Source organism: Myzus persicae, unplaced genomic scaffold (genome assembly GCF_001856785.1).
Source record: "Myzus persicae strain clone G006 unplaced genomic scaffold, MPER_G0061.0, whole genome shotgun sequence".
In the NCBI taxonomy this organism is placed as follows: Eukaryota; Metazoa; Arthropoda; class Insecta; order Hemiptera; family Aphididae; genus Myzus; species Myzus persicae.
In genome coordinates this window covers 409,171-481,259 of record NW_019100913.1, presented here as the reverse complement: position 1 = coordinate 481,259, position 72,089 = coordinate 409,171, and the positions used below count along the sequence as shown (strand labels likewise).

The window sequence follows — 72,089 nt, the reverse complement described above, 5'->3', positions numbered from 1 at the left end:
AAAACTAGATTGACAAATGTATTCATGTATGTTAATACATTTAAAATGTAGTTCCCAAAATCTAAGCTCAAAATTGATCGCGAGGCGACAATTTTATTTTATATTTAGCTTAAGCAACTAATTTTCCTAGATACCTATTTGATATTGGTATTTTGATAGAATATAAACGGTGATAATAATTAAATTTAATACCTAGTAATAAATTGTTATTAATCAATAATAATATTATTTATAATAACATAAATGAGATCAAAAAACAATTCGAACGTCTTCACGCGGTTTAATGAAGCATCGTCAATAGCATTAATTTTTTTATTTAATTTTACATAATATAATAATTGTTTAAACTGTGTATTGATAAGATACATTTAATTTCACACAAGTATTTACATTTTACCATCGTAATCAATACCTATACACTTGATTACTTAGTAATGAAAACGATGTTTTAATGGAACATTTATATCTATTGACAAAATGTGACTTTTTAGAATAATTAAATTCCATTCGAATATATTGTTAAAATAATTTTATATACTTTCTACCTACTTATATTATTTATATACGTAAATGACTTATTTTTTATTCCAAATATTAAACCATTATTATTACCTTTTTGTATTCTAAAAAGATATCCATGTCAGATTTTTACATTAACATCAATCTAATGGTTCAGACATATTGTATTTGTGTTGAAATTATTTTATAATCTACTAGATGTAAAACTTTCTATTTGAAATAATTATGTGTTTTTTATCAATCATTTATTTAATACTAAATTTTAACTCAAAGGAATTTTAACTATTATTTGATGGTTTTATTGCTACATTCAAAAATCTAGAACTAATAATTTTTAATGATGAGTTACAATACAGTTAACATAATTTGAAACAACAATAAAAATTATCCATGGAGTACGATCTATTTAAATATATTTAATTTTATTACATATATTATGCATACGTCATTTTATATGGGTATATCTTCAAATAATGCGTGTCTTTTAAGTAATTTTAATGATAAAATGTATTTTACTCGTTTTATTCTTCCAAATCATATCGTATTTGTAATTTTATAACTATTAAAAAAAAATCAATAAACCTTAAATTATCAGTGAATCAAATCTATTTCAATTGCTTGTTAATAAATAACAACTATCAACATTATTAAATGAATATAATGAATGTAGGGAAAATTGAAAATTTGATAGGATATTTGATTTCATAGTAACTTTTTCTGATAAATTAAATAATGTTAGTTTTGTTGAAATGTGTTTTTGAATACCTAATATAATATTATGATTTTGTATGTCCACTGCCTTTAAGCTAGAACTTAATACTAAGTGCTCTCTCCTACCAAAAAAATTAATAAATAAAGATTCCATTTTATTACAATCTTTATAACAAATTAAGGTGTGGCATACAAATTACGTATACATTAAATCAGTCATCAAAAATCAATAAAATGTTATCAGTTAGACAGATATATACGGTCTGGTTTGGTTCCATCCTATTGTAGAAATAATTAGCTGTTCTGTTTCTGCATTTAAGTACATTTATAATATCCAACTATTGGTCTACTTACTTAAAATGTGGGATTTACAATCTACATTTAAACTGTACATCATAAAGTCATAACACTCCAAAAAATTCTAAAAATCCAAACACCCTAAACCCATACTTATACAATCAGAATGATTTTTTTAGCACTCAAATAATACATTCAAAGTTAACTCTAAGCCCATTATAATTGTTATCATAAAAAATGTAATATGATATATCTTTTTGTTTGTGTTTTTTACAGTTATAGTTTAATGTAAATAATTAAAAATTTTAATTTATTACTAAAAATAATAATTATTATTTAAAAATTCTAATTAATAACAATGAACCAACTGTATTTATTTTTCAATTTTTGACATAATTATATTACTTATATTATCTGTTATATAATGCTGAACACATTCAAACTGTATGAACCCACCCTTCTTTTGTTTATAGATTAACAATCACAATCCACTAATTAGTAATTACCAACATCAATACAGGACATACCTACAATCTACATATTATGCAATATCATATAAGACAATTTTGTTTATTTTGTAAGTACTCTACCTACATAAATACTTTGTGTAGAAATCATATAACTTAAGTGCTAAATTGTATTAAATTCTGTATCATTATTTTAAATGTTGTTTTTTTTAAATATTACTATATTATTATCTATATTAATTTTAAGCATAATTTGTATTTGGTCTATGTAGTAATGGAACGAAAGCAATAAAACAGCACATCTCTTGATTTTGAATCTATAATATACATTATACATTATAAAACTTTCAGTTACAAAACCACCACTGAGATCGTAAATTAATTAATTTAAAATATTGAATTTTATTTAAGTATTAAAATTGATACAATATTACATTCAACCATGAGATATGCTGAACTTGACTTTTTTCACCTATTAACTGTTAAAAATATGATTTATGTATCTATTAGAAAAATGCTTTTGTAATTTGTATGAATGATAAAATACCAGTATGATTTTTAAATGTTGACATCTATGTTGTTAAAAGTCTATACTAATAAAAATGTTGATTAGTTATCATAGAAATGTGAAATACTTGATTAAATTACCTACCTAATGCATACAACAATTCCGAGAAAGCCATTGTTTTGTGAAGCAGTTAGCTGCTTGAGGTTTTCCTAACTATAGTAATAGTCAATAGATACTAGGCATCAGCCAAATACTTCAGGAATACAAATTGATTTTATATGGGTAAGTACAGATGCACCTATTTAAATAAAATATTTAATTTCTGAGTGCTATTATTTACTATTATAATTATTGCTGTACTAGATTTCACTGATAACATTAGCATATGCAACAGGATTTTCAAACTACATACCTAGTAGAGAGAATACTTGCAGGAAACTACTTTAGTACTTACCTACCTATCATTATATAGTTTAGGTACTATTAGTTAGAATATTTTACATCGGTATAACACCTAATGATTGTGCCATGGATAAGGGATGGGACATTTCTGGAACATAATTTGATGGGAATTCCCAAGAATGTATAGAAATTAATGGCATTCATACAGAAATTGTGGGAAAGAATTAATGTTTAAGAATAGTAAGGATGAATGATGGTGCATTTCATTGAAATATTTAAGTATTTCGATAAATTTCAATTAAAAAAGTTTTTATGCCATATGAAAATATAAAACAAAAATTAGGTTACAATTTTGATATATTTATTGTATTTTATGTAGGTACTTATTTTACCTGTGCCGACGAAATCTATGAAATTCTGGACCTCTTAGATAGCATTAAAAACTCATGTAAGGTGCTAAGTTGTTTCCATAAGCTACAAAGTCTAAAAAAATACTAGTGACTAAGCCGATTTCAACAATTTCCTGACCTGCTTTGTAGCTTCGTATGATCTGTAGTGATGAGGCAATACTGGCAATGGGTACAACAGTGTTATACACACAATTGTGTTCAAACCTATTCCTTGGAATTTTTTTATATAATAAAATAAATATATAATAAGTTTATAAAAAAGACTTAAAATTTAAAATTATTAAAGATCTAAATTTTTCAATTACCAATCTAATCATTTGATGTTCAAATTTTTGAGGTACTTTAAATTTTGTAAAATAATTAAAATGAAAAAAATAAATGAGTATTTTTTTATGAAACAGAATAAAAGAAGTCCCTTACCTGCTATTCCAATACCAGAAGAAGAAGTATCATATTTCTTATCCATATTTACTACCTATTTCATTTTATACTGAAAAATAATTATTTACACAGGACAGATTACATGGATTGACCATGTTGTCGGTACACCTTGGTAAGAATATGACTCCTGAAGAAGTCATTGACAAGTTGGGAAATAAACCTAGAAAATTATTCATTGTACTATGAAAAAATTAATTTTTGTTAATCAGTATAATATTAAGTTGTATTGATGAATACGATTTTTTAACGTAAGCCCCCCCCCCCTTCCATTGAAAATAGTTGTGTACACCGCTGAATGGGTATGACTATTTTAGTTGATACTTTATGCTGTAGGTGCAAAATATACATGAGCCGGCTGACTATTAGGTGTATGTGTATATAATTTTATATTATTGCCTGGTTCAGTGGTTTTTAAATAATGGGTATTTTTAATGTAGTACCAATATAATTCTTTAATAAGTTGACATATTATATTATATATCTAGTGTCTGATTCCTTTTAATTTGAATGAGAATGAGTATAGTTTATTGGGGATATCGTTGGGATGTACTTACACATTATTAAGTAACTACTATCTACCTAGGTATACTGTTATTCAGTATTATTGATTTTCAAATATTAAGTATATAACATCACCGGAGCTATTGTGAATTTCCCATTTAATTCCTATCATTGAATTTCCTCTATCTAAGAAGTTTTTCGGAACTCAGATGGATTTTCTAGACTTGATATATGACTACTTATTAAGTATCCCGTTGAATTCCTATTATTTAATTCCAGTGAATATTAAAGATAGCATTTATTAAAATTGACCTATATGGCTATATACTCTATTGTAATAGGTAAATGTCTATGTTTGTACTATTAAAACAATATTATATTGATTAGATGATTGATTTATGTTAAAATTATAAGACCTGTCAAAATGATTATCAATTATGATAATAAGATAGTAAAATTAATTCGAAAGTTGATGCATTTTGACTCCATCAACTAATTCTGAAATGTTAGAATTAAAAATATCATAAAATTAGCAATCACTCATGTTATTAAAGGTAGTATTATTATTTAATGAATTTTTTCGTATTTCAGTAAAGAACAGATTGAAACAATTTGAGATAGTGTGTAGTTCATCTAAAGCATTTATGACCTTGTTATCTATTAATACACATTTTATTTCTTTCAATGAATTTATTTCAGTACCTATTTGTAATTTACTTAATTAGTTCCCATGTCAATTTTGGAGTACCTAGACATGACAATAAAACATTTTGATTTAAAAAAATTTATTTTGATGAATCTTAATATTTTTGTAAAATTATTTTGATGAATCTTAATATTTTTGTAAAATTATTTTTATAGTACTTTAATAATTTTTTATTATTTGGATATTTTTTAACGATTTTTTGTTTTTGCAATGCCAAGCATAGTAGCCTTGTTGCATCAAACCTTTCAATCTTTTATTCTGACAACTAATATTTTCAACTCCAGTTGCCTAGGAAATAGCATTATTTAATTTTTCATAGAAAAAAACAACATTTATTTACATTACCAATGTAAGACCCAACTCATAGTTCAGACTTTAATTTATAATTTTTCTAATTTAACAAAGTTAATTGTTTCAAATTCTTAATGGGAAATACAATTATTAAGTTTATTTATTGTAATTGCTAACACTGTAAAGTAATGATCAATAATATTCTTTTGCATTATTCCAGACTCAAAATTATCTATTAATTTATTATTTTTTATCAAAAATATGGTATAAACATGAATGCCTAGAGTTTAAGGTGTCCTAGTATATAGTTATATACATTAATATAAGATTTAAAACCATACATAGATTTCATATCTAAATAATATCCATCATCAACTGAAATAGTTCCTACTATATTTATATCCATGTCTCCTAGACCAGAGATGGCAAATGCATGGCACGCGAAAAGATTTTGTGTGCACGAAAAAATTTTTACTTTTTTATATTATATAATACATAATATTATAGGACCTATAAATTATAATAGCTTAAACTAACCTTTTTATACTGATACATTAATTATACAATCAAATTATAGTATGACAAAATATTATATTTTTATATTTTTTTTCATGGCACGCTCTAAAAAAAATAAAAAGGTTATTACTAATTTTGGGCACGCAGTGTTCAAAATGTTTGCCATCCCTGTCCTAGATGTACTATACAGCTATGATTATTTTTTTCATTTAATAATATATTCATAAGAATGGTCAAAAATGCTATTCATAGGTTGTGATCTATACATGCAAAATAAGATCAAATGCTATTATGCTTCCATAATATCAAACTCAAAAAAATCTCAACATAAATAATTTTTATAAAACTTTATGACACCATCTTAGTTTATTTTTATTTTTTAAAAGTACACGTCATAACCCGCCAATCCGGTAGGAATATATTACAAGAAAGTAGGTATATCATGTCAGATTTCAGTTAACAAGATAATAAATATTGCTAAACAATAATTAATATAAGTAAATTATCATTAATAATGATTCATTATTAAAAATAATATTTTTTGTGAAATTCTCTTTCTACATTTATAATTTAAATATAATATTATTATTATGTTATTCTAATGATTTAAAATTTGTGATATTGTATCAATGTAATTAAAAATGTGTCTTTGTGTATTATTATGCCTTTATGGGTTTTTGGCTAGGGATTTTTTGTCACACCTACATACTTAAATTAGTTGTATTATTATTATAATACATTTTAATTAGGTACTCAAATACATTAAAATAATTTGTGGTGGTTAAAAAATTGTATGTATTCTTATCATATCTTAAGACCCCCAATAAAATAGTATCTTATTAGTTAATATTCAGTTTAAATTATTGGGTCTAGAGGGAATACCTTATTATGTTATTTTAGATTAATTTGGTCATTCCATGGGATTCCTAAAAGGTCCACAGATGCTGGACTTCATTGTGACAAAATGGGAGTTCCTGTTATATTCCCATTGGTTCTTTTTGAAATTACTATGGATTGCTGATGCTATTGAAGCTGTTACATTTGCATCATTAGAAGGTGAGTATTCGCCTCTGTCTGATTTTAGTCGATTGGGTTAGGTGTTGATGATAGTGGTTCAATATGCCTATTTGTATAATTTTAAGAAAATTTAAACTGTGATCGAGAATTATTATCACAATGATAATTAATATTTTTTTAATACTTGGAATATTTATAGTCGTGCGATATACAATTAGTACATTTATATGTAAGTTATGTGTGTGTGGTGTAGGTATTATGAGATCATGTATAGTAAAAATAATATATAATTTAGTTTCTAAAACTAATATACAATTTAGTTTCTAAAACTAATATATTTTTATTCCAATGCTGATATCAACTCACAACATAAGTATCAATATTGCAAGATTGTAACTGCGGTGTTGAAATACAATTTTAACGATTAAGAGTTGCGAATTGTGAGGGAAACAAATGAAATTTGTTTTATAGATATAGGCTGATAAAAGAGTAGTACTAGTTGTTTTACTTTTAACATTATAAACTTATGTAAAATGCAATAATATAATAGTTTTGACAATAAAATATGTAATACAAAATAAATAAACCTTTAATAAAATATTAATAGGATTATTGTCTCTATTAAAGTATTAAATTTAAATTAAATAACTAGGTAGGTATTGACCATTTTCTCGGATAGGTAGTTACAATGATTTCCATAATATCTTCAATAATATATGAGAAGATTATCAGTTGTATTTTCTGTTACTCATGAAATAAAATGCTGTTATTTTGACGAATGTCAATAATATTTTTAGCTTAACTCGAGACATGGGTTTAAAACATACAGATGTATAGCTCCATAAATACAATAAGTACATATTATAAAAATCATATAGATACACATTTTATAGTAAAAATGTTTAGTTTAAACCCAATTATGCTTATTGCACATTTAATAAAACAGTTGGAATTGACAAAACACTCTCTATCATGTATTTGTAGTAGAAAAATATGCAAATAATGCAGTATATAATAGTAAATTTCTCGTACTGTAGTACAGCAGCCACTGAATGGACATTTTAGACTTTAATATACCTACTAAAAACCTAATATCAACTCTTTATAATATATTTATCTTATGTGGTAGCCAGTAGGTTAGGTTAGGTTAGGTTTGTATTATGCGTCGTAACACTATTATAGATGTCCGTGAATTATATTGTAACAATAATGTAACATGACTCTTATGTACCTATACATTATGTAAGCTTTATGTTCACAGTACGAAAACGCAGTTGAACTACTGACCCATAGAGCAATATATTTACTAACAATTTACTGTTATGCCTATTAGTGGTAATTATTTAATAGGTAAGGATAACAATCAAATTTTAACTTAGATACCTATTTAAAACTTATAGGAGAGTAACGGTGAAATTGATTAATAATTTAACATTAAAACAGGTACAGATTTTATTTAATGCTAGTAACACAATTCAATTATACAATTTGAAATGTAATATAGGTAGGTACAAACATTACAATACAACAGTTTAGATATTTTAGAATCATCCTTATCACAAGATGAATTTTAAACATTTTTTTTTTTACATTAAGTAAGAGAATTACCATACATCTAGAAAATCAGATCACTTACAATTTTAAAATTTTAAACAAATAGTTTGGCACATTAAGAACCAACTATACCCAGAAAAATTAAGGAATAAAACACAAAATAACATGGGTACGTGGACATTTAATTTAAAAAAAAATTCATTATATTGATTTATAAAATAAATTAAAACAACTAAATTATGAAAACGATGAATATTAGATATAATATAATAATATAAATATAATGTTTAGATAGGTAGTAAATTGTCTTACATTAATGATACATATCAATCCATAATTAAGTAAATAATACCATTATATTTCTAAGTTATTTTGTAATTTGAGTGGTGCCTTAACTAAAGTGATTTTTTATTCTATAAACAATAGACAAAGAAATATTATGTTTTTTAAAACAAAATATGATGAAAGGTATAAATTAAAAACTCACCACCCTTCTCATTTTTTTTCTTTTGTTCTAATAGCTTCATCATCTACATTGGAAGACAAATCTGCTTGTGCCTGTTCTGTGTTACAGTCTGGATGCAAGTTTTGATAATTCTGCTGTTGTTGATCTTTTTCTATTTTTTCTCTAGTCATATTAACAACAATTAAAAAATGTTAAAATAAAAACAAATTTAACCAACCTTTCGTGTGTAAATAATGAAACAGGTTCAGAAGTATCAGCGAAAAATGCATTGAGCGAAGTTAATCTTTGCAATAATTGTGATTTCTTCCTATTTAGATTCTCAATTCGTATCACACCAGTACCACCCTTTTAGTTCAATAATTGAAAAATTGACGATCATAGATTATTATATATTTATACATAGACTATATTAGATATCTATAATAAGTAATAACAATGTATTTTAAATGTATAATATAAATATTACGTCAGCGTCAGAGCTTGCATTAGATTCACTTCCACTTTTGACGTCTTCATCTCTATCATTCTTGTGCCTTTCAGATTCAAAATTCTCGTCAGCCTCTGTATTACTAATAGCTATTCGGCCCTGTTCATCGCGCACTCCCTGTTTTTGTAATTCTTTAATATTCGTAACTTCGTCAATCCTCTCTTTCTGGTTTAACCCCTTATCTAGATAAAAACAATAAAAAAATACAAATTTTGTCAAAGTAAACAAAGATATGAGACTAATAAAATATTTTTAAAAAAGTGTTATTGTGATTGCATGCGTATATACCTCTGGGCGTATTGCTCATGGCTCATGTAAATAATAAAACGGTTATCAAGTATAAACTAAAAATTTACTGGATTTAGAAATTCTTAAGTAAGTGATGTATTTTGAATAAGATTTAACCAGACAAATTATGTCTTAACCTAGTTTAATTAAAAGATTTAAAATAATGACGCCAATCATGTTTCATATTGCTTATATAGTCATATCAGTTATTATCACTTGGACACACTCGTATTGCATCATACCAGTCTTGGAATAAAAAAAAATACTAAACGCATTAATCATAAGGTTTAATACCCACCCTTATATCATAGCACAATCGGCACAGGATCAGCTGGTATTCTTTTTGTTTACCCATGATCTAAAATTTCTAGCACCAAAAAACATGGAAACGAGGCTACACACCAACTTAATATTATATGTTTGTTTACACAAGTTACGAAAACGTTTACTGCTGCCGTGTTCAAGGTCATATAGTTATTTAATTTTTCTAATTCACACAATCTCAATTCCTTGTTTATATTAGGGTAAATTGTGATTTATATATTACTTGTATCGCTATGTAGTGCTGATAATATGAATATTATACATTTGTACAAAAATATAGTTTTTGTGGCCAACACTTGGCAAGCACAATTAACATCGTTATCGCAATCGTACTGATGGTAGTCAGTTCTCCCAACGAGCAGTTGTGATACTATAATCAGCTTGTATGTATTTTTTTACATTTAGTATACAGTTAGCTTTAAGTGCAGTGTATTTTAATATATTTTATAACATTAGTAGAAATTGTACTAACCGGATTATTTAGTTTCAATAACAAAATTAATTTATTAAGTGAAATAACCAGTATACAACTATATCTAATATCTATATGTATCCCGCATCGGGAGGTACAGATTGTGTCCACCAGAACAAGTTAGGTGTAATTTGCTTCCCCAAAATAAAAATCACCTTTATTTGGACCATCTTCAAGAGAGAGTAGCGAGGTAGGTAGTCGCACCATTTCTTTGTAGCTTTTTAAAAATGTACTCAGTTAAATTAATTAAAAAATCTTCTTCATCAAAGTATAACATTTTACTCTGAAATATGGTTCTACGAGTGTAAATGAGTTATAAAAGTATGTTTGTTAAGGAGGTATCTATGTGATTTAGTCGTGATAAGTAAATTCCACTATACAAATAAGGCGACGGACTAAAATATAATATTATACAGGGATTAGCCCGTATTTCTGTATTGCGATTTGGTGGCATTAGAGTCTCTCTCTAAAAGCTTGATGTATGAAACTGCTTGTTAGATAGTAGCCCAACGAGTCCACCTCTATTAGGTTATTAATTATCATGTAATTGGTATACCGTATATATAACTACACACAAATCTAAACACTGATTTGATTTTTAACATATTTTAATTTTATACGGGGACTTATGAGTAATGTTGATTGGTGATTTTATTTTATTATTTTAAAGGATGTATGTGTTATACTACAAATTACAATAGTATAATTTAAAAGCTGCCATAACCTACACTCTTTACAAAATAAGAACACACCATACTCGTGCATACTGGAGGGTATAAACAGAAACTCGTGTCAACGGCCATATTATAGTCTGTGGAGCCAATGGTCAATAAACCAATAAGCTATATGCCACCGGCATCCGTTTTGTCTTTTTCCTGCAGTTGAACGGTTATGCCCGTTCACCGCCCGTGCGTGAAGAGTGTTTTGTAAAAAACTGAGTCGATTTTGGCTCTTGATTGTGGCATTGATCAGCCCGCCTATATTCACGTTCGACTTGTGTTCGACCCAGTGGAGGTTGAAGTTTTTACTGCGGTGATCACTCACCGCCTTAATACCACGAGGTCTGCCGCCGATTGTTCTTATATACCCATTGCAGGTATCCGCACGTCGCGCCGGTACTGTGCGTTCCCCTGATCACTTGCAAAGCCTTGGGAACATCAGCCTGGATTTGCTGCTGTGATTCTGTGAAGTGTTTTGTCCGCCGTCGGCGTTCCAGCGATGTGCCGCCATCGGTAATTATTGATCTTGGACTCCTGAATTCTGTCGGCAAACCAGGTCATATTTTTTTCCACGTGGTCAGTAGGTCAACCACTAATTGTATAATTAATGTTGAGTTATTTATTGTCATCTTTTTTTGGATCTCATATTATAATATATATAAAACCAAATTAAATAAACCCATTTTTATTTACAAAATTAATTATCATTCATGAGAAAAATTGTATGAAAAAAAACTTACCTTAGAAAACTAGTTTGTTAGTAGTGTTGAGCCCAGATAACTACATTTTTATATTTTTATCTTTATAAACGTAAACTACAAATATTTTATCCGGATAAAAAGATAGATACCTATAAGCTGATTTTATTTTTATCTAGATAACGATAGTACAATTGTATTAAAACCGAAAAGTTTAGTGTCGAATACATTTATCTAATTCAGCATTTCTTAAGCTGTGTTCCGTGGAGATCACTTCAGCTATTGTTCCTCAAAACTTCAGATATTTTTCAAAATATTAAATTTTAACATATTATTGTAATTTTTCTTGCTAGTAATCCTTGGACAATTGACGCATTGAAATTATTAAAACAAAAAAGTGGTTCTAATGTCGAGCTGTAATAACTTTTTGTTGAAAGTTAAATAAAAAAATCTAAAAACCAAGAAAAAACAATTGTTGTTTTCCAATTAAATTTGACACAAAAAAGGGTTACACAGATAAAAATGTTTAAGAAAGGCTAATCTAATTAAATAGATAAGTTATTTGTTTATCTTGGATAATTTTTTAAGAACGATTTATTTGTATTTATCAAGATAAGAAAAATATAATAAAGTAATTTATTTAGATAATCCCAACACTGTTGTAACTATAGTTGGGTAATTAACAACAATTTTTAACACACAAACAACAACTTAATTCAATAATAATTATTGATAATGTAAAATATCAAACTGTACACCTACTTATCTCATTTATGGAATCTTAAATGTATAAGAATTATTTGAAATTCAATCTATCAGTATCTTTTAATAACTGCTGATACGTTTTAAATTCTGAGAGGAGTAATGTATGTAATGATTTTACAATGATGTGTGTTCTTTATTTTATTTTTATTTGTGTCTGTGTCACGATTAGTAGTTGAAAATGCTTCAATTTTCAGCCTCAATATCTTGTTTGATGAGAAAGTGAATCTATTTGGTGAATTGGGAAGGTCAAAATTTAAAATTGCCAGAAGTTTTCAAAAGATCAAAAGAGCCCTGAAAATCAGTAAAATAAATAAATAAAAAACAGGAATTTTAACTTAAAACTGGTTTTTGACAAATTCGATTTTGATTTTTGGTGAGATTCTTAAACAATTGTCCGTATACATAACATTTTTACTGGATGTTTATATAAGTATTTTTTTTTTTATCTTTTTAATTAAAATGTTGAGCATGTTTCATTGGTTTTCATTCCAATTTTACTAGTTAGGTCCGCAAGACCCATGTTTAATCTACTTAGGTCAAGGTGTTTTTCGGGTAGTACACTAGTTGGGTCCCATAATTATTTTAAAATTTATTACTGTAGTTGGCTCCATGCAAAATAAACATTTACCTAAACAGTTAACATTTTTACAGATTTAGGGCTGTCAGTGATATATAAATTAGGTACCATAGGTATGGTTAAAAATATTTCTTTTTGAATAACTACAGATACATCATTCGTATTTGGGATTAATATATAAAAAAATACTGTTTGGCTTTCTTTTACTAAAGAGGTCTTGAATTTATCCATTCATTGCAGCTGTTGTCGCCAACATTGGCATTTGAATCATAGTCGTTTGGTGGGGTTATCGTTCTATCAGTTTTGTGTTGAGGTATCGGTTCGTATCGTGCGACACCGCGCTGCAGTTGACAACAGCTGTTGTGTGATAACTGTCCGGTACGTGCGTGCGGCCGTTATCTCATTTTTTGTTTAAAATGTTTTTCGTTGTTTCGTGTCGTGTGTGTGCGGTCGAAATAAGTTCGTTTATGTTTCATGTATTTTCTGAAGTCATTCACCTCAGTGTGGACAGTTCCATAAGTTCGAGTGTTTTAATTTGTGTAGGTGGCACTGAGCTATCGTTTCGTACTTCATGTTGTCTTCGGGACCGGTTCGTTAAAACCGTGTGACGGACCGGCTTATTCTGTTCTTTTTTCGCCTCTCGAGCTGCATGGTCGTCATTCGTGTTACCACATCACTGCAAAGTTCTTTTTTTTAAATACATATATTCCGTCATTGTTTCTCTGTTGTTCGTCATTATATTATATCCAAAGGTTACGTAAGTATCACGATTATTATAATATAAAAATTCTAATTATTATTCCCCAATTCAGGGCGGTCAAGGCATGCTTATGGAACCATGTGGTTGTGAATTGTGATATTATTTGTGGTGCATTTGTGGTTGAGTTAATCGTTGAACTGGTGGCTCGTTGGCCGCACGTTCTCGGGATTGTCACACACTTCATTTTATATTGTATTAATTTTTATTGTACGAGTGTGAGCATCCCGGGACGGTAGCGTTCCGGTTTGAAGCCGCCAATGAACACCAGTTCCCAGGTAATAGGCTGACGAGCCTCATTATTATCATTATCTTTTATTATTTTTTATACATCATTATTGAGGCCAACTTATTATGTTACATGGTTGTATTGAGCTAGTTTAGGCCAATTATCTTATAATTTTTTGTATAGCCAGCTTAGGCAAAAAATTCATATAAACACTTGTTGTGTCAAGCCAAACAGGCTCAAGTTTACCTTTTTAATATATTGTTGAACCAGCAAGGCTACTTCTAATTTTTATATACCCTATTGTTTCTTCCTTGTTGAACTGGCATAGGCCATCAACATTGATTTATCATTGTAATTATTATTATATATAATTTTGTTCCTTATTAGGAATATAATTACCAGTATCAAAAGTTGTTTCTTGATTATTATTATTACTTGTATTATACATTCTCAACAGTGCAACTCATTATATTACTACAATGTAAAGGCACATCTGTTCCTTTAAGGCGCAGAGGCTAGGTACGCACGAACAGCAGTTTTGGACCATATCCGTGATTTATTTATCTATAAAAGGCCACCAGGAATATGAAAGCGCTATGCTTTTTATACTCAACATGTTAATATGACAAGAACTCAGTTCAGTTATAATTAATTTACTAAAGTTAGTTGGCTTGTCTCATGGTTTTTAATAACTGTATAGACTATAGCTCCAAAATAAAAAATCTTAATCAACTGTATTTTCAACTTTGAGTGCATTGTACGGGTTTAATTCTGAATTTAACGAAAAATCATCACATGTATTTTCCTGTTTTTGTAGTGTATCTAATACTTTGGAGTAAATTGAATTTCTTTCAATAAAATTTCGATTTTAATTTTGAGCGAGTGTAGTGTAATAGTGACTGTTTGTGAATAAAATGAATGTGAGTGTCATTATATTGATTTATGTTTAACTATTACATTGTTTTATTTAAAGTGTGATAAAAAAAAACAGCAATAACTCCTTCACATTTAATACTTCAAATTTCGAAATCAAATACAAAAAAACATATGTATTTGGTATGCTCAACGTTGTAAGCAATTTTCAGAGTAAATTAGTATTACTATTTTTTATTCCAAATAATATGTACGTTAACGTCTTATGATCAGTACTATTGTAAATTTAGTTGCAACATAAATAATCTTACAATTTAGTTCGTCGATGATACAGTGGTATGAGCAGAGGATGAAGAAGACTTACAAAACATTCTAACGATCATGAATAGCATATTCGGGGAGGAATATGACATGAAAATAAAAAAGTCAAAAACTAAAATCCTCATCTGTAGTCGAAATGAAGCAGCTAAGCCGGATATAAAATTAGATGGTTACTCACTTGAAGTAGTTGATGAATATAAGTACCTATTTGGGAAGAATAACAACAAATGATGGAGGATTCGCCAAAGAAATAAGATGCAGATTACAATAGACACAATGTGCATTCCAAAAAAAGATAAAAATTATGGAAAAACCTACTTATGACCGACGTCTAAAGCGTAGCACTTTTTAGGAATGAGACCTGGACAGCAAAAAACCATGAGGAATAGAACATGCTTACATTTTAAGTGAGATGTCGTAGAAGAATTCTTAAAGTAAGTTGGGTAGATCATAAAACAAACTATGAAGTTTTTTGGAGAGTAGGAGAAGAAAGAAGCTACCTAAAAGGTCTGAAGATTAGAAGAGCTTAACTCATTAGACATTCACTATGACAAAACAATCTTCTAGGTAAAATAATAGAAGGATATGGATTTATAGAAGGGAAGAATAGCCGAGGAAGACCACCACTATTAGTCTAGGATCTAGGACAGTGGTTCTCAACCGGTGTGCCACAAGGCACCTGGCGATAACTATTACCTCCGGCTGGAAGTTGCTGTGGTTGTCAAGTGTGTGAGTGGGCCATGGAATCTTGGTGATGTATAATAGTATGCGGCGAACTAAAAAAGGTTGAGAACCACTGATCTAGGGTGTGCAACATACTATAAATTAAAGTGGAGAGTAGAGAAGCATGAAGATTGGAGGAATGCTGAAAACCAGCCTCTGGTGGTTTTAAAAGTTTTCTAAACTTTTAAGTTTTTTTTTTTTATTAAAATAGAAAAATTTACAATCTGTAACATAGGAACAATAAGCAAATTGGATAATAGAATAATATTAACATCACATGAATAGTATGAGGAGGGAGGCTGTCCAGTGACAGTATCCTCAGGAGGAATTTAGGTTAGGGATTTAATAAATCCCTGCACCAGCGTCTTTTTAACCGGTGAGGAGGATTTTCAGGCAAGTTTACTCTACCTTGAATGGCAATAAGTGGGTTGGCATGAGATGCTAGTTTTGAGTGGAATTAATTATAGTGATTGGATGCAACTTTGCTTATGGTTTCAATGTTAAGATCATTTAGGAGTGAGTTGTTGGAGACATACCAAGGTGCAGAGGTTAATAAAGGGAGGGTAATTGACTGAAAGGCCTCAATTGTTTTTATTTGGGATGCTTTGGCACAACCACATATCTGTATTCCATAGGCCCAAATGGGTCTTAACATTGACTTAAAAATAATTAGTTTCTTATTGAGGGAAAGATTTGATTTAGAATAGGACGGAAGAGGTGTAGTCTGCTGTTGAGTTTCTTTCTTGTTGATTTTAAATGTGGGCCCCAGAAGAGACGTTTGTCAAATATCCGCCCCAAATACTTTATTTGGGTTTCAATTGGAATTTCTATGCCCCCAAAATAAAGGGCAGGTGAGATTTCTTTTCTTAAAGTGAAAGGAACACGGAAGGACTTTTCAGCATTAATTTTGATTTCCCAATTTGATGCCCATTTATCTATTTTGATAAGATGTGATTGGAGATTGGAGGGTGCTACAGTGTTGTCGTTATGTTCACTTAATATTGCTATATCGTCAGCGTATGTGGCGATTAGAATATTATCAGCATTTGGTATGTCTGCGGTGAATATGTTGTAAAGGTCAGGAGACAGATCACTCCCTTAAAAAACTCCTGCATGAATTATAAAATAGGGAGAAAATGCGTTACCTTGTCTGACGGCAAACGTGCGATTTGAGAGGTATGATTTTATTATTAAGTAAAGTGGTGCTGGTAGAATTTTTTTTATTTTAAAAAGTAGGCCTTGATGCCATACTCCATCGAACGCTTGGGAAACGTCGAGGAAAACGCCAGGATATTTTTTTTCTCAAACGAGGTAGATATCTTGTCTATAATCCTATGGATTTGTTGGATGGTAGAATGCTTGGATCTAAATCCGAATTGATTATCGGGAATTATGTTTTGAGTTAGGGTGATTGATCTGATTCTTTGGAGCAAAATTTTTTCGAATAGTTTGCCCAATACCGGTAATAAACTAATAGGTCGATATGAAGAAGCCTCATTTTTTGGTTTGTTCGGCTTATGAATGAGGATTATTGTTGAGAACTTCCAAATTAGCGGGAAATAAGATAATCTTATTATTGAGTTGTATAAGTAGGTAAGGAGCATTATGGATTTTTTTGGGAGAAATTTTAGTATTTTATTAGTGATTAAGTCGTAACTGAGTGACTTTATCTTTCAGTTTGAGCATGAAGTATTTTATTTCGCTATTTAATGTGTGTTTCATGGGAAGTGACATTGGTAGTGGGCTGTCTAAAAAATTTAGAACTTCGTTAAGATTGCTTTGTTCAGGAGATATATTCCATATTCGAATGTGGTGTAAAAATATTTAAAAGGTGGGTACCAACTTGTAAGTTATAATATTTAATATTAACTTATTTATTAATTAGTTATTACTGACTTCCTGTTTTTTTTTCTAGTTACATAGACTGGTCAAAACTTTTGTCTCCTCCTCCTATTAAAAACTGAAACATAGCCATTTTTAACTTCATAAATTTTCCCAATACCAAAAAAAGTCGCTTTTAAAATTTTGATTTGTATTTTATATGAATCTCTTCCATCATAATGACTCCACTGTTCTAGGGTCTTGGTAATATCAATTTATAACTTAACAAATGTTGTGTCGTATAAATTATTTACGAACACACGTTTAATAGTTTATCATGCTTTTTATTTGTAATATCCAAAAGTAAGTTCAATTTATGTTTATTCTCAATGGTAACAGAATATATGAACATCTTATTGATCTTCATACCGACCTGAGAAATATATGGAAGCAGTTTTTATACTATTTTATTGTTGTGAATAATAAATTATCATATAATTTTTTTATCAAATATTTAACTTCAATAACAGTAATCAAAAACTTGATTTATTAGAAATGAATTAATCCACACTTAAAATGACAAGTGTTTTTCTGCTTTTGAACCAACATGACTTAACTTAAAATGCACCATAGTTTTGTATTTATTTTTAAAAAATACATGTCGAAACCACTCAATATTCATTTGTAAATCAATAAATTAAAAACTATACCTTCTTAAAAATTAAATTACTGTTCTGAAAATTGTAGTAAAAAATTAACATCAATGTAATATGTATAGTAGCGTAATACATAGGAAAAATTATGAGCCATGATAGATTAGTAAATAAAGTATAAATTCTACTAGTTAATATTATTGAAAATACATATTACGCTGAGAAGTTTAAGTGTATTTATTATACACTTCCTTCTATAAGACAAGGTCATGGGAGTTAATACATTAGAATTTACATATTATTAAATAAAATATAAGAATATTATAATATACTATGTTAGATATTTTACAATAAAGTATATTTTTAACATGTTTATCTAAAATTAAATTCAAAGTATCAAAAAAATCCAACTTTATGAGACAAACGATGTTCTCATCTATAAATATATTATTTAACCATAGGTTAATAAATTCAAATGCTAACCAAAATAAGTCCATAATTATGATTTCTCACAAATATTTTTATTGTATTTTACATAGTTTGATAGACAATAATAACATAATATAGTACTTAAGGTATTTATTTTTATAAATTACTCACAAAATTCAATTCAGTAAAGACTTTAATACATAGGTAGAAAGTGTTATACATTATCAACATACATTACATGGATATAAGAATACTTAATTACACATATTTACACATTTTTGTAGTTTCAATACTCAACTTGATGATAAGATAAACCAAATTGGATGTATTTTGAAACTGGCAAATAATTTTAATTGAGTTTACAAGAAATAGCCTTTAATTATTTTTCTCTAACTCACCAGGGGTTTAAGAATTGTTTGTTCCTATTTAAATGTTGTGGAAAAGGAACTTTGACTAATTACAAATAATACAATTTATAAGAATGTTATTTAAAAATGTATAACATAAAAAAAAATACAGTAAAATACAAAAAAAAATATACATTTATACACAAATTTATATATAAAAAATTAAGTTTTATCTAAAAACAAAATACAGTGGGATCTATCAGGGTCATAGGGTTAGTGATGGCGGTGGCGATGGTAGTGATAGAATTGAGTTGTTATTGGTGGTGTCATCATCGTCATCACCATCGTCGTCTGTAGCGCTTACCGCCACCGCCGCCGTATGTCATTCGTCATCGGCCATTCCTGACTCTGAAGACTCGAAGAATAAGTTTTTCCGCTTGCCAGGCTTAAAGTGGAGCATCTCATGCTTTCGTGTATCGCACATCTGCACGAACCCGCGCCCGCATACACTGCACTTGAAAGGTTTTTCACCAGTGTGAGTTCGGATGTGCAATGTTAAATCGTACCGCTTCCGGCACTTTTTATCGCAGTGCGGACACTGGTAATTTCGGGTGTCTGTGTGCACGATCATGTGAGCATCGTGTGACCCTTTGGTTTTAAACGTCTTGTTACAAAGCACACAAGAGTACGGCCTTTGGTTGTAGTGGACCGCGTTAATATGCACGTCCAGCTGCGACTTTTGTGCGAACCGTTTGTGGCATATGTCACATACGAACCGCTTGTCGTGCTTGGTCTGGTGTACGCCTAGTTGTTGCTTGGTGTAACACGTGAAGTCGCAGTGGGTGCAGCGCACAGTTTTTTTAGCGGTGTGCGTCAGCAGGTGATTCATAGCAGACGCCTTATTCTTGTACATATTGCCACACACGTCACACGCGAAACGCACTTGCTTCGAGTCGATTGTGTTCGTGGTATGCAATTTGGAGTGTTTCTCCTCAAGATGGTCTTTAAACTCGTCAATGGACGGGAAGCTGATACGACATAGGTCGCACTCGTACATTTTGTACTCGGGGTGTCGCTTTTGGAAGTGCCGCAACAGGTTGTACCTAGTCTTGAACACGGTCGCACATATCTGGCACATGGTTTCCTGCTGCTGTTCATCCTCATCTGCGGTAGCTCCGTCCAACGAACTGCTTACGTACAACTGCCTCACCTGCATGTTGTTTAGCTGGTCACAGTCATCGTCCTCTTCATCTTCTTCGTCTTCGCGATCGTTCTCATCGCCTACTTCACCATCGTTTCCGTTGCGTCTGTCGCCACCTTTTGACTGTTCATCTATTTCCCCACCACTAGTTTCATTGACGTTAATCCCATCTATAATTGGTTTGAAGTCTTCACTATCATTATGATTAGTGATATCGTCTCCTCCACAAACCGAGTTTATGTTCCCTGCGGTGGGAAGTTGATTATCAACTGCGTCTTCGTGGTTGCTGTCTTCTATGACGTCCAGATACTCTTGTTTCGGCACCACGAGGCTGCAATCGTCTGCCACCGAAATGTCATCCAGCCGATGGCAATTCATAAGTCCATTTATGTCGTCGTCGATGCCAGCCGCATTCAGGTACATGTTGTCATCTGCGGAGTCGTTATCCACTTCTCTGTGAAATATGTCAGAGATTTCGCTGTAAAAACAAACACGGCAGTTTTAATATAACTTAGTTAAAGCAAATAAATAAATGGCATACACTATTTAACGACTATATCAAATTATAATAGTTAGGTTCAGTTAACTTTGATTTTCGATTATTCTTTCAATTTAAGAAATACCTATAATTTTTGGTCACTTAAGAGTACGCCGTACAAGCATGTGTTGTCACCGCTTACACTTACAAACGCTTAATATGACTAAATGTACGTCCAGCAGTTGCAATTTTGTGTTGTTGGCCTAAATATTAGAGTAAATTGAACTACTATCAAACCTAAATGCAAGAACATTATTTGCGTTTTCTCGTTGGTTTTTACGATATTTTAATTTTTAAGTGAATTATGAGCATTTTTAAATATACTCATAAGTCGTAACTCACTTAAAAATTAAAATATCGTGAAAAACCAAACAGAGAATATAGGTAATGTTCTTATATTTAAGTTTGATGATAAGTGAATTCACTCTAATATTTAAGCTAACAATACACAATTGGAACTGATGGACTTACATTTTGCAATATTTAGAGTTAGGAAGTGTGAGAATACATTATACGGGTACGATGTCCTCTTAAAATGTTTACAAAAACCATATGATTATATATAATAATATTTATTACTTATTTAAACATTAATCATAAAGTTGATCAATCAACTATCACACAATTATAGTGTTTATTACAATAATTACTATAAATATTCAAATTAACAACTGTCCAATTGCTTAATTCTTCTGCTTGTAATTTGTTGGCATGGGGTTACTACTTAATATTATAACTAATAGGTATAACTGAAAAATTATTATTTTTCAAGAAGAAATAATCGTAGTTTTCAAACATGACATACAAGAATTCTAGCAATTCCTCCAAACTATTTTTTTATACAACCCTTATTTAAACAAATCAATTTAAGGCCGGTTTAGTTTTTAAAAAATATGTTATAGGTAAGCTTTGTACCATAAATATTAAATGGTACGTATAATTAAATTTGTTTATCTTTGCGAAAAAATTTAAATAGTTGGTTAATTGTTAAGATATTTATGAACTGTATACAGAGTTATATGCACTGTACCTAAACTGTAGACCCAAATCTTTATCTAAGTAAGAAATCAGCACATCAAAACAAAAGAGTTCAAATTGCTATTTATCAGAAACCTCATAAATAGTGACTGATCTTATCTCATTTATACAAATCACTTTCGAATCTACCTCATTTAAAAATATTGAAATATTTATTGTTATTTACTAAGATATTTAATTAAAATAAATTTTTGTTTTATTATAACTTAATGGATACCCAATACTTGGACATCAGATAATAACAGTCTTAAAAGTAATTTTATAATTTTTCATTAAAAAGTTATGATAATTAATTATTCTGGCCTATAACAGCTTTGAAGAAAATTAATTTAAATTTGTTATAGTTAAGACAATGACAGACTTTCAGGTTTCGATTGTGTATTGCATATAATACATTTTTTTTGTTCTTATGGTTAGATTTAATGCTATCCTTTTTTTTATAAACAAAATAGATAAAAATATAAATTTTCAATCCGAAGAATATACAAAAAAATTAATTAGATTATTTTCAAAGCTTACTATATAACCACTTATGAACAACCCACACAACCTAACAAGCAAAAATGATGATATCTAAAACAATAATGTAAGGTTAATAATGAAAAATATGCAGTTCATAATAAATAATATATTATATAATATTGTACCATGTTAAATATTTAGTTTAAATAATATATAAATCAATTGATTAATTTTAGTACCTATACATATACTTATTATACAGCGATTTAATACCAAATTACACACATGAAATGTTAATACTTTATCAATACATTTTTACAAAACAAAAATAATACATATAAAAAATATTCTATAACTATTATCGAATACAACTTTATTAAAATATAATTTACAAGAAAAGTAGTGTTACTATATTATTTTGGATAAATATAAAAAATATATTTCAAAATTAGTACTTAGAAAAATATGATAACATTTAAAATGTATATATTTATGCATACATTTAAATATTTAGTACATAAAGTAGTAATAAGGTAAGTTTCATATAAATATATTAAACATAACATTAAATAAGATTGATACTACAATAGCATATTATAGCCGGTATTTCTTAAGAGAAAAAGAACAGAGACAGTCAGGATATAAAGAATATTGATGTGGGGTAGTAGTTATGCTATTACTATAAACTCGAATGCAAAAAAATCATTGAAGTTGAAAAAAAAATTCGAATTGGAACTTTGTTAGGTAACTTTTTGTTCTTAGAATTATTTAATATGCTAGTTTTCTAAAAAAATAACTAAATAATATGTATTAAAGATTTAAAAAATGTATCATTTAACAAATAAATAATTAAGTAGGTTTGTTTTTAAATGTCAAGTCTTAACCTACAGCTACAATTTTCAATAAAATATATATTAAACAAAATCAGTCATAACCCCCCCCCCCTTTAAAAAAAATTACCCTATTATAAAAGTAGAACTTTTCTCAATAAATAGTATTTAAAATTTAGAAATTTAGGAACTACTGGGAAAATGAAAAACGATTTATTGGAAATAGCAATTATACTTTGTTTTATGTAAGAGTAACCTCAGGCAGTGACCAATTTTTGTACGGTTCACATAGACTACACCTCTAGATAAATCGATTTGTGCCTGTTATTTTGACAGTCAACCACAGACAAAATATGTTTTACTGCATTAAGCAAAATGTAAGCTAGGCATTTGTAGAAATAATAAAGTGATGACACTTCTAAAAGCACATTATTTAGTGCAAGTTATCAATACTTATTGCTGTCACCATATACAGAAGCCTTCCCCTACCTGGGATTACTTTTGTATGAGACTATAGATATAATTTATAATTTAGAGGTAGACATGGAACGGTTGGAACAGACAATTTTCTTATTACTAGAAAAAAATATCATCAGATAAAAAAAAATAACAAAAAATTATAATAACAATAAAACCAATAAATTCCTCTTTGCGCTATGATAGTTAAATAATAAGTTATTAAAACAACTTTAAATAAGAAAATAAAATAGTAGAGTTACCAGACAGTTGTATGGCACACATACCCTGTAATATTATAATATAATGGAGTAAAAAATTGTACACTTAGTTACATTAAATCTAATAGTTATAATAAATGTTTTTAATCATTCATTTTTAAACATCTATACTGACATAGATTAAATAACACTATAAATAAGTAAAGACAGTGAAATCATTTATCGCTCATTATTATTATTATTTGATTTAATTAACTAGTGGTGCATTCTGGCAGGAGGTGGGAAATTAGTAAATAGAAAATACTTGACTCCCGTTACCATGTGTCAAATCAAAATTAAGATAACAAGTGATAAAGGATTCTGTTGCCCATCTACGATACTATCTATGATAATTGACAAAGATAAATTATGTTCATTGAAAAAAGTAAATTATCATTGAAAGTACGTATTCTACTTTTATAGGGCAAAAGTGATCAAATAGTCCATTGAAAATTATGGCAGCGTACCATATTAATTGAAAAATTTAGGATGACTTGTAATTTAAACATTTTATGATAGAACCTAGTTACTAAGTAATTAGATTTATCAAAGGAAAAGGGTAAAAAAAATAAAAAAAATCGACATTTCATACAGATTCATGGGTTATGAAGTTTAATTGTTATTCCTAAACTGATTCTAAATAAAATGCACCACTACACGTTATACAAGTAAAATTAAAATACATTTTAATTTATATACACAGTAAAACCTCCATATAACAGACACTTTAAAAGATGGATATCTCCTTACAACAGAAAATAACCAGTCACATACATATTTATTTTTTGTATATTTTAGTATTTCCTATGGTTAACTCAAAGTTACTAGCGGGTCACTTTTAAGTACTTTAAAATCTAGCGGGCTGCAGTGCATAAGAGAAAGTAAAAAAAAAGGTAATTCAAATTTACTAACATTTATTTTTTATCTTTATTTATTTATATTTACAATTATTAATTAATGTGATACTTGAGGATGTGGTTTTTCAATAGACAATTTAGTAAAATCCACTTCTATTTCAAATGATTTGTCATGTAATGTCTTTTCAAATAATATTCTTTTAGTACTGGAATAATATTGAAAAAAACTAAACATTGAAGTTTTTTTTTTGTTAATAATATATAAATAATCATTCTCCCATAAGCTGTGAACAATTCTATTTTCATCTTCGATTTTACGCTTTTTAGCGGACATTTTTAAAATAATTATTACAAAACACGAAAATAATAGAACTAACGGCGAGGCGGTGTGACACTACGGCAGTACAGTACGTCAGCGTGACGCTACGGAATAAGGATATGACTAAACCGATAAAATGAAATAAAGAGTATGTTAGCTACGCCATTATAAATTTATATTTAGACATTTAATAATTTAGTTTCAGTTTAAAACTGGATAAGAATTTATATCCACATTTTATCGAAAAATGTAATAAAATAAAATACAGACAATCCCTAAAATTATATGAAGTAATTTGAAAATGTAGTGCGGGCCAGATAAAAAAGGTACGCGGGCCGCATGCGGCCCGCGGGGCGCCAGTTGCCCATCCATGCTATAACAGAAACTCTTTAATAACGAAAAAATCAGTTGGTACTGCGCTAATCTGTTATAAGTAGGTTTTACTATAAATAATATTCTAAGTTTTACTTTAATTTAGGAGTTTGAAGAGACAAAATATTACTTACACAAATACAAGAATTTTTTTTAATACTAATATTCAAAAGAAAATTTAAAAAATCAATAATACATATTAAGGGTAGATTATGTTCTAAAATAAACGAGCAATTTGTGATCTCAAATTGTAGTGTTGTAAAGAATATATTGCTACAGCATTATAAATCCTAAATTGATTTTAAAAATTATGCAATATTCTTTAAGGGTTTCTTTGTAATAATCTCTATTTATTGTTTTTCAAAATTTAATTTTTTTAAAAATACATTCAAGTCTATATGTTTATAATGTCGACTTTATGCAATAAACTTGTGTATAATTATTAATAATTAAGACTTAAAATAATATCAACCTATTTAGCAAAAGGACATAATTTCAAACTAAAAAATTTTACACTAGAAAAAAAAACATTTTAAGTGTTTTTTAAAATGTATTTATTATTCATGTTAAATAGTTGTGTAATCATTTAGTAGCAAATAGTGATTCCAAAAGTTTTGTGTTATCAATGAAATTTATAATAAAATTCTTAAAATTGTCAAATACAATTATTTTCAATGATTGTGGAGAATAAATTTTCGGAGTCAAGTGAAAAAGCCATTTTATCAATAGTATATCAAAGAATTTATAGAAAGAATAATCATTGAAATATATTAACTATAATATCAAGTGATGGGTATTTAGTTTACTATGAAATGACAAAAAAAATTATATTTCGAGTAAACATTTTCACTGCTAAGTTTTTTTTCTCGAGAAACTTATCCCTGCTCAGTTTATTTCAGTTTTTTTTTCATATTCCTAAATGATAAATTTAGTAGCACACCATAAATTTAAGTTAAAAAAAATACATTCATTGATTGAATTTTACGTTTGAAGTTTACAAAGACCAGGATAACAAAATACAGATCTTAACAATGCACCACTTACTGACCATCACTTGATAATGACTAGAAATAATAATAATTCAAAATGCATATCATTTTTACAAAAATTAGCAAAAAATATTTTTTTAACCTTAAATTTGTTATTTATTCGTCTGTTATTAATATCGATAATGGAAAAAGGAACGCTACAGTGAAATAATAAGTACTTTGCTAAATAGGCTGATGAAATCATGAAGATATTAATTTTTGATTTAGTAATGATCTTACTTTAATTTTAAATAACTTTATGGTCCAAATGAGACGACTATAGATTTGAAAATATTATATCAGCGGTTCCCAAAGTGTGCGCCGAGGCGTTTTTACTGTGGCGCCGCGATCGCTAATCGTTGTGGTCCAAAAATAAATTAAATACCATAAAATAACGATTATTTTTAGATAAACGGGTTTTTCATACACCGTTCACACATCACAAAGCGTACGATAACGCGAGCCGATTGCCATGAAGCAGTTATGAAAAATACTAAATTACTACGACCACACGTGGACACGTCTGGAGTAATTTGTTTTTGTAGCTCAAAGGCTGATACACGAAGTTGCGCTGATACTTCACGTTTTGTTAGTTTAGTATTCCTTCACTTTTTAACAATGAATCAATTATTATTGAATAATAATAAACGTTATGAAGATGAAGAAAGTATGCCCACGAACAGCCACGGTTCAGTGGTGAAAAAGAGAAAATATCAGAAGCATGATGAAAGTTATTTGGAGTTTGGTTTTAAGTCAACAGAAATTAATGGCGAGGAGAAACCATTGTGTTTACTGTGTATGAAAGTTTTGGCACCAGAATACATGTTGCTGAGTAAATCGAAGCGCCATTTAGAAGCAAACCACAAGCACGCAGTAGAACAATTTCGTGACTTTTTTCTAGAAAGTTAAAAGAGCCTAAACTGGAAAACAGTACGTTTCAAAAATGCATCAATAACAAAAAATGCTTTGTTTGCACCTTACAAAGTGGCTTATAGAATCTCTAAATGTAAGAAACCACTATTAATTGCAGAAGAACTTATTCTACCAACTGCAGAAGATATGGTTAATATTTTGGTAGGGGAATCTACTTGGAAATTACTTTCAAATGCGCCTTTGTCTAATAACAGTCAGTCACAGAATAAATTAAACGGTAGAAGACCTAAATGATCAATTGATAGGAGAAATCAAAAATAAAGTATTTGAGTTGCAATTGGATGATAATAAGGATGCTCATTTGATTTGTTGTGTGAGGTTCATAGGCGGTCATGAAATGGTAGAAGACCTACTCTTTTGTAAGAGTATTACAACAAGTGCCAAGTTTTAGAACTCGTTTGAAATAATGGATGATTTCATGTCTGAAAATAATTTGGATTGGACTAAGTGTGTCGGTGTCTGTACTGACAGCGCTTGTTTTGTGATAATAGTTTGAAAGCGAAATTTGGTAGAATGGATTTAATAAGATTTTAGATTTCAATCAAAGATGCATATTGCCTATGAAGTGATTAAGTACAACATTATCCTAATTCTTTTTCCAAAAGGAAAAAATGAAAATATTTATTTTCAAAAGGGCACTGTAAGACAAAAAAGTTTGGGAACCGTTGACATATATTACATATTATAATACTCATACAAATCAATAACATTAATAATTTATTGTGAACTCCTCTGATTATCTACAGTTGTTGAAATAAATTCTAATTGAGGCATATTAACAAATGAATGCTGAGTTTCATGAACTCGTCCATGCTGTTTTAAATGTTTTTTCAATTTAAATGTGTCACCACAAATAGTACATTGAAAAGGCCTTTCTGAACTGTGCACTGCTGTATGACCTTTAAGTGTACCACTGCGCAAGAATGCTTTACCACATACTGCACATACATAGTTGCGCACTCCTGTATGATGGGTTAAATGAGCAACTAAATGACATCTTCTGATAAAACTTTTGTCACAATATTCACATTTATGTGCTTTTATACTTTCATGCATTTGTTTCCAATGAATTTTCATTGATGATCTCTGGGCAAAACTTTTACCGCATGTTTCACAAACAAACGGCCGTTCACCAGTATGTGTGCGTCTATGATCATCAACGTTACGTTTCTCAGAAAATGAACGTCCACAAATGTCACACTGATAACTACGAACTTTATCGTGGAAACATACAATATGGCGTCTCAAAAATGCTGCTGTACGAAACTGTTTACTACACATTTCACAAGTGTATGGTTTTTCACCAGTATGCACCCTCATATGATACACAAACTTGTATCTCCTACCTTCAACATTATAATTACATTGATCGCATTTGTAATATAATTTATTATCTATCATAACTTTATACTTATCATAAATGTCACTTTTTGGGATTGGTTTTTTATTATTTAACATATGTGAACGGACGTGTTTTGAAGCCAAATGTTTAGAAGGAAATTGTTGATTACAGTAATAACACTTGAAATCTTCAATATCAGACTTTTCATCGGATTCAATAAGTTCATCTTTTATGTCTTCTAACTCTTTCTCTTTTTTCAAGTCCATTTCATTACCATTTTTTTGATCAATAGAATTTGATTGAACACTATTATTATTGAACTGTCCAGAATTTGAAGAATCATTTTTTATTTCTTCATCAAAATCAGATTCATCATCAAACAATTCATCATAACTTTTAGTTACTCCAACGCGTTTGCTTCTTCGTTTAGTTGTCTGCACATTGTGCAAGTTTTGATCATGCTCTAACTTTTCCAACAAGGATTTAAAAGAAACATTACACATAACGCATAATACATCATAATTATTTATTTTAAAGTCTTGTATTGATTTTGTATTGCTTACATCAACTATGCTGGAAAGATTTTTTTCTGTACTGTTATCCTCAACATTTGAAATTGAAATTTTCATATTACTATCTATGTACCTGTCACTTACATATTTTATTGGCAATATATTAGATTGAACACCGTGAACATCACGGTCGTGTTTTACTTTATCTCTAATCTTCAAAAACTTTTCAAAACAAAATGAACAGGAATAATTGTTTGAAAGTGAAGTTTCTTTAGTAGGAATTATTTTCAATGTTCCATCTGGTTCTGTCAAGTCAATGTACCTGGAAAACCAAATGGGCACAGAAATTATTTTGCCCTAGTTTGTTTTCATACATCCTTAGTTATATATAAAAGCAAAATATTTTTTTTCTTTTGGATTACGCAAATTTTGAACAACAAAATCCATTTGTATACCATCTTGAACACTGTTAAAATTGTATATGTTTACAGCAAAAATATTTCCAATATTGAGTTTATTTTTATGAGTCGACAGCATGACTATTTCCATCTTACTTCTGTTTTTATATCCTTTGAAGTACTTAAAAATATTTTTTAACAATGAAAGATTATAAATACTTATATTTCACAGTAAAAACTGAAAAAAAAAATGATAACTGACAAAAATAAAAAAATCTCTATTATTACAACTAAGTGATTCCCTAACATAAATGTGATTTTGGTTTCAAAATATCTACATTATAAATAACAAAAATAATCATTAAATAGATTCCATTAAATAATAGGGAAATATATAACATACATCAAGTTCAAATGACTTTCTTTTCAAATTAATATTAATTTTAAATAAATTATGATTACTTAAATTTAATATTTAACTAATATATTAAAGAAGGTTTAAAGTTTCCATGTTTAGAAAAATTCTATATAAAATTGATTAAAAATAAATTATTTTAATTTTTGATGATATATTATTTGATTTATTTTCTAAATTGTTCGATTAAACACTTTGGTGCGAATACAAAGATTTAGCTGATAGAATATAGTTAAATATCACATAACTAAACAAATTTTATTAAAATAATATTATTTGAACAACATTGTAAATGGAACTGCTTATATATGTGCAAACAAAAATATTGAATAAAAACAGTTATTCTTTAACAATTAGAGTAGTTGCATTATTATTTGCTCAATTAACATTAAGAATGTCAAGAAAATGTTGAAAAATATTTATTAATATGAACAAACTTTTAATTAAAATGAAATGATCTAAGATGCATGCAAAAAAAATTTCTACAAATACAAGACTAGATTTGTAGATGAGGGCTTTAAATTGTTCTTCATATATTTTAAACAGTGTTTTATACAATAGTTTTTGAAAAATTAAAAAATAATATTTTTAATTACAGGAGTTTAACGAAATTTGAATGTTTCAGCTATTATTTAAGTAAGCTGTTAAGCAAAGAATATAGGTAATTATTCATTATAATCAGTTAAACTAATTATATTAATTTAATCACAAAATAAAGGCATTGATAATCAAGAATGTTTGGACAATTTTAATTTGATCAAAATCTTATATCTACTCTAACTAAAATATAATAAAAACAATTTAAAAATGATATGTAACAAAGCAAAAATAGCTTTATTTAATAATTTGTAAACAAAATATTATTAGTATATATTTATCATTAATTTCAATTATTATTCTACCATTCACTAGTTCATTATATTACCCGAAAAAACCTTAGGTATAGTGCAATAAGTTTAAAATATGAATTTATGTATGAGATAATTGTACAATTCATTAGTGCATACACCACTAGAATATTTTTGTGAGACTAAATTGATACAAACAACAGAATAAGACAGAAATTTAAAACCACAGTTTATTGAGATTGCGATGGATGTCTAAATTATATAACATTTTTATATGTCCCTAAGATCTCACTAATTTTTATAAATATTTCTATATGTTAATTGTTTTACATTTTTAATATACTTCTGTGATTCCACAATAGAAAATAGTTACATTTATCAAAAATTATTTTTTTTAACCGATATTAAGTCATCAGAAGTTTAACTAAAAGTTACGTTGTTACTAAAAAATACAAAAAGTTTTATAAACAAGTTATAAGATCGTTTTAGTTTAGTATTAAATTTTATAATAATATAAAATGTTACTGTTCAATTTGGTAAACAAATGAAATTGTTTTGCTTTTTTATCATGACCAGTAGTTGAGCACTAAACTATGATTTCATTTTTGGACAATGGGTTTTGGTTTTTTTAATATTTGTCATGATTCTGTTCAATATTATAAACTATTCCTAAACTTTTGTAAGACCCATTTGTGACAATGTATTAAATTTATAACATTTAATAACATGGTTGGAAGTTGTGTTTATTTAATTGAATTAAAAAAAAAAAAATGTTTAAAATATTAGATATTTTTAAAGATATACATTTTGAAATTATAATAAGCAGAAAAACAAGTTAAGTTTTAAATTATAATTTTTAATTAAAATAAAGAAATATTTTTTTTAAAGAATTAGTATAAACATATTTAACAAAAAATATAATAATTCTCAAGAACAATTGAAATACATTAAGAATCTAACAATTATAATATTGATTAACATACTTAATTGAGTTAAGCAAAAAGTACAGTCAATGTTTTTTATTTAAACCTTAAGAGTATTGATTTATTGTTTAAAAAATTTTGAATATTAATATTTTAATTTGGTGACAAAATATACCATTTTATTCCTAAATTGATTTTATAATTGATCAATAATTGTGCTTCAACTACCTTACATTTTAAATATTAATCATAAGCATTAACAAAAAAAAATATTCCTTATTTAATAAAAAGCATCTATAAAATACAAATGTAAATTTAAATTATAGCCCGCTGATTATCTAACTAGTACAATTATAAAATAAATACCTTAAGGAAGTATATTTCATTAAATAGTTACTTTCATACTTGAGTTCTTAATAGCAACAGTGACATGTAAAGATAAGTATTATTATTATCTTTAAACATTGATGTTCATTAAGAGGACAGTACACCTGATTGTGTTGTCACTGTGTTACAAATACACAATGTTCTAAATTTGTGTTAAGGAGTTTCAATTGTGTGTAATAACTTTTATTCATAAAAAATAATTGACCTATCATCACACTTAAAGGTAAGAACATTATCTGGTTACTCGGGAGTTTTAAGGAAAAAATGTCAAGCAAGTTATGAGAATTTTATAACTATAATATTCATTGAAATACTCATAAATTGCTTGAAAATTGAAGTATCATAAAAATCTCCAGATTAGATTACCTTTAAGGTTGATAATAGATTAATTTACTATACTTTTAAAGATGACACAAAATTGGGATTGGTGAACACAAGTTTGTTATGTTGTACATTCATAAGACAGAAAACACATGCAGGTGTAACGTCCTCTCAACTATACATTTTAAATTATTTAATAAAGATTTAAAATATTAAGTCAAAAACGTGTGATCATATTGCATAAGCAATAATAATATATTATCTATTCATGTCATATAATACTTTCAGAATATTAAAAATATAATAAACCCGCGTGGTGTTTAGATATTTTATTTACAACTGTGTGTATTTAAAGAATAGTATTATTTATGATTCTATAATATATTGCACTAATACAGCAATCATAGATTTTAGAACTTATTTCAAAATTATGTTAGGATAGACAGTAAGTAATTCAAAAATCTATTAACAAATAAAACACATTTCATAATTTAAATATTATTATATTTGAAATCCTAAATTATATCAGATAATCAACGTTTCTATAAAATTAAAATTATGTATTTAATACAGAAATATTTTACCTTTTTAATGTTGGATGTAACCTATTGTCTTCTTGAATATCCTACAAAATACAAAAAAAAAAAAACTAATATTAGTAACTGGAAACAAAGTTTAACAAATAACAATAGATTAAACTATAGATATAATTACATCCGTAAACATTACAAACCGTATAACTGCATCTTAGTAGAAAAATAAAGACAATAAAGAAGTTTTCTATGAAGATTATAATTAAATAATATTATCATTTAATTAATTTAATTGTAAAACTGAGTGCTGGCTATATTGTTACCAATAGCAATTATTAGGACTTTTTAATTAGGAATCAATTTTTATATCTTGCTTAATCACTATGGTTGAAAAAATAAAAGGTAATTCATTGTAAAGATATGTTAAGTTGTTTTTTGGGGGTATGGCTGTTTATGGCCCCACAACAGTAGAAAAGTAATAGCACAATACTGAGAATATCTGTTGGTATGATTATTTGGGCTTCACCCATCACTTTTCACAGGGTAAAGTAGATAGTAATAGTAGTGTAAGAGGACTCAGGATTTCATGTATTTGGACATTTTTAAAACATTTAGAAATCTGCTTACATAATCAAAATTTGATAGTTTTGCTTGTTTTTACAATTTTTGAATATTTAAACTTAGTTTGAGTATTCTCGTGTAATTAAATATGTTTTCAATAAAAAAAAGTTACAAAGATATTTTCTGGAAATTTAAGATTTTTTTTATGTTTTTCATGTATGCATACATTTTATTGTTTCTAAACACATTAAGTGTCATACATAGTACCACATTTAAATGTTATACAGCCAGCTTTTGTTCAAATTAGCTAAATTGTATAAGTTAACTATGTTTTGTTTGAAAGATTTTGTGTACACAATTTGTTTTTTAAATTTACAAATTATGAAATTACTTATGCAATAAGTGGAAAATATATTTGATATTGTAAGAAATTCCTCATTTAAGTTATCAAGACATAATACAAATTAACTCATTGTTTTTTAAACAAATTATATACATTTAAATTAATTGACAAAACAATTAATTTAAAAATTTATTTAATTATTATTATAACATATGTCAGTTTGAAATAAATTCAATATAAATTAATTAGGTAAGCATATGAATAAATAAAAATTGTTTTTAATAATTTAAAAGTTGATAGTTACATTGGGTCTGGTACATGTAGGTATTTGATATAAAAACAATTAGTTATTTTTATTGTCAGAATGATATTTTAATTTAGAAAATTACAGTACCTTGCACTGATTTTGGTCAAATGAACGAAGTTCAAACATATTTCTAAGTTTTTGGTCTGCATCAGTACTACATTCATACAACTCATTCCAAACAAGCACAGCAGAAGCGCAATGATAACATACTCTTTTTGGTAATAAGTCATTTGCAGAAATCTGTATGAAAAAAACATTTTGTATGATAAATAATTAAAATTAAAATGTGTATACTACATTTATAAGTGGAAGATGGGTTTTTATTTTGTTTTCTAACATATGGTCTGCTCCTTCATCTGCATATATTGGTATCATGTTTTCATCAAAATTTGCACATAATCTGCATAAATCATTTATAGTACATGATTGCATATTTATTTCTTGATTATGAGCCATATTAACTTCGATTTTGATTTTTGACATGTACCTTAACTAAACAATAAAATATCAAAATTATAACAATTAGGTATTTTGAATGTACCTAAAGGGCCATTTCACAATTGCACTTACATTTTGTTACTTTTGTTTATTCATCAGCCTATAGTTTACATATGGCTGTGATATGAGTCCAATACACTTGAAATCTTTTAATTTGAAAATCAGATGGTAAGTAGGTACCCATTTATTTGTTAATACTAATAATTTAATTATGAAACTTAAATATCAAGTGTATTAGGGGTATTTTAAAAAATATATCTGTAAATAATTTATAAATAATTGTAGATACTCCACTCACCTAGGTACTATTGGTTATTATTTTCAACAAGTTTGTTTCTAAATAACAAACTTTACAAATTACTCAAGTAATAATAAAAAAGCGAAGATATTAATTATAATAATGCGTGCAATTGTAAAATGTATCTATGTTTAATTCACCTAACTGAAAATAAAAGTTAACATTTAGCAAAGTACTAAAATGGGACTTGAGGTACCTAGATATCTAGGTACAGTAGATAAACTAAAATTTTTAAGAAATTTATGGATCACATTATACACATTTACGTTAATTAAAAAAAACTCTTAACTTGCTTCAAAATTAAATTATCAAAAAAGATTACGTAGGGACCTCAATAATGAATAATATTCTTACATTTAAATTTGATTATAGGTCAAATCATTGTAACATTAAATTAACATGGTAAAATGAATTCTTGCAAATGTAAAATTGTCTATGTTAAACATTAGTAAGACAGAGACAATAAATGTGGGTATAACATCTTCTTAAAAGTACCTATTATTACAATCTAATTAGGCAAAATAGAAATAACAAATATGAATAGGAATATTGTGATATTGCAATTATTAAATTATGCTGTAATGGATACTATTTGTATGCACTTAATATGATTACCTACTGACTACTATAGATACATAGGTAGTTATTTTTAGGAATGTTATGCATAATGCATTACAGTAGATGCTATAAATGTACAGATAATGTACAGCGATTATTATCCTATTATCTTTCAAGTGAAAATCAAAAATGATCGGTAGGTATTAAAGTTATGCCTAATATATGAACATATATTTTTTGGACACATTGTTGCCCTTTACCTGGGTAAATTGGTATGGATTTCTATATTTATATAGAGGTCTATGGTTTTGGGTGAACACTACCCACCCATAGAAGCTGCTGATGACTAACTATACATACCGTACATACTCATGTCCTTCTCAGAACGAGCATTGAATAATCGCAAATCAAAATCAGATGTTACACACCCATACCTACACACCGACTGTCGGGGGCGTCAAACACCCAAATAATCCAAATCTGACACTGGGCAATATCTACAGACAGTCTGAGTTTGAAGTGTAGCCACCGTAGAGTACCCAGTTTCGGGCGTGGGTGGTAGCGACCGAGAAGGCCGACGTGGACGGTAATTCGTGAAGAGAACGAGCCCGGAAAAACGTAAATCTCCAATACGAGTCTCCATAACGCGTACTCACCCGGAATCCACGGTTCACAATAGCTGAGACGTCCGTCGTCGGCCACCCGTCAATGAGTCGATCGTGAAGGGCTGTAGCTCACGTCATGCCACCGTCGTCGGGCACCGTTCATCGTTCGCATCTTAATAGACATGGAATATGAGGAACAGCGCTAGGAGTTTGATATCGATTGATTAAGTGCAATTATGTAACGAGCAATCGTAATTGACACGATTGACTGTTTTCGTTACGACGGTGATGTTACAATGACAATGAGGGCCGGTTGGCTGAGAGGTTCAATAACGTAAAAAATTTAAATATGGCGGACAACCGTACGAGTGAAGGAATTAATGACGAATGAATAGTGATGTTACAGTTTGCGAGGGGATGGCGGGATGCATTGACGGCGGCTGCGACGGCTGCGACGGCGTCGACACCTCTTGTTTTGATGCTACGCTTGGTGGGAGGGGAGAGAGTTGTGGCGGGACTATAACCGCGACTCGGAAGTCTGGCGCGCAGGCTGGTTTGGTGACTCCAATATGGTGATGGTGATTGTTGTAGCAGTGTAGTAGTCGTTACGGTTTTTGTCGGTGGTGGGGAGGGAGGACGCTAACCGTGTGTTCCGTCGTTTTACTTTTGCGGGTCACCGTGTGTAGTTGGTGGGTCAGCGACAAATGTTCCACGCAAAAGAGTGAGGTTGCCTGAATTTCGTATATTACTATATTAGCTTTGTGCTATGGTTGAATGCCAGGCTGGATAGGGTACCGTCGTTCGTCGTGGTTGGCAAACTGCTGTAGCTGCAGTGTGGCGCATAGATAAAAATATTGTTTACATGTGATTATGTACTCTGCAACTCTTCTTTACTGGTCATTTGTAACTATCAAGGTAGCCTTTTATTGAGACCAAAAATATAAAAAAAAATGTTATTTTGACATCAAATAGGAGATGGGTGAACGAGTAGCTATTAATAATAACAATACTATGTACTTATTATATTTTCCAATACAGAACAATGGTACGATAGGTACTTATAAACATAACCTATAATAATACTAAACTAATGTACATTTTTATTGCAACTACTATTTACATTAATGCATATTTTTTAAAGAATGTTCTTTTCTAAATTCCAAGTACTTACTCAATGAATCATATTTACGTAGGTACGTTGTTTTTCCTGATCAATTTTGAGTAACTGATTTTTATTTTATCTATAAATATAAATCATTCATACAACAAACACTATGACAATATCCAAAAATATCTATGATTCCACAATTTTATTTAGATGAGGAATAGTATTGAACATCCAGCATGCTATATTTAAAAACAATTTCTGTTCGTCTTATTTTAGATGGTCCTTCAAAATGTTTTGCGTGCCCCATATTTAGTCCTATCAAATGTTTTATAAGAGAACAACAAAACTTTTTTTTACAACAAACATTTTTTAAAATTTTTAGAGTGCACTTCGCATAGTCCTAAGACCTACGGTGACGGTTAGTGTTCGGCCTCTAACCTTTGGTGGCTTAAGTGCACTCGGTAATCACACTATCATGTGCGTCGTTATTGTCACTTATCACGGTAATATTTAATGATATTGTTCATGGTTCAAATCATCATGCAATTAACGTTAATTTCCCACATCTTGGTTAACACTTTTATACCTTTAATAGTTATCGTTATGGTTAATCATTACTGTCGTGGCCCATACTCCCCAGCACCGCATAGCACATCTTAGACGGTTTTTGGTGTTATTGTTGTTGTGAATTTGTAACCTATAGTTACTGTAACGTCGAGAATTGTGTGTTGTTCATCACTATCAATAATTGATAACGTTTAACAGACAGAGATAAGGAAAACTAGTAAAATTTAATATTTCCATTTTTTTGAAAATTATTGAGTAGTGAGCTTCTTATTATTATTATTAATATTAAGATCACCAATAACCAATATAACCATCAATCACCATTCACCATTGTTCAATTATGTTGACAAACCACAAATGATTACACGATTACATAGCCACAGAGGTAAGGTTTACTATGTTGATTAAAATATAATGAAAAATATCACTAGCTCATTTCATACTTGTTCAACATATTTTGATGCGCATATGCTGTGCACGTATCATTATGCATATCTGTGTTTAAATATAAATGGTGCAACTTTTGATGTACAGACAGTTATATTTTTATCACTTTTGTTTGGTCACTTTTGGTAATATTAAGACGCTAACTTAGAGTTAGGTACCAATAAAAGTGTCAATCCTATTGAAAATCCTTACTTATTATACAGGTATATTATGCATAAAAGTCCTTAATTTGGCGGTTATTACCTTGTGAATGCGTGGGTGATTATTTGTAGATGATTGTCTCCGACAAAACAGTACTTCATTACTTAAGTTAATCTGCAAATTTATTCTATTACAACTTGTCAGACTTTATACTCAGAATAACATTTTAAAAAGATTAAATAGGTAGGTAGGTATGTAGGTATTTTCTAAATGCATTTAAATCAAACATTTAGATCATTACAAAATGATTTAGTTCAAATCAATTAGGTACCTAATAAAATAAAGGTTTGTATTCAATTACGTAGATACATTCTAATATTAATATTATATTAATATGTGATAAGTTTATTAGGTATACGATTAACTAAACGTTGGCATATTATTAGTAACACATTGTTATTTAAAAACTTAAGTTAAATCCATTAAATAATTTTTGTTGATTGAAAAAATGTACATTATTTAATGAGCAATTCTAATCTAGCCTCCAAAACCATAATTGAGTAGAATTCACTTTGTCTACCTAGTACCTACCTAATTGCTAATATTATTGTCTGACATAATGAATTACTTGATCTATAAAATGCCATTGGTTTACATTCCTTCTATTACACTAATGTATTTGTGAATAAAGTACGGGCATCATTTCTTAGAATAGGTATTAAATTAAAAATGTTTACTACAATTCATAAAAAATATTCAATGTTAAACAAATATACTATATTACTAGATTGATATTTAAATTCAAATAATTAATAATGTGTCTTATGTAGAATACTAATTAATAAATCCATTATTAGAACATTGTAATTGTGTTTTTTGAGGATTTTTTGTCAAAAATAATAATTTTGATGAATCTACATATTATAATGCTCTTATTAAATAACTTCATCGGTCATCGCTTATTTTCTTTGCAATTATATCGCATAATTTTGTCAACCTGAAATTTGTATTTTTTAGAGTTGTTATTTCTCTCGAACGTTTACATTTATTGTTCTTAACCTTATTGTTCATATTAATCATATATTCTGTTAACTCATTAAGTTTTCTTTTTATTTCCTTTACTATAATAGTTGGCCTTTCAAAGTCATTTTCAGATTGAATACTTGAATTGCAAAATGAATTACTAGAGCATTTGGTTAGGTTGTTTACATCAATATCTTTTTTAATTTTTTGCATAACTTTTAACCATTCATCTGTATGTTTCAAACAAGTTGCTAATAATTCACTTAGTTTATATTCGTTGTAATCATTTAATTTTAAAGATTCTTTGCTTTCTTTAATTGATTGTTCAACTTTTTTTTTTGCAATGTTTAATTCGTTCATATTATTCATTCCTTTTTTACAAAATTCTTCATGTTTATTATTAATATTTAAACTGTTTAATAATTCTTCACATCTATTAAGAGTTTCGTGAAATTGTGATTCTTGTTTGTCTATTATATTGTTAAATTGATTCTTATCTTTTACATTGATTTGATTTATTCTGTCATTTTGCTCTCTTTGTGTTTCATATATATTGCCTTTTTCCTGGACCATTGTATCACTATATTTTCTGTATAATTCTATAAGTAAATGTGATTGAATAATTATTATTAGCTGGAAATAAGTTATAATAAAAGTACAAATACCAGTGAAACCTAAAATTGCCGGTACTGATTGATTCATGAAAAAAGAACTTAAAAAGTAATTACTTCCTTACTTAGATATTTTGTTATCAAACTACATATTTTTTTTTAATGTTGTCTTATGAAATAAATACAATATTGAAATATTCGGTATTACAATAGTCAAGTGTGCACTAATAGATAATACACCTATGTAATTATTAAGGTCCAGTTTTAAATGCTATAAAAACTAAAAATTCTCTAAAAAATACCTTTTCAAAGCAATAATGCCCTTATAAAAGTAGCAAAAAAAATTTTATAGGCACTCAACTCAATTGATAGAAAAATGAAGTTTTAATTTTCACTATTTTTAGCAATTTATCTTACTTAAACTAACGATAATACAAAAACTAAATACTAAACTTTGGTACACTCATTAATTAAACAGTAAACTGAAAATAAATGTGATCGCTATGTATCTGCAACTCCAACTGAACAATTAGTTGTTAATTTATTTTAAATCCCAGTAAGACAACTCATTTGATAATCATTGGAGATAGATAAAGACGTTATTGCTTTCTTATATGAAACAATTGAAGTTTGGTTTTTATGAATAAAACTTGCAAACTATTAAAATAAACAATATTTCACGATATATTACTATAAATTAGCAAATCACTGAAACGCCTAAAAATGAAAAAATATTGAGAAATGCAAAATAAAAGTTTCATCTTTAGAGTATAATATGTTACATGAAACCGATTATGTTCTTAGAATGCATTGTCTTAGAACAATAAAAATATAATGCACTTTGCATTGAAATCTAGGCCCTAGTGATAATATTCTTTTTTATATTCAGATTTTGTTTAAAACAATTTTCATAATTGAATTTATACTTAAAAAAAAATTAAGTAAAAAACTGAACTACAATTTATATTCTTTTGGAATTTGAGCTAATTTGTATTCTAAAAGCTAATTAGACCAAAAACGTGTTCCAACATACTTGAGTCTTACATTGATCATAATTTTGAAAACAGATTTTATTTTATTGTAATGTAAGCTTTGAACCTACAACCACATTTTTTATTTATTATTCTTTAAATGAAAAAATCTCGTACTTTTATAAGTATTAATGAAAAAAATACAGATTAAAATTTTTTTTTAATCCTGGCTCAAAGGAATGAAAACAGACTTCACAATAAATCCATATAATATATGTTTATATATTATATTCATGTTTTCAGAATTATTATTGAAATAAAGTCACTATGTTTGAAAGTGTGTCTGTAGATTATAGTAGATTATCAATAGTGACGAATCTCCTTAACCAAGACCAATATTTTATTCAAAAAAGTGTTTGTCTTTAGGTTTTGAAAATTAAATTGATGAAAACATAGTTACATGTTATATATATATAATATATTTACTTCATTTTTATTTACCTTATACCTACTATTTATTATTAGGGCAGAAGACTTGTGGCTCTAAAAAATCACTAAAATGTGCAAAATATGCATATTATAATGTATTACAAATATGCATTTAAAAAATAAGATTATTTGTATGAATATATTTTATTTAGATTTTGATGTCTGCGACGGACGTCTCCTTGACCTGTATTGATAATATCTTATGCTGTGAACAATATCTGTTTATAAATAAAATTAATAACCGTAAAATAAATTATAATTGACAATCCTCGATACGTGTCTCTATGAAAAACATGCGTATAGGAACAGTCAACAACCATATTAATATGATCAAAATTTAAAATTCAACATTATTTTAGTTGTATATTAAATATTTGAATTAAATAAAAACGTTGACGGTATAAACATGATAAATTATTGAAAATATGCAGCTCAACGTATAGAACCGAAGAAATATGCACTAATCCCCATAAAAACTCAAAATATGCATTTATATGCAAAATAAAATTTCAAAACTAGTTTTGTTTAAGTATGAAACGTATTTGTTTCTTACTCTGCTATTGTAGTGATCGTGCAAGCAAATATGCAAATGCTACAAGTCCTCTGCCCTATTTATTATAAAATTGTAATTACCATATTTATTGAGTTCTATTGGTTGTTTTGTAATATTAATTTCCTTATTATTGAATTTTGAGCTTTTTTTTACATCTTTGGAATCCTCAAATTCTAAATCTTCTTGTATTATTAAAACAATGACAAGTTCTATGTACCTACTAGTACCAAGAAGCTTATAACTCCTAATAGATACATCTTGATCCCAGTTACGTCCTATTATTTGAAATTCTTTTAGCTTAATAATCACATGTCCAATTCTTTGTCTCCTGTATACATTTCCATAAAATACTTTTTCTGTCGTTCTAAAGCATTCGACCTTAACAATTGCATTTGTTGATCGACTATATTTTAGTGTAGTTTTGTCAATTTTCCATATTAACTCTTCATAAAAGTTTATTCGATTTCTACACGCCGAAAGAGATTTAGATTTTTTAGTTTCATTGAAAACTGTTATCTCAATTTCAATTTGGCCTTCAATAAGCTCAAACCCAATTCCATATTGAATGTTCACAATTGCATTTAAATCATCAGATTGTAACTTATTCATTTCTATTTTTGATAATTATCTAAGTATAAAGAATATTAATACAATTGTAGTAGGTGTTAAATTATTATAACTTAAAAATTGAAGGCAAACAAATTACCAATGTATTACTTTGAAAATGGAAAAAAAATTTTTACTAATCAATTAGTACCAAAATAAGAATTTCTTCTATCATAAAGGTGGATGCATAATTGACATAGAGTTAAGGTTGTCATAATGTGTTGATTTTGTTTAATATTAATTATTAGTATATTCTTTACCAAAGACTATGCAGAAAATTACTAACCAGATAGTATTTATTTCCCTAAAAATTAATACATTATCAACATATTAATTATTTAATAAAACCATCAATAATACTTAATACTTATTAAAAAATAAGTTTGATAAATTAGTATTATATGAATATATTGGTCTATATAATAATATACATGATGGATGGATGAACAATCACAAAATATTTAATGAATCAATAGTAAGCTAATGGTCCCTTAAACATGATTTAGTGGCTGATGATTGATCCGTTAAATTGTATTGAATAATTAAATTAATAATATTTTATACAACCTGGAAATAGTAAATAGCTATACAACTCATGTATATTATTTTATAAATTACTGATAAGGTTATGCATGATGCATATTAAATATTTCTTAGAAAATGATTGTATTACCTAATTCAATATAAGGTAGCTAATAAGTTGTTATTACTTTTTCCATATTTTTTATTACCTTTAATTACCAGATTAAAAATCAAAATTTTTGGGGCTTAAAACTAATGTATATAAAATGAATATGATCAGAAATGGCATTATTTTTAGTTATGTTAACTATCACATCTGTTATCAGGCTTCTTGATTTTTGATTACCTAGTTTCATTGTCTAACATAATGTGCTGGTATAAACTTTACAGTCTTTAATTCATAACGAAAATGACCCAAACAATTTCAGTTTGTCCTAGGGCATAGACCAGTCTCGAGGGCAGAGGTTATGCCCATGTATGTGGCTAAACAAAATGTTGAAAGACCCAATAAATAAAAACAAAAAAAAATTGAACAAGTGATATCAGTATCATGTTATTAACTAAAATGTTTTTAATAAATTGTTTGTACAACCCATATGATGTCATAAAATAGTTTATTAGGTTAATAAAAATATAATCATCCATTGTAATTAATTAAATTAAATAAATCATTATTTATATCATAATTTAATATTATTATTTATTAGGTTCCATACCATGTAAGTATTAATTGTTTGTATAATATAATAATAGTATATTACATGTTGACATTAATTTTATTGTTTCAGTTTCAATGGCTATTCAATCTTTTATTACTTTCATTTTGTATTTTGAATATAATACAATTTGTTATTTAAAAGACAAATGAGCTATGGATTTCAATTTTGAAAATTGTATTAAAGAAGGTTTGAAAAATTTGACGAGTAAGTTTTACTTAATTTATTCGCCTTACCACATTCATTTAATATATAATATGTAATGTCACAAATTTTGTATCAGGTATTTAAGTAAACCTAAAAATACAATAATATTCCTAATGTGTTTATAGTTTCACCTGCAGCTAAAAACAAAAATGAAGAAGAATATTTCAAAGAAGTCATGCAGCAAGATGACACAGGAGTTATTATTCTTAAGAGATTATCTGGTATTGATCTACCAATATTTTATATACCAGTAAGTACAAATTGGTTTTAAATCATCATTGTAAAATAATCTTTTAAAAAGTTCAAATATTAGCTATTCATTATTTTGTATACTTTTAGCAAATTGCCGAAGAAGTCAACGTTTTTAAAGCTCAACTAAGAGCTGAAGCTCGTGGTCGATTTTTCGAAAGAGAGCTGTCAAGATTATTAACTAGTGAAGAGTTAAAAGTAATGATATAACGTCTTAATATTAATACATACGTATTACGTAAATTTCGTATTTTTAATAAAAAAAAAAAATACCTAGTTCTTGAATATATATTTTCATTTTTGATAAAAAAAACTGATTTTGATAAAATATAGTTTTTCAAAAAACAAAATAGTATACTTAATTGAGAACAGTATTTCAAATTTATGTAAAATGTCTTTAGGCATACTTTATTGTGTATGTTTACTCAACAAGCATCTATCTAAAATAAAAATAAAATAAATAAGTGCTGACCATTTTGACTGTACTAAAAACATGAAATATGATAAATGACAATATTAGTAGTTAAGCTCCTTATGTTTTTTGATTAGTCCACAAATCTTTTTTGAATCATTTGTACAAAATAAAAGCATTTAGCCCTTATATTTTAGTATTTCTATGAATAAAATATGTCCCTTGTCCCAAAATGTTATCTTATTTTTAAATGATCAGCTGAAGTCTAGAATTTGTGCTTTCGATTCCATAATCTGTCAGTCATACATTAGTTAAACCATATCACTAAGTTCCTTTAAAGCGACTCTTAGCAACTTTGGTCTTTTATCAATAGATATATAAATCATAAATACTGAAAAAACTGTTCTATTTTAAGATCCATATTTTAATTTCCCCAAATTATGATGTTCAAACTATTTTATTATCAAAATTATTAATACCACTTTTATGATAAAAACTATTGTGACTGCTGTAAATCAAAAACCATAATAATAAAACATTTAATGTAATTTATTGTACCAATTTTGAGTCACTGAGTTATGTTAGTAGGAACATGGGCTCACTGTTAGTTCATTAAATGTTGAACAATTGTTCATGCTTGATGTAACTTCTAAAATGATTGCTTTAATTTGTTTCAGTATATGTGGTCATTGCTTCAAGAGCATCAGACATCATTAAATGATTTTATTCATAATCAGTACATAAATTATAACAATTTTATTCAAGTCAAACAAAAATTAAATGATAAATACCAGTAACTATAATATTATCCGTGTATTAATTTAATTTTCATTTCTTTTTTCATATGTTTCACTTATACAAAGGATTTAATATCATATACTACAAATAATAATGAGTCATAAATATTTCAGATTGTTTTTCAACCCTAGTATATTTCTACAGTTACAAGACAGTAAGATCAAAGGTTATTTATCAATAGATACATTCTTTAATTATATAATGAAAAAAATATGGATAGACCAAACTAGAAATGGACTTTCTCAATATGATTCTAGTGGTTGTGGTTATCTAAGTGAAGCGGTAATATGTTTTTAATTAAATTTATATTATTATCTTAAATCTAAATTGTTTGTAGTGTTTATTTGAATATTAATCACATTAAATAATGACAAGTAATGAAGAATGTCGAATTTATGTTCAACAATTATCAGTTATATTACTTAATTTCTAATTAAAAAATAATAACGTTATAAATGCCCTAATTGTATTAATACTTGTATTCATTTAATTATAGTTATTTGATTTATCAAACAAAATTGTTATTTTTTCAGGATTTTGAAGCTTATATTTTAGATCTCATACCTACATTAACACAGTTGAAGAAACTAGAAAAAATGTTCTATTCATTTTATTCGTGCATGGTCGTAAGAAAATTTTTTTTCTACTTGGATTCTCTACGAACTGGAAAAATACAAATCATTGAAATATTATCTTGTGGTTTTCTCGATGAACTGTTAGAGGTATTAATATATTAAAGCAGGGGTTCTTAACCTTTTCTGGGATATGGACACATTTAAAATATAAAGTCTATATTCAAAAATTCTTTCCCTGACAAAAATATGTGTTTTTGATTATTATTTATTATTTAAATGTGATTTAGTCTTAATTATGACCAATATAAAAAATCCAGAGCCGCAGACGTATGTAATGCCTAATAGAATCAAAAATATCATTGCCTTGGATGCAGCTAGTAGATTTCAATGTACACCAGAATTCAACTAATTTGTATAAAACCATGGTGTGGTTATTTTGACCATAAATCAATCTTAAATTATGTTGTCTTTAATGAGGTCTTAAACATATTTTTTCTATGATCTGTAGTGCCCACTAAAAAAGGATATGAATATCTGTGTTTCTGTTTGTATGTTGAATTTAAACAAAAAATATATATCACTTATAAATGTATTAAATTTAAAAAAATGTATAATTTTGGGTTACATGAAACATTGCAGATTCAGCTATTAAATAATCCCAAAAACAACTAATTAAGAACCCCCATATTAAAGTTACTTATATAAATTGTGTGCATATATATATTCTGCTTTTATTTTTCTAGCTCCGTGAAGAAAATTGGAGTAAGGAATCGCAAAAAAAAAATTGGTTCTCTGTTCCATCTGCTCTTCATATTTATTCATCATATTTAGAATTGGATAAAGATCATAATGGATTGTTAAGTCGCCAAGAAATAACAGGGTATACACAATTATTTCATTTAATATATTATACATAAATTGAACATAATTAATGATAATTTTGTAACAAATTTTACGGTGCATACTATAAATTCCTCTCAAAATAAATAAAAATATTAATATGCACCAGTTAGAATTAAGTAGGTAGTGGTTTATACACTTGACTAACATACACAACGTAAATAGATGAATATATGTATTCAAAATATACTGTGCTAAACTTATCATTATAAAAAAATATGTTTATGTACAGTAATTTTTATTTAATATAATATTAAATAATAATAATAAACATCATAAGTTTATATAAATAAGGATAGGTATATGAATATATATCTACTTTGTAAAGATATAGTGAACATAGTGGTTCTATTTTAAGTCTGGGAAGAACTTTACACAACAATTATTGAGAATAATGTAACTGTGAAACACTTTTGTTAAGATATTTAGAACTATATAGTACAATTAAAAAATATCATTATTATCATAATATCCATAGACATAAATAATAGTTAATTCACATGGATTGAGTAGTATTGTTATAACTTAACTAATTATACAGTTGGTCAATAAATAAAAATTTGTTTTTATAATTAAATTATAAATATAAATACGAAATTTTTTAATCATTTAGGAAATAGAAACCATTTATTACCTGCCTACTGAGAGGCTACTAGTACTACACCAGTACCACCCTTATCGTTTACAAATAAATTTAGGCTGCGGTCACCAACCATACTTAGTTTTTTATTTTTGTTCAACAAAATGTTTATTAAATAATCATAATATAAGACTTAAATTTATACAATGTGCTGATGAATTATTGTAAAAACTATAGACTTACAACTGTATTATAAGTTATAACACTTCAAAATAGTGTTACAGTTATTTTTGAATTTATTATATTTTTAACATAAAATTTAACTATAATATTTAAATACCTTATTATTAATAATTAATAAATGTTTGTATTGATCTTTCATAATCTACTCTGCAGTAGAATAATTATAAAAATAATTATAAGTACCCGTTTAAATGTGGTCTATGGTAAAAATGGGAAATCTTACAAATATTCAAACTGTAGATGTATTGCATAAAAAATTGATTAAATTTATAGGTTCTCTAAAATTTATGGACCAATCATAGGCTTTAACCATAATTATTTAAACTTCAATTACTCACTATTAATTCATTAAATGTTTAGTGCAACCCAGCATAAATGTGTTAAAATTGATAAAAGTTGTTTAAATGTTTTCAAATTAATCTATGCTATGCACCGTGTTGCTTTTAATTCTAACTATAAAATACAAGAGTTACAACTTTAGGTTTGTTATAACTGGCCCATTTAATGGCAAATTTACCAAATGCTTAATATTTGAGCTTGGATTTTTCTGTATCAAAATATTTACATAAATATTATATTGTACAAACAATTTCAAAAAATATTTTTTACTATATAAATATGTAATTTAATGTTTATTTTTATAGCATAGATTGCAACTAATAAATTAAAGGAACTCAAGTTTTTATTTTGGTTGTAATATAAAAAAATTGTTTCAGAAAAAATATATTGTTTTTATGAATAATGGCCCCAGGGCCACAAATTAATATAATCCTGGCCACTAGTTGTGACTTACTAGTAATATTTATTTTAAATTAATTGCATTAAAGAAGTTACATAAAAAAACTATATTAAAAAAGAAAACAATATATTAGATACAGTATCTTAAAAATTAAATAAAACAACCAAACTAAAACAGACTAAACCACAAAACATGCACAATGGTTGTCATTTGTAGACTTTTCGGATATTCATAATACATTTTTTTAGATACTTCAATAAAATACCTGATATTTCAGCCAAATCATGATCAATTTTGTGTCTGTTGCTCATTAAATGGCATCTGAGTATTAACATTGGTAAATATTCACAAATAAATTGTTCGTATCGTAAATCAAACACATCATTACTGACTTAATGGTTTGAATTTAACAGTAGTATCTCACATTAAATATTTAGGTATTTTTTTATCAAATGACCTATATTTTAACAATCATATCAATGCTATGTTTAAGACTGCTCTCCATACATTCAGTTTCATATGTTGCAGTTTCTTGGAGTTTGATAATCCAAACTGCTTGAAAATATTATTTTTTCTCTCTTGTTCAATCTATTTTAATATATAGCTCGGTTATTTGAAACCCTTATCTATCTAACCTAATTAATAAAATTGAACATACTCAAAATCAACTTTTATGTTTTTTAATACAAATAAATTAGGCACATCTTTCTAGCAACTAGCAGTTCAGTTTATTATTGTATCTCTTGAAATAAGAAAATTTAATGATGTGCTCTGTCTTTACAAATTACTAAACTTTCAAATTTTCTTTTCACACTACTGAGTGTCATAAATATCTCTAATGTTTAAACTCGTGTATCTCAAATATTCTACTCAAATACCTGCCTAAAGAATTATAGTTTGCTCTTATCAACTGAATGTATTAAAACATTTTGACTTCATCAATGATAACTTAACCAGGTTAAAATGTTTAATGTATTCATAAATAATTATATTTGTTATCTTTTAATTAATTTAGTTCATAAAGATTTGTGCACTAACTATTAAGTTTTTGTTGTTTTGAATAAGCTGTAGTGAATCCAATATTGGCATTTATTATCTAAAATTAAAATATTAGCGTTCTACAAACTTTTTTTGGAGGAGTTCTGTAGTATTTTGGTATACATGTTGATACATCTTCATTTGATGCAAAATTATAGTGCCTTAAGTCTCTAACTGAATTTAGTTTTCCATAATAACAAATCTTCAACAAAAATGTTTGACCTTGCTCATGTGTAAAAAATGTCATAATCAGAAATTAAATTATTAGTGGTAATTATTATTAATATAGTCATAATTAATAATTTATTAATAATTTGTATGTAAAATTATAATACTAACCTAATTAATATGGAGTTGTAATAATGGTAAATTTGTTTATTATAGGTATAAATCAGGTGCTCTCACTTCAGTATTTTTAGATAGAGTGTACCAAGATTCATTTACTTATGATGGTGAAATGGACTACAAGGGTTATTTGAACTTCGTTTTAGCTACAGAAAATCGTCATGAACCCCAATCTTTACGATATTTATTCAGATTTTTAGATATAAAAAATCAAGGATACTTGGATTCATTTACCATCAACTATTTTTCTAGGGTAATTTTTTTTATTCACATTTAAATGTGTATCCAAATTGTTTTATTTGTATTTTTTTTACATTTCATGTAAATTATTTTATTTTAATATATTAACAACTTAAACTTTTATTACAATTTACATGTATCCTTAATTTTATTTGCATAGTGCTAAGTTTTAAAATAACTTTTTAATTTCAAGCACTTTTGTGAAGTACTTTTCCAATTATTTTTAGTTGTGATTGTGATTTACTTTGGAAGAATATTTCTTAAAATGTCTTACATAAGTTAATAGGTCAATTCTTATTTTTACATCTTGTGGTCTAGCATGAAATACGTGTAGTCAAATATTAATAAGTTAAAATGTTGATGATCTTAAGAATGTCAATTACAAAATATCAACAGATTATATTAGTAGGAAATATTTGATGGGTTAAAATTATGATAGACAATAAATCATAAGGTGACAAATTGAAATTCTTATCAAACATATTTTATTTTTTTTATTTTCATTTATTCTTCAAGAAGATAATAAACTCCATTGAAACAGTCAATTTTTCATGAATGAAAACAATTTATTCTTGATATTATGATTATTTACGTTTTAACTCTTGCCATTTTTTTCTGAATATACTATGATTATCTTTTATATTTATTGTATTCTAGTATAACTTAATTTGTTGAGTTATAATATTGTAATTTTTCTTTAATATTGTATGAATTAAATATAAATTTATTTATTTTGTATCAGAACTTTTCTGTTTCAAGTTAGATGTTTAGATTTTAATACATATTAATTGTTCTTAGAATTTAATCTTAATTTATGTAATACTTTGGGTTTTATATAGACATAAATTAGTTATAGTGTTTTCTGAGTTATATCTTACGTTATTTGTTAATTTTTTCTATAGTCTTTAATTTGTATTATTATATCATACTAGAGGTTAAGTACCTATATAAATACATACAAATTCTTAAATTACTATTGTAAATACTCCAAAGAATTTGAAGTGATATTTCAAGGTTATTTGATTTTGCATTATAATACACATAATATAACAATTTTCTATTTTGAATAAACTAATTGCAAAAATATTAAAACTTAAGTTTCAATAACAATAATTATTAGCTATTTAAAATTATTTATAATTATTTTTTTCTTAATATTTAAATTAACCTCTTCAGTTTCATTTGTTTTTGAAAATTTGAGTAACTATTTGTTATACTATAAAAAGTTAAATAATTCCTGTCATTGGCTATCATTTGCATGGACAATATTTACAATATCGTACCTTTTTTATCACTACAAACTGTGTAGGTAGGCAGTTTTTATCTGTTATCCTAAATTGTTTGTTTATTTGAAGGTTAAGTATAAAAGTTATTATTATTTATTTTATTTATTTACTATAAAGGCACTTAATTTGAAGTAAATCTTTAGAAACTCAGAAAATATCATCTTTACTAAATTTTTTAATGTTCTATTTAAATAGTGTCCATACTACCTTTAAAAGTTTTACTTATGATAATTTGATGTCTCATAAATTAAAGTATATACATATAAATAATGTTCATAAAATATTAAAGTCATTATTATATTTAACACTGTACAAGCTCTGAAATATTGTTATTGTTTTTTTAACTAATACATTTTTTTTACAGGCTGTTGCTGATAGATTACCAAAAGAGCAACAACAAATGGTTTCATTGGATGATATAAAAGACGAAATATTTGATATGATCAATCCTGAAAATCCAGGAAAAATAACTTTAAAAGATATCATACGCAGTAAAATGGGTCATATATTAGTGAACATTTTAATAGATTTTAATGGATTTTGGTCTTATGAGTTCAGAGAAACTCTAGCAAATAATCGTATCCCTGACAATAACTTTAACGAAAGTTTTGTTACACATTAACACATCACAAAATTCATCTCAATTATAAATTAGGTACCTAACTATTAATTAAATCATCTGATTTGTAATTTAACTATTTATAACATTCATGCCGTTGTTTAAATTTCATACTTGTATTTTATCAATTATTCAAGAGTATTAAATGAATGGTAGAAAGCAGAATTTGTTTGTATTTATCATTTTTTTTTTATTAATAATCTCAACATCAATGTTATAAATAAATAAAATATACTATAATGTCTTACTATTGATTAGAATTATTAGTTAAGCATATTTATTTTTTAAATGTAAAAACTACTATTTATTAATGTAATGGAGTGTTTGTCACTATTTTTGATAAATACTTTAATTGTATTCATTATCTATCACTACTTCCACCTATCACATAAATTAATTAATTTAATGAACTTTTGATCATCATAACATTGTAAAAATGTTTGATGTGTTGGAATAAAATAGTTTTAATGTATACAAAGATGATTGAAGATTTCAACTATGATGATTAATGTATACCAAATATTATACTAATATTTTACCCATACAATATTTATTTATATTAACCTATTACATAGCTTTTATCGCAGGCCTGGCATGGTGGCTGAAAAAATATTTTTGCACACCAAAAAGTGTGATCGAAAGTCGTAAGATCTTATTTTTTTTCTTTTCAGTCACCGAGCTTAAAAAGTTGAACTTGAATTAATATCATACAAAAATACATGATACATAGCTACAAAAAGGCTGTGGAATAGCTTTACCTTGGCAGCCCTCGAGTACCTCAGACTTTTTTTTATTTAGGCAACCCATGTAGTTCTCATGGGGGTCTGCAGTATTTAATTTAACACTTATAAATTATAAATTGTAAAAATATAAAACTAAATAACTAGTCTGATTATACTGTGGTTATGTGTGTCATCCCTAGTATGATTTATACATCATAACTCATAAGTATATTGTCTTAGCTTTGACACAAAATTACATTCTATATTTAAAACTAAAATGTGAGTAGGTCATATAGAATGTATGATAATTGAATTGAAAAACTGCTTTATAAACTATATTTTATTATCAGCCTTATATTGAGTATTTTTTTCTGCAGATTGAATCTAATGACTAATTTTTATTTAACTTATATTTTATAAATTATATCACATTGGCAGTACTTACCCATTTTATGTTGATTGTTGACACCATAAACTCAGAAACTCAATACTTTTATGTTAAAACCTCGTGTAAATTAGATTTATATGATGATTATTTTAACAAATAATTTGACATATTTTGGTGTTATCAGCTCTTGATTATTACTAGCATTGGTCAAAAATTGAAAGAAACCCTATTTTAGTTGTAAAATCAACATGCTTCAAATTCTAAAATATTGTATTTCATAGCTCACACAAAGTTTTTAAGCTATTTATTTATTCATGTCCAGTATTAACAATTATTAAGATTCTTGACCTAAAGTTTGTTGTAGAGTTGAAAGTTGTATTTGGAGCAGTGTTGGGAAGGAACGCGTTCTTTTTATAGGAACGAAGCACGGAACGCGTTCTATTTAAAATATAAGAATGAGGAACGGGAAAGAGTTCCTATTTTTAAGGAACTTGAAAGAAAATTTCCGTTCCTCAAATAATGGAAAAAATGGTTATTTTTAACACGTTGAGTGCCACAGTATTTATGAAGCGCATATTATAGTGTGTTCCCGCGCCAAAACTGAGCCGCGACGCCGTCGGTTGACTACACTGTCGACACCGGCTCCGCGCGCCATGGACCAATAAACGAAATACGTTCTCGAAATATTGATGCGTTTTACAAATAATCTGTACAACCAAATAATAATAATTTTGTCGTAGACAAATGGGAATCAATAATTTTCATTTTTTTTTTTTCATTTAAAGAAACTTTGTAAACAATTAGCTTCGACAATTATGGTTATAACAATATTACATAAGAAAGCAAGATTAACAACAAAAATAATATTACAGATAAATTAAATTTTTAAACCAGTCTGGTTGATAAATAATTTTCATTTAAGATTCATTGTTTGATAAATTAGTTCTTCTCAAACAAAACAAAATGTAAGTAAAACAAATTTTTTCATCTTTATTATAAATAAAAATAATATATAAATATTTTGACTTTAAAGTAAATTGGTGAATTATTTTTTTCATTCTTCATTTCCATTTTTTAGAATAGGAAATAAATAGAATTTAAAAAAAACAGATTGTTGTATTATACTATTTTCTCTGTGTCTTATAGGTACTCCTATGGGCTATAACCTATACCATGTCTCTATGTGTGGTGTATCCGGTATCGTGTATAGTATACACTGTAATACTGTATACTATAGTAATATACATGTTTAATATTATGCAATAATGCAATATTTATATTTATATAGACATAGAGTATAGACAGTGTTCATACTTCACATTATATATTTATATATTTTTTTTTTTTTATATTTATTTATATTATTTATATTTATATTTATATTTTATATTGATTATTAAATAATAAACAATTCTGAGTGAAGGAGTACATTTTTAGTCAAAATAATAAACTTTTTACTGGGGAAAGTTTCAAGTCTACCCTATACAACTTTTGAATTATAACAAATACACCTAAGACAAATCATTTTTGTTAAAAAATCGGTACTCCTTAGAAAGGAGTGAGTTAACCGATTTGAATGGTGGTCAATGGTGTTTTTGAGAAAAATTTTTAAGTCAGAAATAATCGGACCGAGAGAGTTAACCGATAATTTCTGACTTAAAAACTGTTCGCAAAAAACACCATTGACCACCACTTAAATCGTAAAATGATGTGTAAAGGAACGGGAACGTGTTTTTTTTTCGCGACAGGAACAAGGACCGGAAACGAGTTCCTTTTTAAAAGGAACTTTCCCAACACTGATTTGGAGATATGAAAAAATAATGTATTGTTTTAAAATGTATTCGTTTTGTACATATTGATATAATTGTTAATAATTTCTGTCAAACCACATAGGCACCTATGTGACATTTTATACAACGTTTTCAGGTTTTTTGAATGATAATATGCTTAGACCTAGTTTAAAATGTATTTCAATATTTTTAAATAGTCTTTGTGTATAGAAAAATGTAATTTAAATACATATAGTGGAATATTTTATTATTATGGAAGTTTCTACAGTTAATATATTTCGAATTACTGCAAAATCCCCAAAATTGTTTGAGGATGCGTTTATTATACCTAGTCATTATGTTAAATCTTTGTTATACCCTGCACACCAAAATCCTAAATCCTACTTATTTCGTAAATGTATGAACTTAAATCATAAAATAAAAAATTGAACAAATGGCTTAAAGCTTAAATTTTTTTAAATTTCAGTAAAAATAGAATATGAGATATCTTGTATTACAATTTCAAGCCATTTTAGTCTTTGAATAAAAAAGTCATACATTTATATATACCATAGATACAAAAAATATGTATACAATTTCATGATTTTTATGATTTTAGTCAAAATTTGATTTCAAATGATTAATTACAAAAAAAAATAGTGACCATGTATTTTAAATATTTTTGATTTCCTACAGTTTTATTTTATTTTAAAATTATTTATTCACAAATCATTATAATTTAAAAAAAAAAACTAAAATGTTAATAAAAAAAAAATTGTACTCGCCATAGTGCATATAATGTATACTATTTTAATATGTGTGGTATAGGTAGTAATGTTTATAGTTATTATTTATGGATTTATACATATTATTGGTATTCATTGAAATCTGTTTCTAACTTTCCAATTTTTTAGTTCTTCAATATATTTAATCCATTTGCACCTGCATAAAAAACATACAGGTACTGCGAAGTAAAGATAAAATGGTATGACGAAGAAAAACAATCGTTCTGCTTTAATTATGGTATTAAAAATCACAACTGATATTTTATGTTGTTACATAACATTCAACTTAAATACTAAATACAAAAATCACATATACTCCAATAAACACAGAAATATTGATGCCCATGAGCAGGTTAGGCCAGGTCGAAATGTCAAATAGCACTTATTTTATACCCAGGAAAAAAAGGTAGAGTTTGAATTTTAGTCGTTCTGATTATTATCTACTTTTAATATATTTTTAATACCCAATATTAATCGACTCTTGAAAAAATAACTTGTAACGTCATGGCAACTTAAAAAACTTCAATTGCTCATAAAACAAAATTTTGCATTTGCATTTAAATATTTTTTTTTTAATATTATCTTTAAAAAAGCTTATGAAGAGCCTTGTTTTAAATGTTCATACTTTTTAAATCAGGTTATATTTTTTATTGACATTTATAGAAAACCAGGTTTTGAAAGCTCACTTTGCTCTTTAAATTCTTAGTTTCTAAACGTATTTTAATACAATAACTCATCATTCAATAAACAATTCATGTACAGTAAATATGGACAATAAATAAATAACTTTACGTCAAGTAAATAAGTAATCGCAATTACGTAATGATAATAAACGGAGTCGGGCGGACGGATACAACAAGGATATCAAGTGTTCTAAACTTAAGTTTCGAATACTAAAAAACTAAAAAAAATGAAATTGTCAGAATCCTATAAATAGCTTAAAAATATTTAGAAAATTAATTCATGTATAGGAAATTTTAATATTTGTTGAAGGTGAAATATTTAAATAAATATTTAAAGTATCTATATGCTGGTTGTTTGTTTTTGAGTTACACCAAACAAAACAAAAACGATTTAGAGTCAAATACTGAAAGTTTTGCACATAAATTCCCGTTTTCCTCAATTTTTCTTTATTTTTTCTCAATCTTACTTTGCATAGTATCAAGAATATTTTACCTCCCAAAGTACCGACTCTATACAGTTTTCTATCTAAAATCACCTCCCAAAGTTGAACATTTAATTATTTTTACTGCTCCAAAAAGAAATTTCAGACACAAAAAATAAGCCACAAATCATCGCAAAACCAGTACATTCATCGCTAGGTTCAGAATTTAATTTGAATTGTTTTTTCAAAATTAATTAATATATAAAATTTAAATACTATAAACTATAAAGTTTCTATTTTAAAATAGATGTATTTTAATATAGAGATATGTGGGTACTGGGTTGGTATAAGTATTTACGCTTTTTCCCAAATTTGTTACTTCGTGAAATAAAGTCATTAATTAGATCGAGTGCAGTTCGAATATTTGAAGTAAGGTAAACCATTTACGATTTGTCAGTGAACTGAGGTCCTACATTTAAACCGTAATTAACCGAGGGTAGAATTTTATTTTTTATCATTTTTTCTCAGACGAAGTCGGGTAATGTAGCTAGTTGTAGGTGTCTTATATTTATTTTATTTTATAACGTGTTTGTAGTTAAGCAAATCGGTCTGTAGGTACCGATATCAGGCACATAACCTACTATTTTGGCCATATGCATGAAACATAGCAAACAAGAAACGTTCTTTTTAAAGTCTTACCTAATTCAGAAATACATTGATTTTGAAAATGAAATAAAATCAAATGCTTTCATGAAGTTGTAATTATTTTTTAATATGCTTCTATTCTTTGTTTTAAGTTTTATTTAGGAAAATGCATAATGTTTAAAGACATTTTTTTTATAAAATATGAGTCTATTTTTTGGTTTTCAGGTCCTGGAATATCGGGATGTTCTTTTAGGGCTTCTATCAATGAGGAGTGTGGTACATCGGATGTCAAGATTAATGAAATACCAGAGGCTTGCTCGTCTGTATTGTACTATGGGGTTTACGTGGATTTAAGATACGATGTTATTGCATATCCTGTTTTTGAAACGAATAAAAAAATTTTGGGTTATTTTACTAAAATTAATATAAATAAAATACCTATACATAATATTTATTATATTATATTTAATTCACTACATATTATCTGCATACATCCACACTTTGTCTAGCTTTCTTACAGTCAACCCCGAAAATTAAGTTATACATTTATTTAAGCATCGTAACTATTTGGCTATACTTAGTTTATTTTATTTATTATATTTTATATTATAACTGTATAAGCGATATTACTAGACTCAAATCTTGGGGTTGACTTTAAGAAAGCTAGACAAAGTGTGGTTGTATGTAGATAACATGTAATGAATTCGATGTAATTGTAACATATAAGATTCAACAATGTAACAATTCTGTTTCAAACAAAATTAAGGTTAGATTAAGAGGACGTGATACCCGCATGTGTTGTCTCCGTCTTACAAGTGCGTAACATAACAAATTTTACGCTCAGCAGAACACGTGTAGCTCCGTTAGTTTAAAAATTAGTGCAAATTGACCTCTTATAAAATCTAAAGGTAAGATTATTATCTAGTCAATCTCATAGGTTTTTTATTATATTTTAATTTTAACGCGAGTTATGAGTATTTTAAAATTGTAAATTTTTTATACATCTTAAAATACTCATAACTCGTGTTAAAATTAAAATATAATAAAAAACCTATGAGTTTGTCTAGATAATAATCTTACCTTTAGATTTTATAAGAGGTCAATTCTCACTAATTTTTAAACTAACGGAGCTACACGTATTCTGCTGAGCGTAAAATTTGCTATGGTACGCACTTGTAAGACGGAGACAACACATGCGGGTATCACGTCCTCTTAATGAAAAACTTTCAGGAGCACTGAAAAATGTGATTTATCTAATGAAATCATGAAATAACAATTGGCACGAATGTCGATAATAATAAGTAATATTAATTTAAAAAGTATCATTCCAATTAATAAATAATGGTCAACAAAAAAACTGAATTAATTGCAAATCAAGTTTTTATATAATTTAAATTTAAAATTTTTATTCTATGTTTGTAACTTCAGTATTTTATAATCTCTTAGAATTTTAACTGTATTGTAAGTAGAACATCGGCTTCAATACAAATAATATAGTGTTCAGTTCCATCGTTGTTCGACTGTGAAAATAAACGCTTTGTGGTACATCTGTATTCAAACAATTTTGAAGCAAATACCGACTTTGGGAAAATCAAAAATTTAGCTGTTTTGTACATCAATGACTCGATGTATATTGTGCCTCGTGTAGCCACGCTCAGAATAAACCTGCATTTGCATTGGTTGAATATGAATTATAACAGTTACCAATATTCACAACACAATAAAATTAATAAGATAAAATATAAAGCAATAATAAGAATAAGTAATAATAATACACTTCATCCGACAATGTTTATCGATTTACATTATATTAAAGAGATTAACGTTATATTAATTTCTTTGATTACAAACGACCTCCACACCACTAAATAAACTAGATAATATTTAATATTATTAATGATTCATTTCAATTTTTTTTTTATAAAGGGACATTTTCTTTTCTTGTACCACCTATGCGATTTCCGCATCCCAATAGTGGTACCACAGGTTAAGAAGCGCTAGTCTAGATAATAGATTAACAAAATATATTACCTACTTAATATTGAGAATTTTAATGCATCATGTATTTATGTGTTGTATGATTTATATAGACAATTTAGACGAAATATTGAAGTCTGGTAAGCCTACATATCTATACTATGGCCATACTACTCCACAAGAATGGACGCAAGTGCTTTTGTGTGAATCTCTTAATAAAGGAGCCAACTCATTAGATGAAATGAAAGGCTTAAAGGCCTTTTTGGATGAACATCCAGGTATCACTGGTCTCATACTTATGGAATTAGTACCAAATTTGGAAGCCAAAGGCCCGATGCATCCACTTCGCATCCGCACGCGATATAAATAATAAGACGAAAGGATCGTAAATAACTAGTGCCCGGTGCACCACAAAACCAACGTGTCACGAATCTACACACCGCCCGTGCAAGTGCAGACCATATACTATTGCACCCGTGTGCACACAAAAGACAAACCATGTGAAGTCGATTGACCAAATATTATATTATACGCACATGACCCGCTGTAGGCACCATATTCGCACGATACATCGACGACCGAATTCGCCCCGTGACGTGCCACCGATGGCAAAATAACGCACGACGAACGGTGTCGGGGGTCGTGGCCACTCGAGAATAGCAGACTCACCCGTAAGACACGGAGCGAACGGGGCACAGATGCGACGGTGCAGGTGCGCTCACAACCGGGTTACTTTTAATTATATTTTTCAATTAGCTGGCGCGCTCTGCCGATGTCTGGTCCGAACAATATTTTTTTTAAAATAATATATTTATAAACATAAAAACACTTTGCCACGGGCAATACCGAGTGCGATAGTTAGTTATTAATATTTTAAGTTTTAATATACCAAATAATACTATTACTTATTGAGTTAAACTTTTGTGGTTTTACTATTTAGTTTAAAGTTCATTTATGTTGTTTTTATTTTAAATCAATATACCTATCTAATAATATATCCTATAAACTTTATTGAGTCACTGAGAACGTCTCTTTTCAACCCATAATATACTCGTTTGAAAATAGTATCTTGTTTTCACATGAATAATCTTAACCGAAATTGGAGTATCTTACGCATGTTTACATTTCTAATACTGAGCATAGTCTATCGGGGATTATACTATTTTCGGAAGATACACTGAGTAAAGAAACCTGTCTATACCAGAATTCATTTCCTGAATATATTCGACATGTGTAATTGGCCATGTGGATTTTATTAGATTTTCTAGAAAGCACAATGTTTTTACCTATAATATAAAATTGTAGGTACCTATATATCATAATACATTTAAACGTTTACTTTGATCAAACAAATAATTTTCAATTTTCATTACTACCCATCGAAAACTAATAGTCAACCAATATTTTTATTTTTTAAATAATAAATTTAAATTTCTGAGATTATTGCATACAGTCAAATCATTAAAAATACGTTTAAATTGTTAAACTTAGGTATACATTAAATTATTTTTATTAAAATATTCTTGCAAATTTTTACTTTCACACTTAAAAATAAATTATGCTTTGTTTCAAATTTACAATTGTACAAGTAGTTCAACATTAATTTTAATAATATATATGGTGAATACTACATTATATATTTATTTATTATCCTTAAACGCCCATCACAAAACGTTCACATAAAAAATAATAACATTTCTAATGTTAACATTCTTTTAAGTAGTTCATTAAATTTAATGCATTAAAAATCACTGAAGTCTGTTGCATTTTAAAAATATTTTGTTTAAGAATTATCTTCATATCTATCGCTCAATGGTGATTTTCATTAAGAGCGTATTGGTAAAAACTCAGAATAATGCAAGTATGAATATACATAATTTATTCTTCTTTTGAGTTACATTTTTTAGATTGTATTGATTTTTGCTTGTTTTTTTTTATGCAAAATTAGTGTAAAAAAAATATTTTACTTAATTTTAATTAATATAGTAGAAGCAGCTTAATATGAACATGTATAATATTTATTAATATATACAATCACGTAATTGATAAAAATTTCTCAGGACATACTGTAAGTACCATTTATTATAACTCTGAAAATCTATAAGATTATTAAAACAACACTTAGATAATTTGAAATAATTAGACCAATGTCGACGATGTCCAGTTTCGATTTACAATCAATCTCTCGGAAAATTATGATGGAGATTGGATTGATATGGACTCATACATACAAATTGTTGATGTGCCATAGAAAAAGTGAGAGAATCTCCGTACAATGAAATTGTGTGAACTTAGTGCCCTCAGAAGAACAGTTCAACACCGAGCAGTTCAAAAAAGCTTTGAGCAGCATAACAATTATTAAAGCATGGTATTCAAGACCCAGATATTAATAGATAACATTTTACATATCTAACATTTAAAAAATTAAAAATTATATGTGATGTGTATAGTATTACTTTTTTAGATTGTACGTTTTTTAATTTTTTTTTTTATAGTATAAATTTAATTTAATAAATACAATGAATGTAGTCGCAGTTTCTTATTAGAAACAATTGGTTAATTGATATATTGCTCTTAGTGCTAAGACTGTTAATAAGCGGATTCTACTGTATAAACTATAAATGTTCAATATTTTTTAGTTTTTTTTAAATATTTTAATTCTGTTTTGTTTTGATTTATTAATAAATAATTTTTTTTGAAATTTCGTCTTAATTTCTTAATTTTTACTACTCGTATTTTTTTGATATCCAATTTTCCTCAAGTCCAAACTGCTACGACTGAACAGCAAACGCTCAAACAGCTACATAAATTTGTCTTAGATCGTAAAAGAACACAGATACCTAGGTTGAGTATACGAGCGTATATGTCAATATTTTTTACATAGTCTGTATTCGAGTTTTGGATCGCAACGTAGAGATAAACAACTCAGTCAATTCTATATTTTAAATCCCGAGCAGAAGCTGAATGAATTGATTTCATATTGATGTGTGTTTTTTTTAAATTAAATTAAAATTCAAGTTAACAACAGATAGTTGTAAGTTTTGTATTTAATAAAAAAATATAATACTCGTAGTATATTAAGTAGGTAATATGTAATAAAATATTGTATTATTGTATTATTGTATTAGTTTAGCTTAAAATATTACTAATAGAATAAAAAAGTAACATGCTACTCAATATTTTTCATGTACAAGGAAAATCTATGATTCATAAATATTATATTTTGTTAATTATTAAAACAAAATTAATAACAACGAAAACCTTAAAAAAAATCGGTCTGAAAAACAAAAAACATGTATCCAACACAAAAACTTATTTATTTAAAAAAAAAATGACTACTTACAAGCTATTATACAAATGAAATTTAAATAATTATACCTCTAATAAAATATAATTAGATATATCTGGTGACACCCCGTGTCCACTCAAAATCGTTTATCGCATGCAATGATAATACTATGATTTTGCTTCAGCGGCAACAGTCGATAATAAACAATTATGCTTATGCAAAACAGTTTTATAGTGAAATAAGACATCAATTTCAAAATTAATTCGAACACATCTCCGGCATCAAGCAAAAAGTTAAATCTTATATAATTGTGAATTGTAATTGAAAACTTTAAAATGTGAACTTTTTCAAATCATAATTTAAATTTAAATTAAAAACGGAAAGTGTTTCGATAAACAGACATTTTTTTGCTATATTAAAATATTTTTTCAGAATCATAATCAAACAACGTTAACAAACTTTATTTTTGTCATAACAGAAAATAGTTTGTAAAATTCGTACGGTTAATTGCATTATATTATATCGAGTTATTGATATGTCCATGCACTTACAAAAGTGGTGATAGCATTGAATTTCACTCACACTAATTATAATCATTTGCAACTAACACATAGATCCAGGCAGGCTTAAACAAGATTATAAATTGCCCAAATTTTGCCCCTTAAACAACAGTCGTAATACGATGCCATTTAAAGCGACTGCGGAAACAATAATGAAACTCATCACGCAACCATTCGAAGTTGTATTTCTTGCACTAAAGTCTCTGTTTTTATCACCCATATATTGACCAAATTGCATCCGTATTGTTTCAATGTTTTCATAATAATTTGTTATCCATCAAAGTATTGTAAACACACAAAATAGCCGCAAGATGAAAAAGTTTGACTTTGCTATAATGTGTTCCTGAAGAATGAACTATTGAATTGTCAACAGAAGGAAGTGTATGATATATTAATGAAAGTAACTGATGATACAAATGGTGGCTTATTTCTCCTGGATGCCCCGGTAGAACTGGAAAAACATTCTTTATGACATTTATTTTGGCCTCTATTCATGCGAAATCTAAAATTGCGGTATTAGTTGCTTCTTTTGAAATAGTTGTCACATTGTTAGAAGGATACTATACGGTCCATTCAGCGTTAAAATTCCAAAATACTGAATAATAGACATGTAAAATTGCGAAACACTCATCAATTTAGTAAGTTTTAGTAGCATCCAAAATCATCTGGAACGAATGCACAACGGCGCACAAACGACCATTAGAAACACTTGGCCGAACATTGGAAGATCTGCTCAATCACTCGATATGTTTTGGAAGTGCAATGATTTTGCTGTCTGGTGATTTCCGCCAAACACTGGCAGTTATTCTAAGATTGAATCCTGCTGATGAAATGAATGCTAGTCTCAAATCATCAAATCTGTGAGTCTATATCTGAAAAAAAATTCAACTGTCAGCAAACATGAGAGTTTTATTGCTGAATGTTCAGTCTGCTGAAGATTACTCCAAGCTGACTACCGGTAATGTCCATCATTGCCTATTGAGCGATTTGATTTAATTTCTTCAGGATTTTCGCAATTGTGTCTCATCAAAAGACGAGATCATCAACAAAGAATCAACAAAGTATTCCAAAACATCATTGCTAAATACAAACATAACAAATTGTTGAGTGAGCGAGCCATTTTGGCAACAAATATGTTAATGACTTGAAATTCGCAATTCAGAACAAATCTATATTCATTTAAATCTATTGACTGTGTAACAAACAAAGGACAAAGACAGAGCCATCAACTATCAAACTGATTTTTTAGGCTAATTTTATTTTCCTGGTGTACCACCACACAATTTCTAACTTAAGGTTGACTCAGTAGTCAGCACTCTGCATACTTCAAAATCTGAACCAAATAAAACTAAGCAATGGAACGCATTTGGTGATTTCTCATTGTTAATTGTACGTGGCACATGTTCATGTGTCGGCAAACCACCCGTTCTTGATAAAAAAAACAAAAAATGTCGTATATCACAATGTGCCTCACTGAAGAAAATCAACCCGAGTGTAACCCACACAGAAAAATACAAAGTTTCAATAAAGTAAAGTTGACACGCCATTGAAATACTTGATTTTGATTTTTGTACTTTTATAGGCAATTTTATTTTATTTATATATATTGTTATTATTATTATATCTTAATAAGCTATTCAATTTATACATTTTTGGTATTCATATTATAGCCTTAGTAAAGTCAAAAGTTAATAAGACATTAATAGACTGTTAGGCGGTACAAATTTCACTGGTCAGCTAGCCTTAAATATTTTGAAAAATAAAAAATAATTGGGTTAAAAAGTCAAACAGTTTATTAAAACATTTAAAACTGTTATTTATTTAACTATTTAACTATTTATTTTTATTTTTGTTTGTAATCACTTTGCAATAATTATTTTAAAATAAAATGCAAATTAAAATTTAAAAAAAAAAAAAACTATTTATTTTCATTTAATTTTGTTTTTATTAAATTTTATCGATAATTGACAATTTTAAATATTTTGAAATACTTATAATAAATATAAAATTGGGTCAAATAATTTTTATTTTGGGGGACGAGGTGACCGAGTGGTCTGACGCGTCCGCTGCGACGCAGCCGATCGCGGTTCGATCCTCGGCCACCGGGCGGCATTTTTCTCTGGACAAGTCGCGGTGACCGGAGAACAAGTGCCGCCATCCCCCAACCGGGCATGGCAGAAACCTACGGGTGCCCAATAGAAATTCTGCCAAAACAAAAACACACACGTGTTCCCCCCCTACAGTCCCAAAACTCTACAGTACCACACAACCTACAGCTAATGGCCTCAGTTGCCGAAATTTTCTATATTTTTGGCGTTTATATAATATTATTTTATTAATTACTAATTACTAATTATTTATTACTTATATTGGCTATAACAGGTATATTATATTAGATTAGTCTCTTATGTCATATTTGCATGTAGCCGAAATAACGTTACAGTTAATTTTTAGAATTTTTCAAATAAGCTAATTTTTATTGATGTATCAGAATAAATAATATTTGTGTACGTAATATTGTAACAAACATTAACGATTCAAAAAGCTTATTTAAAATACATAAAACTAAAGCGTGTATTGCCAATACAATATTCATTTTAGATTAAATTGAAAGCCGTAAAGCAAATATTATATTTAAAGCGTTACATTTCAGTGTTTAATTAGCTGACATATAACAATAATTATGAGTGATACATGTAAACAAAATATATATACATGTACAATGATTAAATTCATTAAATTCTTGAAATGTATACATATTTTATATTATTTATTACTATTATTATTATTTTTTTTTAGATTTGGTATAAGCATACCACTTTATTGATTTTAGGATGATTATGAGTGTTATTCTTTTGTGTGTTTACTGTTTATACACGATTATGGAAAAAGTTGTGTGATTTTCAATTTCAATTTTAAGTACCTAGTGGTATTACTTTAGTGGTATTGAACTTGAGTGTGGATATTTACGATTGTTTTATAATAAAAATAATTGAGGCACATACTTTTTTATTTTTAGTAGGTGATAGGATTTTAATAACTATACAGCTATTATTCAATTATCTACCATCTAAAAAAATATAATTTATAATAATTAATATGTCACACTTTTTTAAACTCAAAACAAATATAATACCTTTAAATTTAAATTAAAAAAAACTTTTATAAATTATATAAAAATGTTGGTTATCTAATATAATTTTAGCTACGAATAAAAATATTGTTTGTATCTGTAGTAGAATAAAATCATCAAAATTAAAAAAGGAACAGGACCAAGGTGGGGAGTGAGTAGTGAGAGAGTATACGAAACCGACGGTGCGTACGCGGTTCAATAGCCTATACATTCCAATTCTGATAATAATTATACTACTACTTAATATTATTATTAGATTTACTTCCAAATTTATTAACTGGTCTTTTAATGTGAAATAACAAATCCACTTACCTTGTATTGATGTGGATAATGTAGATCCTTGTTGTGGTGGTAACGTCTCTGGTGGGTGTGGATCGTTGAACGTTACTATTACTTAACGACTTTTACAATACTACGTCCCCTTTTCTAAATACAGTGCGTTTACTCTTAGCCATTGTGGTGGAATAAGACCTCGTTGTTAATTTTAATAACACTTAGAAAACCTTAATGTAATGAATAGATTAGGATTAAGGAATGAGATTTCTAAGGCAGTGCAATAAATTGAAATAACAGATTTTTTGTGGCAGAATAATGGGGTGAATATGCTAATATGAATTCATACCTGGCGTTAGAATAAACGCAATAATTTAGTTAACTTTGTAAGAAAAGAAAGATCAAATTAAAACGAAATTCGCGTTTTTCTTGAGACGAGCTGCGTGGACGTGGTGCGCCCTGTTGATTGTGATGATGCACTGCGCCGACACAGTGCATCGTATGATTGCTGCGGCTGTTCCGACGAGCATAAAGAGTAGAGCAAGAATGAGCATGTTTGTTGTTTGCGCGTTGTGTATATATAGGAGGTCGATTGTTTTTTCCCACTTAATTGTTGTCGCGTCACGTTACCATTGACTGATTGCGTTCGCCACGTGAACCATGCATTCGAATGCCTTTGTTCTTGGATGTTGGTTTTAGCATTTGTCACATTATTTGCAAGGGTACGTTTTGCTAGGACATGTACTCCCGTGGTGTTGTCACTTTTCTTCCTTTACGTGACATTTTTAGTGATGATATTATAAACGAGTGTTGTATTATTACGTGTGTGTGTGTGTGTGTGTGGATTATGTGTTCTGGTCGTACGTACTTTTATTGAAGTAGAATTAAATGTCCGTCATTGTGTCTTTTGTGTACATTGTAATGTGCATTGATTCTTGTAAGTTGCCTTTTGATGAAGTTATATGTGGTATAGAGCTTATCGGCGGTATAATTGTTCATTGTGCAACATTTACCTATTTGGCATTTTATTGTTTGAGGTGATATTGTATTTTTGCTTGGGATTGTGTTGTGTACCTATTTCAGCTTGTGCAGAAATTAATATTAAATTAAATATGTACTCGATATGATTTGATGGACCTTTGAGTGAGCATGTGGAATGTTGATTACGTCATAACGTGTTGTTGTTCGATATCTTATTTTTGATTAATTTCGTTTATGTGAAGACCGAAGGTGTTTACCAGAAGCGGCAATTGATATGATTTGATGGGCCTTTGAGTGAGTCATAACGTGTTGTTGTTGCTCGATATTTTATCATTGATTAATTTCGTGTATGCCCAAATATGGGTATGTTTTTTTATGAGTGTCCGTCTAGGAATTTTAATGACTTCCTGTTGTTTTCACGATTATACGATGATGTATTCGTTTAGAAATGTCGATTGCTTAATAATATTTAAAATAGTATATTTAATTACGTTTATTTTTATACTCCAAAATATGTCTTCACCTAACATATTCATCCCATACGTTTATTAGAGTATAAATTATGAATTATAAATTATAAAGTATATTATTTATGTATTACATATCTTTATAAGTTATCTAGATTAAAATTATTTATCTTTTATCTTATTTAGATAAATCTCAGCCAAGTTATATTTATCTTTATTGATTCTTAGTCGGTGAAATATTTTTGAAGAACTACGATTTTCTTGTTATTTTTATTTATTTTATTTCTATTTGTTTATTTTAATTATGAAACGATTTGTACAAGTTCTAAATGCTGGCCCATCGAAAATCCAAAAAACGGACAATGATTCAAGTACGCAATCAACTAACCATCTGATAAATACTTCGAAATTGAAGTAAAACTGTAAATGATGCAAATTTACAATCAATATCTTTCCTAAGTTCAAACAAAAAATACTTAGACATTTTAAATCCATACACTATTATCAAAGAAGTATTCCTAAAATATAATACTACTATTCCATCCTCAGCACCAGTTGAGAGATTATTTAGTAAGGCAATCCAAATTTTGGCACCTAGGCGTAACAGGTTAAATGATGGAACTTTTGATATGATTTTATGCTGTAGATCAAATATGGCTTAAGCCATTATTTTTTTTTCAAATGTAACCTTATTTCTATAATTATTTATTAGGCCAGAGAATGACTATTCATGCATTCTTATGAATTTTATCTATTAAATAAATTAGGTATATTGTTTTTTTAAATGTTTTAAATTATGTAGTTTTCTTTTTAACTAATACCTGAACCACTGAATATTTGCAAAATTAAACATGAAATTATCTGATATTTATCTAAATAAAAATGAATACATTTTTATCTATAACTAGATAAAATGTAGTATAATTATCTTTATCTTAATCTAGATAAATTATTAGTTATCTATTTCCAACACGACGCGCGACGTGTGTGTTTGAATTTTGTCAGAATTTCGATTAGTAGTAATAGTAGTAGTAGTAGTAGGTTTCTGCCATGACTGGTCGGGGTTGATGTCCCCTTTCTCCAGACAGATGTCTGCCCGGAGAAAAGTGGCACCCGTGACCGAGGTTCGAACCGGCGACGGTAACATAAAATAATTTCGAAGAAAAGTAAGAGTATAATGGTTTATTTTAATTAGTATATATATATAAAATAATAACTAATAGGCACACGGCAAGGTGGTCCATGGCAGAAATAGATAATAGGCTAAAAATTAATATAAATGTTTAGAAAATATTATTGTGTAATGTACGTATAATATTATACCTACAATTTTCAAATACCTACTCCGTTTGCATAAATTTGAAAGAATACCTTGTAATAAACTTCAGGTGTGAACATTTCTAAATTTCACTTACAATATAATAATATAATGTAACAAAAAAAAAAAATACTCTCATTATATTTATATATATAGTATCGTAATAATTATAGTTTGCTAAACACTTCATAAAAAGTTTTATAAAAATATACCAGCTCCAAAGTTCCACCTACCCACCTAATAGGTAATAGTCCACCCAGCCACAACCAAATATAAAATTGATTAGGTACAATGTTAAACATGCATTATAATATGCAGATAAAGTAATAATCTATTATTAGGTGGTGTAAATGGTATATTTAAGATTGTAAAAAAATATTTTAATTTGACCACGAAGTGCCCACCTATCAGTCTTTATAAACAAATAGATTCTTAAACATATTTCATACGCCAGAAGGTTTGTATTATATTAATAAACAATAATGGAAGAATCCCCCAACTGAAAATAACCTATGAAAGCATAAAAATTACTTCCACAATGGTAACTATTCGACATCACTAATTAGGTACCTATATAATTTATATAACTCGCATAAAATATGACGCACGTGATGAAACTTACTACAAACTTTTTATAAGTTCTACTCGGTGAGTTGGTAGATGGCAATAAACGATATACATTATCTTGTTATAATTGTGTCATATGGGTACCCACTGAGTCATTATTAACAATTTTTATAACAAGAAAAATATGAGAATTAACAATGTTATATAATATCGTAATGATTGAAAAAATAAAATGTGTTGGTGTCTGTAACCACCTTTTGAATCATTAAAAATGCTTTAGTCTTCAACTTTAAGTATGGTTTCTAGTATACAATTGGATCTAGTGTGTACTTTTACGGGGTTGAAAGTGTAGAAATCACTATATCTACATGCATTTCTACTTTTTAAATTAATCGGGGAAAAAAAATAAAAATATTTAAAAAACGAGAATTTGTACTCAAGAAAAAAATATTTAAATAATTGATTTTGTTCATTTGTTTTTTATTGAAACGTTAATGGCTGTTTAATGTATAGATTTACTTTAACTTATCAGTTATCACCAAATGTAAATGTTATTGTTTTCTAGGTATAGCGTAAATTACAAAATAAATTACTTCTTTTTATGTCATTTATAGACGTATGAAATTAACGAACAAGTTTTTTCGATTTAGAAATTTTTTTTTGTAATTTTGCGTTACGCTATATACTACATTTTTATGAGTGATTGAATTCCAAATGTATACGAAATTGGATGGGTAAGATAACGGTTAAGATAACGTCCCCTGATACGATTTTTGATATTTCGCTGTAGCTACCTGCTTATAAGTAGCTTAAAAAATATTAATCATAAAAACTAGAATCATCTATAGAATATTACTAAAATAAATTATTATTATGATCATACACAATGAAATTTTCAAAATATTTAAAATCATTTTTAGCTATTGAAAGACATTTGAAATGTTCGATTTAAGCTCACTCCGTTAATAGTTTATATGTAATAAATATATATATTTTTTATTAAAAGAGAGTAAAATATACTACAGAATATTTTCAAACTGTTATAGGTATGTTTATACAATATGTAAATTTGGAAGCTTAATTAAGATAACAACAACATGAAATAACGTGAGGACCCACCAGTGTGGGGACTCTTATCGACTTGTGGGGAGAGAAGTTTTTTAGAGAAAGTTAATTAATATATGTAGGGATACAAAAGATCTTGACATCGATGTCTTTTTAATCAACGCTGGAGGTTATCTGGGATGAAACCATGTTTAAGTTAGATACTAGCAACTAGTGAATTTGGGTGATTAATTGATTTGGTGTGGAATTTTTATAGTTGTCTTTAGCCGTTATAGTAGAATCTGTTTCAATGTTTAGGTCTGTGTGTAATGGGAGGTCTGAGTCGTAGATATCATTGGTGCAGATGTCATTTGGCGAAGATAGATTGACTTTAAGGCCTGAATGTTGGATGGTATGTAATTGGGAAGGCTTAGCACAAGTTTATAATAAGTTTATTAAAATAACATGGAGCTAATTTTATTATATTAATATTATATATATATAAAAATTAAACTACATTAATATTATAGTCGATCATATTGAGTACTTATTAGTGTTATTTTTTATTTATTGATTTCCCAAAAAATATTTTAACATACAAGTACATATTTCAACACATTTATTTATAAGTTTGGAGAAATCATAATAA

At 27.6% G+C, this 72,089-nt stretch overlaps 4 protein-coding genes across 4 annotated transcripts; 1 reads left to right on the top strand and 3 right to left on the bottom strand.

Moving 5' to 3' along the window:
- Positions 1 to 8,830: 8,830 nt before the first annotated feature.
- Positions 8,831 to 9,778, bottom strand: LOC111026769 (28 kDa heat- and acid-stable phosphoprotein-like). The gene is made up of 4 exons (XM_022304905.1): positions 9,582 to 9,778; positions 9,273 to 9,475; positions 9,024 to 9,151; positions 8,831 to 8,968 (listed from the first exon to the last, which is right to left on the bottom strand). Exons 1-4 carry the CDS (start codon positions 9,598 to 9,600, stop codon positions 8,836 to 8,838), a joined length of 483 nt encoding a protein of 160 aa, XP_022160597.1. The 5' UTR covers positions 9,601 to 9,778; the 3' UTR covers positions 8,831 to 8,835.
- Positions 9,779 to 19,075: 9,297 nt separating this feature from the next.
- Positions 19,076 to 37,424, bottom strand: LOC111026750 (zinc finger protein 271-like). Its single transcript, XM_022304881.1, has 6 exons — positions 36,484 to 37,424; positions 34,771 to 34,965; positions 34,561 to 34,713; positions 33,314 to 33,354; positions 28,302 to 29,759; positions 19,076 to 20,968 (listed from the first exon to the last, which is right to left on the bottom strand). Exons 2-6 carry the CDS (start codon positions 34,954 to 34,956, stop codon positions 19,672 to 19,674), a joined length of 3,135 nt encoding a protein of 1,044 aa, XP_022160573.1. The 5' UTR covers positions 34,957 to 34,965; positions 36,484 to 37,424; the 3' UTR covers positions 19,076 to 19,671.
- A 623-nt stretch (positions 37,425 to 38,047) lies between these two features.
- Positions 38,048 to 52,961, top strand: LOC111026748 (serine/threonine-protein phosphatase 2A regulatory subunit B'' subunit gamma-like). The gene is made up of 10 exons (XM_022304879.1): positions 38,048 to 38,492; positions 44,259 to 44,393; positions 44,519 to 44,643; positions 44,733 to 44,840; positions 45,732 to 45,847; positions 45,966 to 46,134; positions 46,386 to 46,574; positions 47,171 to 47,307; positions 50,312 to 50,525; positions 52,163 to 52,961. The coding sequence occupies exons 2-10, from the start codon at positions 44,342 to 44,344 to the stop codon at positions 52,418 to 52,420; spliced, it is 1,368 nt and encodes a 455-aa protein (XP_022160571.1). The 5' UTR covers positions 38,048 to 38,492; positions 44,259 to 44,341; the 3' UTR covers positions 52,421 to 52,961.
- On the bottom strand, positions 39,552 to 43,299 carry LOC111026749. The gene is made up of 2 exons (XM_022304880.1): positions 42,423 to 43,299; positions 39,552 to 40,317 (listed from the first exon to the last, which is right to left on the bottom strand). Exons 1-2 carry the CDS (start codon positions 42,949 to 42,951, stop codon positions 39,641 to 39,643), a joined length of 1,206 nt encoding a protein of 401 aa, XP_022160572.1. The 5' UTR covers positions 42,952 to 43,299; the 3' UTR covers positions 39,552 to 39,640.
- Positions 52,962 to 72,089: the final 19,128 nt, after the last annotated feature.

What these genes read in the sequence shown, in the direction of transcription:
- LOC111026769 (XM_022304905.1), bottom strand. An exon ending in ATGCAAGCTCTGACGCTGAC is followed by an intron (nt 9,152 to 9,272) that starts GTAATATTTATA and finishes TTGAACTAAAAG; the next exon opens with GGTGGTACTGGTGTGATACG. An exon ending in TCATTATTTACACACGAAAG is followed by an intron (nt 8,969 to 9,023) that starts GTTGGTTAAATT and finishes TAATATGACTAG; the next exon opens with AGAAAAAATAGAAAAAGATC.
- LOC111026750 (XM_022304881.1), bottom strand. Translation starts at nt 34,956, where the DNA reads ATGTCAAAAATCAAAATCGAAGTTAATATGGCTCATAATCAAGAAATA. An exon ending in CCCATCTTCCACTTATAAAT is followed by an intron (nt 34,714 to 34,770) that starts GTAGTATACACA and finishes TTTTTCATACAG; the next exon opens with ATTTCTGCAAATGACTTATT. An exon ending in TTACATCCAACATTAAAAAG is followed by an intron (nt 29,760 to 33,313) that starts GTAAAATATTTC and finishes TTGGTTTTCCAG; the next exon opens with GTACATTGACTTGACAGAAC.
- LOC111026749 (XM_022304880.1), bottom strand. Translation starts at nt 42,951, where the DNA reads ATGAATAAGTTACAATCTGATGATTTAAATGCAATTGTGAACATTCAA. An exon ending in AATAGAACTCAATAAATATG is followed by an intron (nt 40,318 to 42,422) that starts GTAATTACAATT and finishes ATTTACTTATAG; the next exon opens with AATTATACAGAAAATATAGT.
- LOC111026748 (XM_022304879.1), top strand. Translation starts at nt 44,342, where the DNA reads ATGGATTTCAATTTTGAAAATTGTATTAAAGAAGGTTTGAAAAATTTG. An exon ending in TAACTAGTGAAGAGTTAAAA is followed by an intron (nt 44,841 to 45,731) that starts GTAATGATATAA and finishes AATTTGTTTCAG; the next exon opens with TATATGTGGTCATTGCTTCA. An exon ending in CCATCAACTATTTTTCTAGG is followed by an intron (nt 50,526 to 52,162) that starts GTAATTTTTTTT and finishes TTTTTTTTACAG; the next exon opens with GCTGTTGCTGATAGATTACC.